The following is a 72,089-nucleotide window of genomic DNA, read 5'->3' on the forward strand; positions in this document are numbered from 1 at the left end:
TCTCTCCAACAGAAGACTTTATTTAGGCTCATTGCCTCCCTTCTCAAATATCCGGAACTTGGATTCTGTGCAGAAGACAATGGTGCCCAAATCATGGTGCTAGAAGAATTATTTTGCTGTCAGGAAACAATTCGATCTCGTGTTGTCAGTTTTTATAAGACCAATGAATTATTTTTAAAATCTGCTTGCAAAGCTGTACAATATGGGCCAAAGTTCATCCCAAAAGGTAGGTTTTTGTTTCATAATTTTGCATAATTGCTGAAATGTTGTCTTGGATTCCACTTATGTGAAGGTAGAGCCTCAAAAAGTCAAAAAAGTATTTGCACGGATCTCCTCTTATGTATGCAGTGCCTCTCTCTACAGGTCTTAACCCATCTCCAGTGATCACAGAGTTAGAGGAAATTTTCATAGAATGGTTTTGGTTGGAAGGACCTTCCAACCTTTATCTTACTTTTGTGGTAAGATAAATTTTGCTGCTAAGTTTCTCAAATAATTGCTTACATTTAGGTTAAAGGGCAAGGGCTTACTACTGTGACTTCAGGTCCCATGCTCAGAGAAACCCAGTTTAGCCAAATCTGCAAAATCTATAGAATATTTAACTTCACCTTCCTTCACAAGCAGCTTTCCTGCTGTCATTTGGGCTACACAGAGTACCAGCAGTAGGAATAAAGGATGCATTCTCCAGAACTGTTGCAATGGCAATACATATATCAAATACCACCAAAATAAATTGCACAGTGGCACAGATTTGTCCAATTCTATTTCTTAAAAACAGGCTGAAGACGATCTGTATTTACAACATGTTCACATTTCCATATATTCAATGCGATCCATAAGGCCCCAAATAAGTTTTTCTCCCAGAAACTTCATCCCAATGTTGATGGATTCTTTCTCATCACTATTCTACACACTGCCCTCCTCCTTATTTCAGTTGATTGCAATTTCTTAGCACTTTTGATAGGCATATGTTGACATGGAAGAGGACATAACGATATCATCCAGATGGACACATTTTCAAAGTTAATCAATAAGACTTTGGGTGAAATCAGTTTGAGTTGCAAGTGTTTAAAACTTCCAGGAATTGAACTGATGGTGAGTAAAGCACGGAGCTGGGGTGTGTTTGCTCACAGGATATAAGTTACATTGCAGAACAAAGCTTTACTTTAATTGACATTACAGGTTTACTTATCATTAAATATGGTTTTAAATATTGATTAAAATAAGTGGGATAGTGTGTGGTTGCTTAATATTTATTAAAAGATAAAGAGTCTAACATATACCAAAACTCAGTGCACTAATGCCAACAGACCACTGCCAGCATGCACCAGCTTGGCCAGTGGAGCCAAGAGCTTCCTTCTCATCCTCCCTAAAAATAAACTAAACACGTTGAAATTCTAATTCTGCTCTGAAATCTGACAGCAAAAATTGTTACTATTTGTCTGCATGCCCAAGACAGCATATGCAAAATGAATTTTGGTACTATCACAATGACTATATTATAGGCTTATCATTTTTAATTGACTTTATTACTTATAAAAATATTCCTACAATCCTGCTTTACATTATTTCTGTAACAGTTTAACACAGAACTATGAAATATTCATTCCTGTTACATTCAGATTTTAAACTATCTGATGGAGAGCCTGGCTAATAAAGAAAGGCAAGTTCCCAGAATATTAAAAGCACTCAAGCTTTTGCAAGGGTCCTTAGTGTAAAAATAAATAAATTACTGCTTTGGAGATCAGAGTTGGTTTATTCCCCTCCCTTCCCCTGAGAACTCAAAGACACCCCTAAAACCAAGTACTCTTATAATGAAGCCAATTTTGTCCTTAGTAGTTTTATCAAACCTTTAATACCACATTAGCTGCTTAATATCCAGTGAAAGTGGCAACAGAAAAGCACCAGCACCCAACTGCAGTCTCAGAAGAGATGAAGGAAAAAATTTGCAACAAATCATTTATCAGATTAATGCAGCTGCTTTTGCTGCTCAAGAAATAGCCACAAGCTTTCTGCAAATGGAATAATAATAATAATAATGATAGTCACCAAAAAAAAAATCAAAAACATCCCAAATAAACAAACAAACAAAAAACCTAGAGTGTGTGTGCCACAGTTTGTTCTAATTAACGTTTTAATTTGGGACAGTGTCTCAGTGGTGATGTGTCTGGTCTCTCACATGACACCATTTTTCTCTTTGATTGGGTGTTGCAGGGGGATTCACTGTGCTGGGTTTTACACATGGATCTTAAAGAGACGACTGCAAATAGAAATGAACACAACTGGGCTCCCCCACTAACACTCAGTTATGGAAATGCTGACATGGATTTAACTGGAATGACTCATTTTGACATCAGAGAGTTTGAGTGTCTTCTGATTGTTTCTAACTTTTATGCCACATCAGCTAGAAAATAAAATTAATTTTAAAAATAAATAGAACAAAAGCTCTTACCATGAAATTTGACCATATTTACATAGATAAATTAAGGCAGAAATATTCTACAAGTTCCATGTCATTGAGTCAAGCTTTTCTGGTGGGATTCTCACATGGGAAGTGGCAAGCTTTAAAATGGTATATGTGCTCAAATCATGATGTGATTTTAGTACTTTGTTTCCCATCAATTTTTAAATTAATTATCTGGAAGCAAGCAGCGGTTCATTTTTGGTCATAGACTTTTTGATTAGAAGCTGTGACCCTTTATGCCTTTTTGGCATGCTCTATACAACACCAATGACATGCAGCATGACCTCTGACACCTGATTCAACAAAAAGTAACTCCCGGACAGATCTTTCATATTCAGCAATCTCTTTGTTACTCTGGGACACTCACCCAGTTCCATCCCTTAAAATCCACTGTGTCTCCCCATTTTCTCCCCTACCCCCTCCTACTCAGCAACTTATTTGGTAGCAACATTTCTGTCCTTCCATTTGTGTCTCTCCTTCTGTTTTTACAAACTTTACACTATACCATCGTCCCATATGTTTGTGCTGCACACAAGGAGGTTTCTTTAGAAAGCGCTGATGCTAATTATAAATTTAATTTGCATTTTAATTAGAATGGTAGCAAATTAAAAGCGTGGCAGCTGGAGAATTTTGAACGCTTTGCAGAGATTTGGTGTCAGTATCTCCCTGCTTCTGACTTCGCTCTCTTTTCATTTTTCCCCTCACTATCTTTCATTCACACAAACATATTGGCAATTTTTCTCCTCTCTTGTTTCTTTTTTTTTTTTGTCTATTTTTTATTTCTCCATTTTCCCCCCAAGGATCAAGTTATAAATTATTTCTTTTTTGTACTGATAAACAGTATACTCTTGTCTTGTGCCAGTACACCGTGTACTGTAGTGATAGTGCAGCTTTTAAGTGAGCTTTTGTGAGGCTCTGTCAGTGCTGCCCTATTTTGCTATTTATATCCGTCGTTTATTTACAGGTAGGAATCTGTCCTATACCCCCTCGACTAATTTCAAATTCCAGACCATAGCAGCAAACTCTAGCCTAGCCCTAGACATTTCATTTTTTTATTTATTTTTTTTTTTTACATGCTACAAATTTGCAGTTAAGTCTGGAGAACCTTAACAAAAGCCATTCAGAGTGCACGGGGGACTGCTCAACTTTATTCTCTACTTAGCAAACGCTGCTTTCAATGTGCTTTTGGACAAAAGGCTGAAGTAATCTGTCAGTCTTTTGGTCCATATAATGGCAAATATTCTGGCCCAAGCGTCTCCCAGTGCTGTCTTTCATTTGCCATGCGAGCATGTCTGGTTTTAGTCCTCACGTGAGCACATTTAGTCAGTTCTGTCATTTTCCCTATGTTGCATCTCCATGGTCATTTTCATTCCTTCTGTTCGCTTCCCCCACGGTGTCCTTGCTCAATAATTTTCATTAATTGATTGACAGCTCTGATAGACCCAACTAACCTCTATCTCACTCTCATGTCGGTTTTTAAATAAGTACTTGTACGTCCAATGACCTTGTCGCCTCATCAGATATCAGAAAATGAGCATGCAGATATGGAGGAAGCTGATTAGCAAAATAAGGAAGATCTCACTCCTGGCGTAAGTCCATAATAAGCTCTGACAACTAACTTTAGAGTTAGGCATTTAAAACAAAAGGGACCTACAAATGTGGAATAAATAGACCTTAACCAGTTTCCTCAGTGCTGGCTGCAGTTAAAGGAAGATTTGGAACACCATGAACATAACAACCTTTCTAAAAAGTTGGAAAAACAACCTCTATTTCCAACATGAGAATTGGAAATGTTGAAAACACTCAGCCTTGTTTTACAGTTTATAATTCTATTCTCATATACCTGGACAGCATTCTTTAGCTCCAAAAAATCCATCCAAGGAAGGGAAGTGAATTTATAAATAAAATTACGTCCTATTCCATTTTATTTAGCATACAGCTAAATTATTTACAGAACACCAGTGATCTTTCCCTTAGTAAAAGTAACTAAACCTCAAAATATTTTGGGTTTTTTTTTTAGTCACACACCCCTAAATCATCACATGAACTTACATGGGGTATTCTAGGTATTTTAATTAGAAATACTCCTTGTAGAAAATATCAGGATTTAAAAGACAAAACCATCAGGAACACAGACTTGTTCTGATCCCACGCCCCTTTTTCACATCTGCACAGCTTCAACTTTCATAGTTTCATTCCTTATTATTCCTACCAGTTTCAGTCTTTATTCAGCTGGCAGCAGAACCAACAGCATGAGCCCCTGAAATAGAAAATACTGAAACTGAGTCTAATACGATCTTCAAATACAGGAGGGCCTTATTTTTCTCCCTCCTTTGGCTTTTGCATAGGTGAAAGACACCTGCTTTTATGTGTGAGGTGAAGTTATTATTGGCTCTCACCAGACTGAAGGGCAAAGCAGGAAGATGAAAAGGCAAAAAAGTCAAAAAGTTGTCTAAAAAGGCCTAGCTGGAACTCAAAAACTATGGGCAGTGAGAAAAATCAGATCATTATTGGTGTAGATTATAAATAGCGTGGGTGCATTCTAGTATTTATATCAGAGTATTTCACAGAATATTTAATTGCTTACTAGATCACCATGTTTTTTGGTGTTCTTAATTTTTGTGTCCTTAATTTTCAGAAAGTTGATGCCTGGGATAGGTTGAGTCTGGAGCTGCATAGAAACCATGATCAGACTTGACACATCAGTCATCAAGAGCATCAAGAGCAAAAAGTGGTAAATTACCTCCAAAAAAAACCCAGAGAAAATATGTGGCAGAAAATACTGAAAATTGTCTGAAAGTTGCTAAGAGTTTAAAACATAACAAAATCTTGCTATGAAGGGCACTTGTCTTTCAAGAAATGCTGTGTTTTTACAGATGCAATTAAAAAAAAATAATAAAATCTTCACTCCCATGGGCAATTTCCAGCTGTACAAGATTCAAATCTCACTGCCAGGGGAGTTGAAAGTAGAAGTCTATTTCTGAAAGTTCCTTTAACAGGATTTTGCTTGAGTAAGTGATTCCATTAATTTTAAAGCCTTCTGGGCTACCAAGAAAAAATTCAGTGACCTCAGTGAAAGTAACCACAGGGGTCTAGACTGACTATTTACAGGAGTAAAACTTTGCAGAAGCTAAATCAACTAAATTATCTTCAAGATCTAACTTCCGCAAGAGTTAAGAAACATTAGGCAAAATACTTGGTTACCATAATTAACCTTGCATTTTAACTGTATTATTGCACAGTAAAATTCTAATTTCTGTTCCACTGTTATACACCCTGGAATACTTTTCTCCTCTGGAACATAAACAAATCAAAACAAGTTCAACTGTTGGATGAGCTCTGGTCAACTGAGTTTCTTTTAATAACTTTTTATTATGAAGTTGTCCATGGAGGACACTGCATTCTCCAAATTACAAGCCTTCCACCTTAGCACTTTGGAAAGGCTTGGATTTTATTTCATGTAAGTTTTTGCAGCTGTACAAAATACTTTCATTAACCCAAGAATGGATTATTTGGAGTGCTAATTAATTGATTCTTCAAAATGCCAATTGACATACTCCTAGGGAAAACCTGATCTAAGCAACTATGTTAATCAAGCTATTGTACTTATGGTTCTGTCTGAATATCAGACCATCTGAAATGAGGAGAACTTTGCCATTACTATCCTGGACCTCTTGTGGGCAGCTAATTAATATGAGTAGACTATGACAGTTGCACTTGTACATTCACTGTACTGCCTGACAATAACTCTATAAAATTAGATTTCAGCTAAAGAATGGAAACAGTGTTAAATACCATTATTTGCCTTCCTTTGATGTCTGAGAGTCATTATGAAAGCAATTACAGCAGTTTCTCTGTCTGTATGTCTACTGGGTATTTATCTGTATCTGTCTGAGTCCTTTGCCAGGTGGAGAATATATGGCATATTAAAGACAAGGGAATTCAGCCTCAATTATCAGACTATGAACAGAAGAAGAAACAAAATCAGAGTTTTGCAGATGATCCTGCCAGAAAACAGTAATTTAATATTAAAGGCAGGTAATCTGGGGAAAACTTGCTCAGTGCAGTCTTTTTATTTTAACACCATTGATTTCCCCCCTCCTTCCATTGTCCTATTTTGTTTCCTGTTCTTTTAGCTTCCATGTTTTTCTAATAGCCCTGCTCACTTTAAATAAGCTTATGCTAGGTTTGAAAGTCTCATCAACATGAGACTTTTCTGTAAGCCCTACTTTTTGTTTCTTAATTACACGGAGATATTCTGCCATCGGAGAACCCCTCAGAGGAAACAACAGATTCTGGGTGGGGTAAGGCCAGATTGAGACAATATGCTGAAAATACAGTGAGGAGCTTTTTACTACCTACAGGAGTCTGATGTTCCATTCTCCTTGAGCCCAGTGGTTTTTTATGCCTTCCATAGCAGTATGACAAAACCCACAGGCTGGCTGATAGGTTAAAACTCTACCAAAGTTATATACAAAAGGGCCAACACCAGATTTATCCTTTGAATTCCTTCATCTCTCTTCCCACAACAGGCTACTGGACAAATAAATACAATCCTCCCGTTACTTTTCTATGTCACTGAGTTTAGGACTGAGAAAATTATGTTCTGCAAAAAAAACCTTTGAAAAATACTAATTTTTCAAGCAAGTGTGTATACAGAAAGCACGAGCACTTAGCTTTTTCACCTGAAAAAAATATACTATTCCTTTTCCTCTGTTTTCAGTATATTGAAATATATTCATGAACAGCTTCATTATTCCTTCATAATTTCCAAAAGGTGGATATTTTACCACCTTGTCCTCCCATAACAAACCTCACCCCAAAATGACAGCTCCATCAAGAACTGGGACTTTCAGTAGTGTCCCTAAACTCTGGTGATGAGATTTAGTAACTGCACCTGAAACATCGTGGAGTGCTGTGATTTGGGCAGAAGAAACAAATGCCATGGTATTTCCAAACTGATTGCCCAGTTTGTACCATACACAGAGGGAAGCAGTACAGAGCTGGATGAAAGCTACTTTGCCTCGCTATTCAGGGCTGACAGGATGCTAATTTATCTTAGTTGCCTGCTATCCATCATCATTTGACAGTCTGGTGAATGTATCGATAAAAGCCAAAGATTCTCCTCTTGGAAACCCCAGATTTCTGATGCTTTCTGCTGTCTTTTGTTTTGCATAGAAAGGCAGGAACGTTAGCAAAAGTCATGCTGACCATCAGGCACGGTGCCTACTCTGAAACTTGGATTCGTTTTTAGGAATAACCTTTAACATGATACTAAAAAATAATAACTCTGGATTTAATTTTTTTGGGAGAGGGTGGGGAACTTAATACTTTAAGATATTCTAAGGGCAATTGAGATAAAAGGCACTGTAGTTTCTGACCATATCTACCAATGTCTAGAAGGGTTTAACTGAGTCTGCCATCAGATGGACTGACCCAGTCTTTAAGAAATCTGGACTCTTTTCCAGCTGCATATTCTATCTTTTAAAGAAGGCACTTATTAGGCTACAGACGTTTCCTTCTCAGGCATTTTACTAGCAGTCTCACATTCCAATCTCTTTTTCCATCCTATAAGGTCATATTCTGGCCTTGGTCATTGGAAATCTTAATTCTTGTAAAATTAGAATGTTTATAAAAAATGTGTTTGTCTGTGCAAATGCACATATATATACATGCTACAAGAATTTTTATTTAAAAAGCTTAATGAATGACGTAAGTCTCATTAAAACCTTAATACTTTCTGAGCAGAGATACTGTGTTCCTTCAAAGAAGGAGGAAAGGATTTAATGATACATTAGACATTTTACAGTATAAATATATTCTTGATTAATTAAATCTGTGTAGTCTATTGCCTTACCCTGAGGAAACTATGATATTCAACAATGCTTTTCTTAATAAGAATAAAAACCCAAACAACTTGCTTTTGATATTTAACCTAGGAGAAGAGATGTAGAGAAAAATATTTTATGAACTTGTATAAACAAAGAAATTTAATTCTTTCCTTTAATTAAAAAGAAACAATGCAACTTGTAAGAAACGTAAGAAACACACTTACTTTCTTCAAAAAGGAAGATTAATACAGGTTAAAAAGCCTTTCCAGTTTTACAAAATTAATACTGTGCTTAATTACATGAGATTAAAATTTCATTATACATTATACTTTAATTGGTATAGAAAGGGCCAGAGGTTAAAACCTTTGCACGAGTTACCTTTTGTACTGTTCCAATATCTAATAACATAGCAGTTTTAAATTATAAACCCTGACAACATTTAACAAGTTTCTTACATGTTTTAATTTTACCCTAGTAATCTTTTATGTGGAGCAGTAGTGTTCCTGAGGTCATAATCCTGGACAAGGAAACAAGCAGAGACAGAAATCACTACAAAGCCAAAGGGGCTGGATGTTATTGGATTATGGGAAAGTCCTACCTGGACTCCAAGATCAACTATACAGCAGCTGTGGTGGTTAAAACACACTGTGAGGGGCAGCTTTTTGCCTCCTAAACAGGCATTTGTACCTTCAAAAACACTGGGAACTTCTTGGGAAAGGATCAAACAAATCTGGAGGGTCCTTCAAGTGGCCTTGAACTGTTTAAACCAATGATGCCAGGTCCCACAAGTGGGATTTTCAGGGGACTCCGAGGGGTTTAGGCATACAAAGCCTATTGACCTCTAATGGAATTAGGACACCTATTCCAGAGGTGTTTGGAAAACCCAGCACTACTCAGGACAATGTTCCTGAACATAGATAAGAGGAGGCAACTCTTTCAAGGACAAACACAACTTGTTTTTGGAAACGAATAAAGCAATTTATTTATATGTATGAGGCACATTTTGCTGGTAAAATACTCCTCTCTATAATGAATCCCTAATGAATCCACCTGGTTGCTGAATCCAGGTGAGTCTGGAGAATTGATATTGGTCTACAAATACTGATTTGCACACCCATAAATAGAGAAGACTATTTTAGTGTTGCTGCAACAGATCGCTTGAACAGCCTTTACTCCTGAACAAGTCCAGGGAAAAAAGGCTTTTTTTAGGGAGCCACTATTAACTGCTGCTCCTATGGGGACCCAAGATAGAATTTCTTTCTACTGAATTCAGTGATTATTGATTACTCCTTACTATTGGCAAAGTCAGCATGTTCATGGACTCCTTGCTGTTTAAATGCCAACCACACAAATTCAAGAGTGCACCAACTAAAAACTGTAAAACAACTTTCTAAGCCATATTTTGACCTTTTCCCCCATCCCATACTTATGGGCATGTGAAAAATTAAACAAGTGCTGCTCTTTATGGCAAATCTAGGCAGCTCAGCATTTCCATCATGCAAAAAACTGCATCCACCAACAGCCTTGTGTTGTTTAGCAGCATCCCACAGTGACCTGGAGAAAAGGGGTGTTTGTCCATGCTGTTGCACTGAGGTGAGAACAGTTCTAATTACCTATTTTTTTTTCCTGAGGTAGTTTACAGTTGGCTCTCATTATTGGATAACTGTTTAATCAACTCTAAAAAATACAGTATAATTAGATACAGCATGAGGAAAGGAGGGAAGCAGCTCCAAGAATGACAGGAGCCAACTCAATATTTTGTGAATATCTTGTTTGAACCAAAATTCAGGTGCTGAAAAATACACAGGTTAATGCTTTTAAAACATTTAACAATCTTCTACTACGTCTTTAGACACTAAAGACTTAGTATAAGTCTTGTTCAGAGTCCCATTTGAATTAAATTAGTGTAACTTCATCTAAATCAGAGATGTGCTGATTTGCCCAGTATGAGATTCTGACCCACACTCTTTTTTAGTAGCATACCAACTCTGAGCCTGATAATGTTTTCACTGAAAAAGAAAACTTCAAAGGGATTTTTGAGTGCTTAATGAAATTCATGGTGAGGCCTTCTGCAAGTAACTATAGAGAGTAATTTTAAAATATCTTCTTCATTAAAAGGACAAACTTTCAGAGCCAGCAAATGGAATTCTGTAATTAAAACATGTTTGTTTAAAAAAAAATAAATCTGCAGAGGTCTTGGACAGTGAAATAATATCCTTTAGATTAGTGTTTAATTGAAAACAGTATTTACTGCTCTACTGCATTTGACAGAGCTCTTTACTGTGCTTCTTTATGTATAATTGTATTTTGCAACCAATTTAAAATAACTAGATGAGTGCAGTCCTTATATAAGGTGAAGATGAGTCCTTGCAAGGATATCAACGTCTACAGGGGTTTCTTTCTAACAGATATGAAAAAGTAATTTTCATTCTGCTGCTTTCCTGTGATCCTTTCTGCATATAAAATGTCTTTCACAGGCATACACACACACAGGACTCCTCACCTGAGAGCAATACTTCCTGAAATACAACACAGCCCACTCTAATACTCTCCCCACCTTTGATGTAGGGATGAGTCAGATCCTAACAAGAACTTTTTTTCCTCCAACAGCATAATCTGTTGCTTTCACACCTATATAGTCTCTTTAAAATGTGACTGCTACAATTGTAGCAAAGAAGAAATAAATAGGAACAATTCCGCCTTGACAATGTTATGGGTAAATAGTTCAAAAGATAATTCTAAACTTCCAAATTGCAAAGGGGAAGTTTAGGGTAAGTGACTCTTCTCCCTGCCATAGAAGTATTGCTGTTTTTTACCAGAGCTTTAAATTGCAAAGCTCTTTGAGCTGCTCTTGCAAGAAGCCTGAGTACTCAAAATTTGGCCATATCAGTAGAAATATTAATGAGCTTGGCTTTGGATGATTATGCAGCCCATTTCCTCACCCCACTGACAACTGCCTTGTTGCATCTTTGATCAAGTTTAGTTTAGATACACTCAGATCAATGACCCTGTCTGTCCTCATACTCATAAAAGATGGGTTTAACATGATGCTATTGAAACAGCAATAATAATGCCCTGCCACACCAGGAAAAAAATGTGCTATGAATCAGAACACTTCTTGGTAAAGATATTACATTTTTCAAATGTGATTTTTAAAAGCAGGAAGAGGATCTCAGTATGGCTTATTTGCATGTGAGACACTCAAGCTCTTCCCTTCTGTGCCCATACTCTGATTGCATTTAGCATCTCAGCCTATTGTTATAGACAAGAGAACGTCCAACTCTCCCAAGGTTAATTGACTGCTGTTCTTTGAAATATACATGAGAAACTGTATTGACTGTCTCACATCCAACCTCACCTGTCATGCAGGAGGAGAATGGGAACAGGGGAAAGGACTCCACAAATGGATGAGAAGGACAAAGGTGAAATGCAAAGGGCAGCACTAAATTTCACCAAAACCCTTTCTCTGATGTTGTCTTGTGTATTTTCCAAACCAACTCTTTGTGATTAGAAGGAGTCTGTAATTTTAAGAAGAGATTTCTCCTATAAATTTGCCAAGTCACCCGGTTCTCCTAATGCTATAGAGTCTCAAGGCAACTGAACCCAACAAACAGGAATATGCAGATGGCCCAGATTCACTTGCAAAATTAACATTTGTGGCTTTTCAGTCTTTCCTAAAGATGGTGATTTTTTCACATATGAAAATAATTCCATAACATTTTAAAGTCTACACTGATCAAACTTCCATAAATAATCATTTTATGTCAGATACTACAACAACAGGACCCCAGTTACCTAAATCAAGAATAAAATTACAAACACTATGTTGGCATGATCTGACAGAGTCCCATAGGGAGAGTGAATTAGACCATAGCCCCTGAAGTGACACATCTAACTTCCTTAGCTCTTTACATCAAACTTCAGCCCTGCAATATTAAACCAGATTATGCAACGATATCTGATAAAAAAGTGTATAAATTATTTGCAAGAGTTCTCTGGGGGGAAAATGTTCTTCCCTGTGACTTCCACATGTGGTCTGCACACAGGGATGTCAGAAGTGCAGCATCTTCTGGAGATATCTCACAGAAGAAATAATATCACATGGGAACTGACAGTCTAAATTGCAGTCTTTCCAGGCTCATTTCTTCAAGGGATAGAATTAAATTTGGCTTAAATATCACACACTTCCCGTGTTTTGAACATTCTGACACCGGGAGAACAGCTGGAATTGTTAAACCTCAACACACCTTGAAAACCGCTCCATGTAAAACAGAACAAAAGGGGTTCTTTATTTCAGATAAAAAGCATTGATTTGTACAACACACTTGTATGTCACTTCACACAACAGCAATTGTTGTTATGCTCAGGTTGGAAAAGGGGTTTACCTCAGCTTGCTGACACAGCCCTACCCACCCAGCACATCCCCTGAGGAGCCGAGGGAAGCCAAGCACACATCTGATTTTCATGACTCGTGTCTCCACAATGACAAGCCTGCACAAGACACGTTTCTGATGACGAGATAACCCCTTGTAATGCCTCCATGATAACTGGATTTCTGCTAAGCTTTCCATGACCAAATTACAGCCATAATCATGACACACTGCACACCACTGCCAGCAGCATAAAGTGACACCTGCTTACAACAGCTTGAGAGGGAACTTGTTGGTACCACCAGAAACATAACCAATAAACAAGGGGCTGTTTTTGCTAAAAATTGCTCCTATTGGATCAGGCCCAGCTTGGCAGCCTCACAGAACCAGAGCTTACCTTCACACCAGGCAGAAACTCTGAGGGCAATGAAGCACTTTGTTGATGGAACAAGGAAAATACTCTCCATATCATAGGAAGGAGTACCAGTCACACAGATACAATTAAATCTCTTTGGATTACACTCAACCCCCATCTAGACTCTAGTGCAGCAAATCCACACATGCAATCTGTGCAAAAGCCAGAGGTAGCATATTTTCATTCCTCAGTTCAGCACTAGGAGGTTACAAATGCCAGTGTCCTACTCCCTTTCAAAATCTCTCATCTCCTACCCCCTACCTGCCAGCTTTACAGAGCATTTCCCTTGCCACTAATTCTGATACCATGCCCTAATTAACTCATTTTATCTTTTGGTATAAATCAATTACAATTAAAATATAGTTTGTCAAACCTCAGTGGACTGTTGTTTCATGTTAAAAACATTTTTACTCATGAGAGAAAGTGTGATTAACTTCAATAGAAAGCTTAAAGTTCAACTTACTATGTGCAGAGGGAATCAAGCAGAATCCTTTGCAAAACACTCCAAGCTTCATCTCTGTGTGAGGAAATTTAAACAAGTGGAGGGTTTTACACTGGTCACTGAGAACGTGGGTCAGGATCTAGGGAAAAAAAAAAACATTGATAAGTTGTTGGCTTGGTTTTGTTTAATTTTAAAAACACGTGGTGAACAAGATGATGAAAATGTCCAGCATTGAAAGGATCAAAAAGAGCTTTTTAGGCATCATACTTTTTGTGAAAGATATTTGCAATGTGCAGTACTGTATTTTAATTCTAGATGGGAGGTTAAAACACAACAAGTCCAGTGTTCCAGCACAGATAAAGGATTCAGTTTCTTTGGCCATGAGTTAGCAGTAGCAGAAGTCTGGCAGAGCTCCCTGTTTCAATATGGTCAGAGGTGCACTGGAGGTGTCCTGTCCCTGCTCTGATCACCACAGAAACCATTTCAAACACACAGAAGACAAAATAAACAGTAGAAGAACCTTCCACACACTATAATGTGTTATATATGAATTATATAAGATCCTAGATTCCCAATAAATATGATAGAGAGAATTGAAACAGAAAAAATAATCTGTACCTAGATAAATGGGACTGTAATACTTTATTTCTTTTTACCCTAGGGCAGTTTTGATACAGCAGTGTCACAAAATACAACCCAGAAAATCCTCATCTGACAGATTCCAGTGGTTGCACTGGTAAGGGATGAGGGAAGGGGACACCCATGGAGGATCCCATGGTATCACACACATCCCTGAGGGATGGCAGTCCCTGAGAACCCAGGGGACACCCCTCAGGAGCCATGCCATCAGCAGCCCACCCCAAAATAGTCATTTTCAAGAAGAAATATGAAGAAAATTGACATTTGATAAGATTCTGCCACTAGGTTCAGAGCTATGTATAGCCACTATTATTTTTCCCTGCTAAGTGCCACACCAGCCCCATCTTACTCCAGTGGAGCTCCATTTTCACCCAGTAACACTGGCACTGCTCCAACAGCCCACTTCAACATGAAGATCAGCTGATTTTAAAACCCCTAGCCATCATAAAACTTGTCCAAAATTTGATGACCTGGGGTATCTTCAGGTACTCTGCCTGGGAGCTCACAGCCTGCCTTGCCCAGAGTTTTCTGTTAAGTGCAAAGATGTTCAGCATCCTCAGACACAGCACCTGAAATCCAGGTGGCTGCACTAAAAGCCAAAAGTTTTCATTCCCATGGGCACAACTGCAAAGCAATAAAAAGGGGGGGCATCATTTAACAACTGGATTTCTGCTGCACACTTGCATTGCAATGAACAAGATCCCTGTATTTACCATCAGCTGGGAGGCTGTGATGATTGCTGCTCTCAGAAGCTCGGAATATTTCCTTTATGTTTTTATCCTGTAAGATTCCATGGGTATTTTACTGCACATTTGTAACAAGTACAGCTCTAGATTAGCAAACCACGGTTTTGTTTGACCCCAGCTACCATGTAAGCTTCTAGTTTTCTCTAGTCTAAAGTACACTGAAGTATTTTTCTGCTTTCCTGCAGTTTTTAAGTAGATAATAAGTCCCAAACTTCACCAGCCTTTAGCTGAAAGAAGCTTGTCACGGTGGTTGGTAGCTAATGAAGATCCTTTTAGTTTATCTTCATCAATTGTCAAATATTTGAGTCCATGAAGTGGTGTGATGAGGTACAAAGACAGATATTTGAAGGGATTTTAACTCATTTGAGCAATTACATGCTTAACTGCCCTGCGATAATCTGTCAGTCTGAGTCTTTTCTACACAGCAGAAGTGGGGAGTATTAGAATAGCTGGATTTAGAACATAAAGGCCTGGCCTGAATGGAAGAAAGGCACCAGAGAAATTAATTGCCAGTAACAAACAGCAGGACTGCTTGCAAGTTATATATCACATAGTTACCTACCAGCAGTGGTAGGAGCCAGCTGTAAAATAACAGGCTGAATTGTGACAAAATAGTCACTGCTATGAAATCAGTGAATACCATGAAGAATTTAAACTAACATTGGCTAATCTAGTACATTGTATTACATAAATTATATAGATACAGAGACAAAAATCTTGTATTATGCAAAGATTTGCTAAACCTAAATTTCAGTAAAACAAACATGATTTTAATTATAGCTCTAGGAATATTAAAAGGTGATCCTATAATTCATCTGCTGATATTTATTTGTGCATGTGTTTTTGCCATACTCACAATATAAAACTTGTGTAAATCCACTAATGGAGAGCAATGAGTAAAATAAAAAAGGGGAAGAAATATTCCTTTATGTGTTATTCTTTAATTTGCAATTTTTATCTTAGAGTCAGATTATTAGGAAGATCTGATACTTGTAATAGTTTAGTTACAACTTCCCCAGACCCCAAAAGTTTTAAGAGGAGCCAATTATAGAGGAGCCATCTCACTTGAGTCCAGGCTCAGTGCTGCTCTGGGTTTGCAGAAACATGACTTACAGTCCTTTTTCTTGTCTTTCCCTTCCCTGTCAGGTCCCTGATGTCATCAACTTGCTCCTTCTCCAGCCTCCCTCTCAACACCTGCATGGAATATGAGAACCTCTCCTGCAGTCAGTGCTGTTGACTGCAAGTTCAGACATGGCACAGTGGGAGCATCCCACAGAGCTGAGTCCACAGCACCTTCACCCTGCACCCTCAAACCCTGTCCAACCCAGCCCCACCCTGGGATTTCCTGCACTGGGGGAACATCCATCCCAGTTACAGCCTTTGTATAACAGAAATTCAGCATTTCTCAACTTTTGCTCATTTCTGGGGTTGGGTTCCCCCCCACACACACCACCCCAGCATTGGAATTACACTGTGAGGAATGGACCTGAGGACTTGAGGATACAATTAATGTGGACTTGGGGCTACAATTAATGCAAGAAATATCAAACACACGTGGTGGCGTCTCTCACTGCCCTCCTGGTAACACAGACCTTAAAGGACAAAGCGTGTTTCTGTTGGGACAGGGCCATTTCATTCCCATTACCCATGTTAATTCTGAGGTTTATTTAAGATTTGCTGTCTCCCTGAGGTGCCAGCTCGGAGGGAGCTGCTTAGCATGGCAGTGCTGGGTGTGAAGCAAAAGCCCTTCACCTCAGGGACTGTGCTTCAGCTCTGACCTAAGGTCAGGAAAGAAATAAGATAGGTAATCTCAGCTCTGTCCCTAATGACCAGTATTCCACATCACAATGCTACACATGGCTGTCAGCTCCTGCTCAGGAGAGGCCCAGGACACAGGCAGCATGGGGAACTAATTACCCTCCCATCCCAGGGAACACATGGGCAGGCTGGGAGCGCCGGTGAGCTCCAGGAGCGGGCTAATAAAGTGGAGGAGTGTCACACACATGGCTGTGGCACAGTTCAGGAGCCGCCTTCGTTTTCCTTCATTAATGAGGATTTTTATTTAAGGCTCACAGCATCACATTAACATATTAAAAAAAGAAAAAGAAGGAGAGAAAAAAAAGAGAAAAGAAGTGATTTATTTGGTCAGCCCAGCGTTGCAAACCTCACCTGCCTTTTGTTTTTACAGCCCTAATTCACATGGGCCAAATTAAGTCCAGACTTTTACGAGTGGGGCATAAAGGGCACATAGAGCTGCTTCCCCCTTCAGTGGAAGAAGGAATCATAAATTGGCTGCTTACACTGGAGAATCCAGAGGAAGAAATCATGCAGTGCCAGCAGCATTAGTTGGGTCACAGGCCACGTCTGAGCTGGGTGGACTGCAACGTGTTCTCATTCTCTCCCAACTATATGGCAGGGAAACCAGTAAGGAAACAAAGTCTTCAAAGAGCTGATGTTTACCACACTCCTCCTGCACCCCTGGAGCAACCACCACCCCTGGGTATCGCTACTCACAGTGCACAGAAGGGTCTCTCCCTCCATGAGAGGGCTGAGCCTCATTAGCTCACAGCCTAACATTTATTGGGATGCAACAGCTTTCTGTAATTACAGCATCCACTAAGTGCCTAGACTGAGGGGTGGAAATATCTGGCAGCTGAAACACAGGTCACTGCCAGTACACACACACACACAGGTGCTCACAACTCTGCTACAACCAGGCAGCACCAGCAGAGCCAGCAGGACACTCTTTTTGTCCTAGTAAAGCCCAGAATATACAGGAGACTTAGAGCAAAACACGAAGCAGTGAGCACCAAGGAAAGGGATATCTTTAAAAGGTTGTGTTTTTACGGCTGTTAAAGCAGCAAAGGTGTTAATTAAAAGAAAAGCAAATAGTGGAGAAGACAAGAGATTGAGAAAGATGTGTTATCACTGACAGGAAGTTACCTTCACACAGAGCCACATCTGCCTTTGCAGCAAAGGACAGAGCCCACCACTGCGAGCATTTCCATCTGGGAATGGGTGGTACCCTCTGCCTCCACCTGTGTGGGAACCTGGGAAATGTAGTCTGTCAGGTGGCCCCTCTTTTGCATGGGCCCCCATGACTACGTTAAATAACATCATTTTAAAGGATTTTAAGTATTTATATAAGTATGTGGGTTGCTGGGCTTTTCCTCAATTGAAAAACAGATCCAAACTCTTTTGAGTGATGGGAATTATAAGCACATCCTCAAAAAACATGCTGGTCCAAACAGGGAGAAAACTAAGTCACATTTATCTTGTTTTGAGTCAGACTGAACTGCATAAACTTGGGATGTTTATATTTTTATTTAGAGTACTGACTTTTGGGGTAGCACTCTGTGGATTTCATGTCTAACCTATCCAAGCAGCAGCAGCATCAGAAAAACACCTGTGAGTTTCAGTGGTAATCAAGGACAAAGAATCACAGTGTTCCCACCCTTTCTGAAGAAGACAAACCATTGGCAACTTGTGCAGATTTTTCTTCAAACTATATGTCACATAAAAATGTCAGACCAACTGGGGATTAGATCTAAAATCAGGCTGGAGTCTGTTTCACTGGAAAACAGTCAGAAGCAGTCTCCTTATAGCTGTGAGGAAATCTGTACAGACAGACTGCTAGACCAAAGAAGACAGGCAATGCACCCTCGTGGGTTTTTGTGTTTTGGTTACAGCATGTGCCTCAACCAGAAATACTCATCTAGTTCTCAGGTCCTGAATTAAGCTTAAACATTAATTGTACTTGCTGCAATGTCACAAATAAATGCAGCAAGTTCCAAAACTGAATCACTCCATGTTGAACCCAGTCCTGGCAGATGCTCGTGTTTTCCTGGAAGAGAAACAAAACTGGCAGAATGAGGCACAGGCTGGACTTTGTGTCTCTACACCCAGGAGTAGAACTGAACTGGTATATTTAGAAATGAACGGTGATGAGACACAGATCCAATTCCAGGATGTCCAGTATCCCTCCTGGAGCAGTGATCCTCATACAGGACAAATCTTAATTACCTGAATTACCACATTATGGTCATAATTTAATAGGAAAATGGGATACCAAAGGTATGGCAGTAAAACCAGTTGGTTTCCACACTGTTCATTTAGACAACTGCAAATAAGATTTGCAAACATGGGCAGAGAATGAATTTTTCCCATTCAATTCAGCAAAGATTTTACCTCATACCTTTTCAGTTTACCAGTCCCATAAGCTAAATTTGCTGACATGCTGCAGAGAGCAGGACTAAAGCAGCAGGTATATGCTCATTGCTTTAATTCATTTAGTGAGTTCAGGTATAATAGAGATTTTCTATTACAGCCAAGCCTTTGAGACAGAGGCAAAACAATCTTACAGTAACACTAAAAATTATTATCACTTACATTATCGTAGCACATGGGAGCCTTCGCTGACAACTGGAACCTATCACAGACAAATACAAAAGACAGAGGGAGAAAGGAGTTTTCAGAATGCAGCATCTTCTATTTCAAGTGTCACAGATAGCCCTCAAAAAATTAAATCTGCAAGGAACATGAGACAAGTTTTGCCTGAGATCTGTTTCATATTCTTATTGGCATCATTCCCTAGGGGCAAGTAATTTTGAGTGCAATACAAAGTTGATAATATGCTGAGTATAATTATAATGAGGACTGATTAAGTTGGTAGCCAAAGTAGAGTAGCTCTATATCTGAGAGAGCATCATAAAAGAAAACCACATTAAAAGTTCTGGGGAAAAAAAAACCAAAACTACAGACAGGGATTGACAACTAGTTTCCCAGTGAAATAACATCAAAGCTGATATATATTGTATGCAAAACAACCCCCAAACAGTAAAATTATTCGAATTCTTTTAAGGTTTCCATGTCAAAAACTTAAAATCTGAATACATTAGATGCTGCACAAGACAAGAAAGTATTGACAGCTGTAGCTATTCCATGCAATTAAGTTCAATGTGCCCCCTTTTTCAGTGGCTGTTCAACAACTATGTTTGCCTTTGGAATTTTCTTTTTGGTTTCGCAGGAACATTTGGCAACAGAAACAATTTTTGAATAAATCTTTTCAGGAACTGATTCATCCCTGATTCTAGGGGAATTACAAGAGCTAACTGGTATAAGGGCTGATTAAGCCAGTCCACTGTTTGAAAGTATTTCCTCCTTTTGTTTTCTGTTTTTATTTCACATTTTCCTGCAGTCCCCTGTGTCTCACATCTTAATGTGTTTTGAATTTGGAACAGTAAATCCAGCTGGATGAAATCACACAAAATCTGAATGTTTCACATGCTTGAGTCCTGCTTCTTTGACAGGCAAAACTCGTGGATACAAATTTTTAATAATTATTTCTATATCATGCTCACTTAAACTACCAGAGAAAGAAAAATTACCTGTACCCAATGTTGCAAAGTGGAATAATCACAAAGTCTCTTCAGCCTAATTCTGTGATGGGCTGAAATAGTGGCCCCAAAGCAGCAGTGAACTTTTTAAGTGCCTCCCTTTGTATGGAGTCATTACAGTAAGTGCAATTATGGATGCTAAACTTAATAGAACAATTCAAATGCTGAATTTAAAGCATTTGCTTTGAAAAACCATCATTTTTAGACCAGCATGCTCCAGGTCCAAAATCATTCTAGTCAGAAGTGTTAAATACATGGGATGTTTCTTTCCATTTTATCTGTATGGCAGATATGGTATCTGGCTGTGAAAATCCAGCACTTTACAGGAACCCAGGACCTTCTGGTTCAGCAAAGTCATGTCCCAGTTACTGCAGGAAACTCTGTCATTAAAAACAATTTAAAAGTAATTCACATTCCATCTTAACACTACCAAAGCATTTTAGCCTATTGCTTCATCACTGCAGAAGCTGCTCTTTTGATTTCCAACCCCTCTGTGTTTGTAGTTTATCCTGTCCACTCTGTCCAGCTGTTCTTTACCTGATCTAATATTATCCTGAGTTATGAAGACCTTGGATAACGGGTAATTTTTTAAGAAATATACAAGAATGTATCTTCATGGTTTACCCAAAATGCAGAGGTTTTAGTGAACAGGATACAGCCCCATGAAAAAAAATCCCTGGGCAGAAGAGATGTTAAGTATCACTGATCTGGGTATTAGAGAGCTGATGTATAAATACAGCATAAAAAAGGGTAATGCTGTCTTGTGCAGCAAAATGATACCAACACAATTAGTTCGATGCTGTTTTTAGAGTTTACTGAATATGACCTCTGCATTTTTCATCTTCAAAGGTTACTCCTAATTAGCATCTAGTGATAACATGTTAGAGATGCTTCTTTAAAAGATATCACAGCTCCAGCAATGAGTACTGACATGGTATCTATCAAAGTCTCATGGTGCCTGCAATTCTGACAAAAGGCACTCAAAAGGACTGGCACGTATCACCTTATTTGCATTTTTGCATTTCATTATGCTCATAATTGCATACCACCACAGCAATTCTTCCCCACTATCTCAGAAAACATTATCAGCAACGTCTGAAATAAATGCTTGAATGTCAACAATTGACGAGCAAGAAAAGCTGACCTTTGCAGGATCTCATTCTTCTGAGAATTGCCCTGGTATGACTCACTCCTTAACTTTCTGTTTGCGTTTGATAACACCAAAAGAACAGAGTTGCTGTATGGAATGGTTCTGTGTATTGGAAATAGAGGGGAAGTCAAAGAGCTGTATAAATACGATCCATTTACACCAGCAGTCAGCTGGGATAGACAGAACGGTTCAAAACCAACTCTTAAAGTCACCAAAATATTAAAGTGGACATTAAGCTACAATAGAGTTTCTACAGAATTGCTATACCCACATTAAAGTGAATTTATCCATGATTAATGCTATGCCAATCGACAGAACATTCTTTCTTCCACAAGAACTATTTCACCATTACAAATCACTCATCTAAACCCAAGGAAAACCATTCCCCATCATCCTACTTCCACTGCAATATTGACTGGCCTTCACTAGCCTGAGTCAAAATTTTGCTATCATTTTTGTTCCCACCATCATTTCATGGCTCCATTTACCTTGATTTGCATAGCAATTCTGGTGCATGTTTAAAAAAAAAAAAAAAAAAAAAGAAAAACCCCTCTAATCAATTTTAGCTTAAAATAAATTACACCACCACAGAAATTGCCACCACTGTCCAAAAATGCTAATCAATTTTGAAAATCTACATCATGGCTTGCATCCCAGATTTCTTCCATCCAATCCACATCAAAAAGAAATGATAGAAAATTATGTTCACATGTTTGACTGCTTGTTTGCTTGTTTTAGTTGAGGCATTTGGTTATGCTTCAATGGCAAACTAATCGCCTGTTTGGAATCTCAGCCAGTTTGTCTTACTTTTTTTTTTTTTTTCATGGCAGTATGGAGATGCTGCAGAAGATTTCAACATGGTCTGTAGTGAAAGATTTAAGTTCTTTAGCTGGAGAAATTTTTGACATCACTTTTGGAGGTATTAGCAAAAAGAAAATTTAATTGCTTTGACCAGTATTGCATGCTTCTGTTGAAGGACTTCATTTCCCTGTATTAAGTTTGTTCTAATGAGGCAAATACAACAAAAGAGTCCAGGGAAAAAAAGCCTCTGAGGAGTATCAATTTTTCCAAGACATACAAAAAATCAGCGCCCACAAATCTAGAAGGAATAAAAATGTACCTCTTGTTCTGTGCAATTAAAAGCACCTTGCAGAGGTTCCTTGTCATTGTCCATGAACTGGCCAGTCTCAGTGTTCATACACAGGGTATACACAGGTATCTGATGGCCCAGGATATCATCCCAGGTGACTGAGAGGAGGTAATCTGCAGGTAAATTCCTGAGATTTTCCTGTATGTTATCAGGTAAAGTGCCTCTGCCTTTAGAAACAACTGACAAAACCACACTGGAGAAAATACAAGACAGTCAACAAAAACATACTTTAAAATTTCATTTATAAGTTCTATTTTGCACATTCTACAAGACAGGAAAGAGAATTATTCTTCCAGAACAAATCACTGTGTTGCATCAGGTGCTGAGGAGCTCCTAATTCATTGGTTCACCTTGCTTGAACCACCCATCTTTGCAATTGTTGTAATAAATTAAAGTGTCCAGGTTTCTTTAAAGGCAACTCATGTGAAATTAGGATGCACTGTATGTTGCATCACTCTTTCCTCGTTTAAATAGGAAAAAAATAAATGGGAATATAATAACAGCGGACTTGGATCTACCAACTGTATCCATCATCCTTATGCACCTTGACAAATTTTAGTAGTACTGACCAGCATTTCCTGAAAAAAACTCCCAATGCATTAGTTTTCCCAGTTCAGACATTTAAAACACCACTTCTAAAAAGCACTTCAACATGATTTCCATTTTAAAATCTCCTAGACCTCATTAAGATCACAGTCTTTGTTTCTGGCTATTGAGACAACTCAAATAAAGCCGAGACTCCTCATTATAAAATATTCTGCCAAAAGATTTAAAACCAAGCATGAAAAACTATCTATAAAAACAACTTCCCACATGGATATGATTAACAACCAAGATGGAAGTGTTTCTTGTTGTCAATAACAACTTGTAGTAATGATAAAGATGGGCCAATATAAATGGAACAAAAAAGCCCTTGGAGTGTTCCCCACATAAAAATATATATACATATATATAAATCAATCCTTTATATGAAAAATAGTACTGGAATAATTTTAAGCAATTCTTAGGTTTATGTGCTTTTTGTCCAAAGTTGGAAAATGAATCTTTTTTTTTATTATGGTGTGTTTACTATAAAAACATTTGTCACTGTACTTCATTGAGAGATAAAATGCTGGAAATACACGGTGCACTTATTGGACAATTTAACATGCTCAGGTCAGGCACTCTGAGACTTCACAGCAGCACAACAAGAGCAGATATTTGAGATGCTGGAAATCCAGATTATGGCTTTCAGAAGACATGGTGTATTGTTCACCCAGGTTGAAAGCAGATGTATGTTTATATACTTTAATCTTGGCTCAGATGTGAGCTACCATGTTAACAATTTTGTTGCCCAGGCTGCCCTGGCTTGGGATTTAAATAAAAACAAATTACAGGTCTTAACAGTGATAGATGGACTTCTCTTACATTTGTGTAGAGTATTTTTGCCTTAAGATTAAAGGCTTACGCATTTATCTGCATAAACTAACCCCTGGAGTAGGGTACTGCTGACATTTTCCAAGAAAAATGAATATCCTAACTTATTCCAAAGAGAAGACTTGGTATTTGTATGGCCAGAGTGACCTTTGCAAGTGCCCTTTCAGATTAGGTGCACTACATGGAAAATTGTGCTCTTACAGTACTCCATAAATCATACCTACCAATTTTCTTTAAAGGGGTATGTAAATATCAGTGTACCAGGTGGGTAAACAACACTAACCTCGTACAAATGGCTTGAAAATTGAAGAAAAGCACCTTATTTTGCTGCTGAAATTGCTTTTGAAGCCCAGCATCGTGGCTTGGGTTGTAGAATGCATGAAATGATTTGTGCACTGGGAATAGAAAATGGGTTGATGATAACCACACTCGACACAGTTCCTATGTTTCTGAGTTCCTTGGATGATCAAAGATATCATTGCTGTATATTACTTTTCTTTGCCAATCCCAAATGCATGTGAATTTCAAGTGACACACACATTATCTGCATGTTCCCAAAATGGACAGACAGCTTTTTAGTTTGTATTTCTCATTTGAGCTAGTTAATGCTTCTGGTCCAGATTCAGCCTGAGTCTCCTTGCAATAGCTATGTAGCATTTCCATTTAATAAAACCAAGGCAGAGAAGTTCATGTGAGAAAGATGAAAAAATAATGTGAAGTTACAGCCTTTGAAACTGTCAGAAGAGTTATTTGAATAAGTACTGAGTAAGGGAAGTGGGAAGATGTGTTAATTGTTGCTAAGTTGTAACAGATAATAGATGATATTCTGAATCAAAAAAAAAAAGATCCCTGGTTTTGGGCACACCAGTAGGGTAACAAATACACCACAGAAAATAAAGCACCTGGCTGAAGAACCAACTTCAGATGGGATCCCAATTTCAGTTTAACTCTTAGCATCTGTGACTTTTATTAATCCTGAAAGTGTCATTTGCACAAATGTGGTGTGGTTGTGCTGCCTCTCCCACAATGTTCCAGTGATTTAGCACAAATATGTACAGGAAAATTTCATGACTTCTTTTGGAATGTGCATTGTCAAAGCAAAATTTACAGCATTCTCTGAAAGATCTCTAATCACAGCCTTTCCTTTAACTGCCTGAAGAAACCAACTATGTGATTTATCGAAGAATTACTTTGTTGACTATGAACCAGAGTTTATATAAAATTAAAGATATGATTTGTATTCAGAAAATTTCTATGTCCTATGATCTAAGAATCATAGACTCATAGAATTGTTTGGGTTAAAAGGGGCCCCAAAGATCATTTGATTCCACCCCCTGCCATGGGCAGGGACACCTTCCACTAGACCAGGTTATTTCCATGTTTTCCTCCTTCAAAGTGCTGAAGAATGTAGTAGGGCATATGTGCTGGCAGTCACCCTAAATACTTTTCTAATAATTTTTTAGCCCTAATTCACCTGTGTCAATAAAATTAGTTGGGATCCTTTTTTCTCACAGTGAATGGGAACAGCAGGAATGTACAGATTTCCATTTCCAGAAATTTCCATTCATTTTTTTGCTTTATTTTTACTATAGGGATGGAGACTTCTAAGAGTCCTGGGTTCATTCAGCTTCAGTTGCATTTGTTGATGCTCAAACCTTCTACATGTGACACCCTGGGTTCCAAACCCAGAGCAGCTCCTGGATAGCTCTCAAGTATGGACCTTAACAGCGGGATCACAACCATATTATAGAGATTAGAAGATGGGAGCAGGAACAGGATGTGTGTTTCCTCCTCTTACCCACTAAATGATGTTGAAATAAGCAGATGAAAATCGTAATCAGCCATTTGGAAAGATGAAGTGTGAGTAAGGACTAAAAACCATAATCCATTTTTAGCATATGCTTAAGAAGATGTCTTAGAGTTATATGGTATATCAACATTCCCAGTGTCTTCCTTTAAAATCCTTAAATCAGCTCAGCTCAGAGTGCCTTTGGGGCATGAAGCAGAAGACAGAATTGCTCACAGGGAAGTATCTGAAGCATTTCTGAAAATAGATTTATTTTTCACAAGGGGAAATAAACCAAACAGAGGAGGGATATCATCTACCTCCCAAAGAAAAATAATACTGGAGGGAGAAAAGAGCTGCAAATGCTGCAAAGCCAAGTTTGAAGCATTTCTGGTAAATTTGTTCTCACTGAGAAGGGAAAAGAGATCATGGGGGGGATGAAGGTAGTGTGTGAGGACATTCCCAGCCTACAGACCTCCCAAAATATCAGTGTCTATATCCCAGAGCTGCCTCCCTGCCATCACTCAGTCATTTTATCACTGGTCCACCCAATAATTTTTTCAGTAGGGAAAGTAGAGAGAGGAGCTCCAACAGCAAATCCAATTTGTTTGAGGCAAAGATTTAAAAGCAGCTTGAAACACTCATAACGTTTTGAGTCACAAAAAGCCACACAAACACCCCAGGGACACGAACTGCCTTGCTGGGAATGTGCCATAGGTTTATCAGCTGCTCTTATCTCATTGCAGCCCCTGACTTGTTGTGCTCAGCAGCACTCTCAGCTTCCCAGAGCTTGCAGTTAGTTTGGAAAAACAGTGAGACTGAATTTCTGCTCTCTACAGCCAATATCTGCAAGGCCCTGCTGCAATTCTGTTGGTTCTTTTCCTCTATTGCACTCAATACTTTGCATTAGACAGGGTTTAAAATGATCTGAGAAGAAGCTGTAATGTCACTAAAGCACAGCATGGGAAAACTCCAGAAAGAATTCCATTGTGTCAGGGTTAACAGAGTTGCCACAAGTTAAATCATCCACTCCATCTAGAATATAAGGATGTTGAATTTCTTTCCTTCACAATTAAATCAGACAAGTATATTTCAATGAGAAACAGAACAGCCCTATTTTATTATGGTAAAAGTATGTGATACACTTAAAAAATTATTTAATCCTCAGAATTTTATTAATGGTTACTATTTATCAGTTCTTGTCTATGTGTTGCACTGATAGTGATTTAAGACAAGACCAGGAAAAATTGCATCCAGTACAAAGACTCATATCAGTATGTGGAAACTTGCACCATTTCATCTCTCTCCAAAAAGACTCCTTGTAACAGAGAAGTGAATTACCCTGAGCTTAAAAAGTCGTGAGGAAACACCTGTGAGAAACTCCACATTGTAGGGAAAAGAGGTTTTCCTGCAACTGAGAAGTTTTTTAAAGTTCCCACCTTTTACAAACACGCTACAGGAGCAATTTTCAAAGGAACTTGTTGATTTTACTGAAACATGTCCAGCTATTGGCAGATTTAGATTTATTCATGAGTTGAACAAGAGTTCAGTGTGATTACTCTGAGGCATAAAAAGTAAGCAGTACACATGAATAGGCTCGAGACTGAAAACAACTCAGGACTCAGAGAAAGGCAGAATATGAATATTTTCAAGGTGACTTCTTCACTTTAGAAGTATTTCTTGAAGGCAGCACTATATTGCACACAGTACAATGCTGCTGAGAGTATGGAAAATGTGCTATTTTCTCCAGAGGGGACTGGATATAAATATGTTATTGTTAGTTATCCATTTAAAACATCTTTGAGCTTAAGAGGAGCTGCATTGTCATAAGCTCTACAATTATTCTCTATCTCAAATCTCCCCAGATCCCAACATCTAAGGTCTCATTCATTATCCTATTAGTTGCCACTGTTGGGAAGGAGAAAAGACCTGCAAATGCTGTAAAACCAAGCTTGGAGCATTCGAGGCCTAATCCAGAGAAGTCACTGATTCCACCATGCCAGAACAACAAAACTGAAGCCCAAGTCTCGCTTTCTCAAAATCACCAACTGAAAAAGAATATCCACTGGCAAAAATACCATCTTAAGATGTCTGTTCTGCAAAAACCTGGGTAGGATATAAATAATTTTCTGTTTACTGAAACCTCAAAAACATCATATGACCTTGCATCTACTTGCACAACAGCTAGAAAAAATAAAAAATATTATATTTGACAGGCACTGCTAATAATGAAAATGTTTTTAAATGTAAGCTCTAGCTGTGTACCAATCACTGCCTAATCAGGGTTATGCTTTTCAAATTATATTGTGTCTTCTTTCACCTCCTGCCTATTATGTGAAATAAAAAGAGAAGTGCTTAGGCAAATCCTTGATCCGTTCACATATATTTTTAATATTAATATGTCAGAGCAGTGGCAATAATGATATTAGGCAAATGACGGAATTCTCCCCCCAGCTGGACATGTTAATTGAGAAGCCAAATTTTGGAGGCAAAGTTCACGTCTGTGCAGATGGCAGGACAATGTGGGATGGCAGCCCTAGGTCAGTGTCAATCCCAAACCCCACTCTAATGGCTCCCTTCTCTGCTTTCCCAACGTCAGCTGCTCCCTGGGCGGGGGGAGAACTTGGGCAAGGCTGCCCCTGCAGCTTTTTCCTGCCCTTGACTCTGCTGCACCAATTTCACACAGGGAGGATGTCCCTATGTGTGATAATAATAATAATAATAATTTTAAAAAAGAGGAATTTACGCTTCGAGGCACAAACAAGAGGGACAAATCCAGTATTTCCTTCAGAGCTGAAGCAGCTGCATTAAACCCAACAGCAGATCCCTGATCTGGCAGGGCTTCTTCCCAAGTTTGCTGACATCGAGGGCAACACATTTCCCAGAAGAACCCAGACACCTCCTATTTCCTTAGTTTAATAATATTTTTTGGGGTGGTGTTATTGTCTTTACATTTCTATTCAGGCCATTTAATATTTTGGGTAGATTGGACAGATTTTCAGATGCTTTATTCTTCTTGAAGCATATAGAGGTATTTTGCCCTTGTCAAAAGGCCCTGAATATCAATCATATTTATAGAAGTATTATCTCCTTTAATGTGATCTGTGAATCTAAAGTTGAATGTATATACTCATATGTTTAGAGAGGAATAGAGCTATACAGCATCACAAAAAGACTTTAACAGTTTCAGTTTCGTAATATAATTATTTATTATCTCTAATTAAAATGCAGAGCTTGGCTTTCTGTGTGAGAGTAGATGAAAAGCCTTTTTATTGAAAAGAGCAACTATGAGCTCTAAATTTCTTTATGGGAGAGATAACTTATGTAATCACTGGTAACCTTTTTCAAGAATATTATCTCACTGTTTATAAAACAATACCTTTTTACTTTAGAAATTCCCATTTACATATGAAAAAGAGCTTTATTTATTGATGCCTTTGACTGATGTGCATTCCTCTTTCAGGAATACCCTTTTTTCCATGTTACATATGCCAGAGAACCTACTTTCCTTTTGGCATTACCTGCAGTGATATTTTAAAACAATTCTCTGCTTGAGTTATCAATAAGCACAAAATCAGTTCATTCTTCAAATAAAATCATGTCACATATCCTTGGTTTAAAATGTTATATTTCAAATGTTTTCTATTCTTATGGGTAAAAGAATGCAACTTTTAACCACCAGCAGCAGGTACAAGCCAAGACAAAACCATTTTTATTTTCATTTCTGTTTGTAAGAAAATCTTTAACACATCCCACAACATGCACACACATATAACATTTCTGCTTTTATAAATAAATTAGCTACTTTATGCATCAGAATGATATAAGGAACAAAGAACTGAAAGTACAAATCAGTAAAACTTGCCCACATCTACATTAAAAATGACTAATAAGCTCACATATTAACATTACTTCTTTAATTTTCATACTGAAAAGATCTCCCTTTAATTTCTAAATAAAGAGGAATTTCTGTCATTGAAGGGAAATATTTCTAAATAATTCTATGATAAAATATCTGAAAAAATTATGGATTACTATTTTTCTTGTATTTGTGTAACTTCCAGCATACCCATGACCCAAATCTGACCCGTATGAAGCACTAACAACATCTTCTGATAAATGTACAGCAAACATGGGAAGTGAAGTAGTTTTATAGTCATAAAATACAAATATAGAGTATATCAGAGTGTAGATTCATGTGTGGCCAAATATCTTATGGATATTTCACAACCATGTGAGCTTGGTTCCAAGCTCACTGCAGCCAAAGGGAAACCTTCCCCTGGTTCCACTGGGCTTTCAGTCATGCCCTTGACTCTGTGTATTTTTTCATTAAATGGAAAAAATCATCATCTGTGGCATTGCCTGGTGTGACTGAGGGCAGAAAATGAGTATGGCAATGCTGGATTTGTGTAAATCTGGGCAAAATCTGACCTTGTACACTGGCACATCAGAAAAGGAGTAGGTAATGCATTTAACTGAACATCCCTGTTGTGCTGTAATCATCTGGTTTTGTGTTTCTCTAATTAATGTCTGTGTAAAGCAAAAGAATTCAAATAAACATCATTTTAAAATCCGTTTACTCTTTAGAGTGCTTGCCTTGGAACTTTTACTGAATATTTATTATCTCTTAACTCCTCTCTCAAACCAATACCTCATCATAAGTAATTCTATTTCTTTTCTCCAGAAAAAAAGCCACCACTTTTGCTTAAGGACATAGTCCAGGGCAGATTTTATGCAGCAGACTCCCAGATATCTGACTGGCATTTTCCTAGGACTACAGTAAAGTCTCTCTGAATGTGAATACTAATATATAAACAAATTGCACGTTTTCAAGTAAATATGTACATATACTCCATGCCAATTGTTCCAGGTTTAATCTTATAACTAATCTAGTCAAGGAATGAAAACTAATAGCCCATGTAAATAGTTTAAACTTGGACAGTTGATCTGAATGACCCTGCACACAGAAGAATATGTACATTGATCAAAAATACAATTTGACAGGAGATGGCTGTATACTAAGTTATCTTTAATTTAATTTGCAATATTGTTAGCTAGATTTTATGCTATTTATTATTATATAATAATTCAGATTCCACCAATTTTTGTGGGTATAGTCTTTAAACAAAATTCACAGTCTGTTTACGGAAAATCTGTGTGCTGGAGCCACTCAGGTTTGAGTTAATCTCAGATGATGTGGGTTTATAAAATCACACCACAAGAGCCAAAAGGCAATCCAAGGAAATGTGGGGAAATTCAGACCATTCCTTCAATTTGTAAATCAGATAACATTACACAGGCTTAACATTTGACATCATCAGATATTTTTCAGCCTATTTTTTTCCTGTTCCAGTTACTCTTAGCAACAGTGTTGAACACTAATGCAGTTCCTGCATTATTACCAATGGGAAATCCCTGGCATCAAAGGATTAATCTTAGTCTTTGTCTTGTTTTAGTAATAGGAAATAAATTTTACCTAGTCATTGTCCTAGTCAAGTCAAATAAAGAAACTGTATCTGCTGACAAGCCGTTATTATCACAGTCAAATAGATTAGCATTGATTTACTGTAGGTGAGAGCTGCTGAAGGGTCTGTTCTGGATGTGCTCTGTAGCAGCATGATTATTTACTGTAAACCTACCCCCTGATTTTCTCCTTAGGCCAGTATTGTTATTATTAAAGCTAATTCACAGGGAATTATGGCAGCTCTCCTGGTCTACAGTCTTTGGTCAGAGACCTAAGCAGGTGTTTGCTTAATAATTTGGTCAAAGATCAGTGAGTGAAAGGTTAGGCCATAGAGGGGGAGGATGGAGAGGTCAGAGCACTTGCAGGAGGGGTCTGAGACTTGATCTTCCCAAGCCTGGGACGGTCGAAGCTCAAGGTCACCCATTAGTGCTCCTGCTTTAACCCACTGCGAGATGTCGCCCATAAATTCACCACGCCACCACCTTTAACCCTATTAATACTTTGACTACTGGAAATAAAAGCAAGGACCCAGAAGGAACCAGTCCATGGAGAATTATTAGACAAAATGTCTACGAGATTAAATTTATCTAATAAAGCTACAACTTTTAATGCAGCTCTCCAAGGGAAATACTTTCCTTCACTTTACCCTTTTATTGAGGTTCATTAAATTCTGTGTCAAGGTGGTAGATAAATAAAGACCCTGCACCTGCAACAGCACGTACACGATTCTAAACAAACATGTATCTTACGAGATTTTCTCTGAAAACTGAAGTAAAATTAATGAAAGTAGAAACAAAGCTGAACCATCTCCTGTTGCCAAAAACCTGTCCATGTATGTGCAGTTAAAATTTTATAATGAACACCCAGAACTAGAGGCTGACAAACAGTGAGTAGCCACCCCCCTCTCAGAGGCAGAAATGTTTTCTCCTTTTTTTAGTCAATAAGTATGTTTTGACAGTCAAGTATTCTTGCATGTAGAAGTCTGGGATCACCAAACTGTAACTGCCAACTGGGAAAAATGATATTGTCTATTTAGGAGTTTCACCTCAGAAAGCACTTCTTTCCTTCCACTTTCCAACTTCAAGCTGGAGGAGTTTGTACTTGCTGCATTAATCCTGAGTTAAAGGGTTTCAAATATTTTTAACATCTTAGAAAAAAAAAAAACATTCAGCCTAGTTCAGAGTTTCAAACAATTTCATATCAAAAATATGTGAAGCTGCTTACTATCACCACACACCACAAAATTCATTTGGGGCATCTTGAGATCCTGAGAGATCTTCTGGACTGCATGTGAACAGAATGAATTTATATTATTAATCAAAATTATCCTACAGATGTACACAGTGTTCATCAGGATAAATAAAAGCGCTGGTTTATCCAGAAAAGATTGTAGATCAGAGCCAAAAGAGTGTGGTGACTGTTCACAGAGAGGAGACATGAAGGGGTGGCTGGTGGAGGAACCTCTCAGCCATTTGAGAAATCAGGGAGTTCAGCCTGTAAAGCAAGGAACATCACAGGCCAGGTTAGGAAACGTTCACTCACTGTTATTAGGATTAGGATGTGTGTGGGACAATGAGAGACTGAACTCCATTCCAGAGAGCTCCCAGGGACGCCTGGCAAGTGGCTCCTGCCAGTGCAGCAGGAGGATACAGGAACCCACAGCCACTGAAGCACCATGGAAGGGAGCAGAAGGGTAGGAAGGGTGAGACATAAAGGAACCATCCACTTGAGATAAATGAAGACATCACAGCAGAGTAAAGAGAGATAACAACAGACAGTTAGGTGCAGAGTGCTAATTGGGAGTCTGAACTGAATCAGTGGCCCCAGCCCAGAAATAATGAAATATTCATAGACGGCCACACAACACTCTGGCAGTAAAGGACAGGTTGCTTTGCCTTGCAGCGAAGAGAATTTTAGTTTATCACTGTCCCCTTGTGTTCCCTACCATTACAGCTCTGAGGCTGTAGGAAGGAAAGGCATCCAACTGCTGTAAAGTGTTTTTTCTCTATGAAAATGCCATGCTGGGCACCTTGGCTATCCAGGAGTTAAATTATATAACCCACAGAAGCCAACCACATAAGAAATGGAGACATTCTGAAACTTTACAGATAACTTTATTTAACTATCAGTCATCTTTTCTTTGACTTTTAGCAAATTGTAGTTTCCATGTATTCCCGTCTTATGAATTCTCTGCAAATGTCTGAACACACTTTTCTCATATGTGGGCAGGAGGGAGCATGGAGTTTCAATAGAAAAGTAACTCTGCTATTGATAAAAAATTCATGGGTATTTCAAACTGAGAAACTAACCCTGACAGAGACTGTCATCTCTTATACAGCATAAAGTGCCCACAATTCCCACAAAGATCAACAGGTTCTGGGCCCCATCCAGATTCCCTCAGATCTGAGCCCTTCATCCAGAATACTTGGCTCCAATTCATATCACTTGAACTCACATTGTTCAGATGAGCTTAAATCTTTGCACAAACTGTTTGCTCAATTGCACTGCATACCGTGCATGCTGCTGGGTGCACCTGTTTGTTTTGATAGCAAGCACAATAGGATATTTTGTGGGTTGAAATCATCCATTGTAACAAAACAGTCTTTTTTTAATTAAAAACAATTCTGGAAATGAAGACACAATAAGAATATGTAGGGGGAAAATCCTTTTATAACGATTGAAAAGTACAATGTGTCAAAATATTTTTTGAACCTCGCAAGTATTTTGGTGACACAAAGTCAGTTTTCAGAGAGGAGTTGTGTTTTAATGGGCATAAGCTTCTGTCTTTTAAATGATCTCTGAAAGATATTCTAAGTAAATCACTATTCTGTTTGAAAAATAAAGATAAAATAATTATTAAAGGGAACTGTATACTTAACTGTGTTCCGTTATGGCTTGCTAATTAGAAAGGAAATGCACTTAAAAAAAATCTAATCAGGAAACAATATTTCAAATCTCCTTAATCAGTATGGATTGGAATCCATTCATAGAAAGCCATATCTCAAAATAATTCTGCTGGTTGAGTTTTCATTAATTAATATAAGTATAACATACATAAAGTCTAAGCTGTAAGGCAGACTGATGATGTTCATCTTCAATATGAAATCCTGCACTTTGAGTGTTGTTTTTATAACTGCCTGCAAGTAAATATTACCTTTAGCCCCCAACCTTGCAGTAGATCAGGTCAAAATACTAACTATTGTAAGCCAGCTATGATCATGAATATCTATTATCTAGAAACAGTTTAATACAGTTTGTAGTACTGTAACACTGCAAATTCAAATGTGAAATACCAATGAAAACAGAGAAAATTATTCATGCAGAATGTTGTTGCAGTAGATAATCTCCTGCTCAGTGATGGCAGAACACTCATCTGGACACTGGTGCATGTCACAAGCTCTTAAAATGGAAAACAACTCTGCAGGCATTGCCCAAGAAAGCATGGTCGGTTCCCCTCTAGATTTCAGCCTGCACAAGCACAGAAATCTTTGAAATGACAGAGAAGAAATTTTCTTAATGGTCCCCACAGAGGTAAAATTAATCCAAGCTCGGAAAAGGACAGCTGGAGATCCTGAACAGCTCAGGAAGGAAGTCTCAACCCGAGCCACGGGCCACTCCTTAGGTGGATTCCTGGCTCTTAGGACAGAACTCTTGGCTTCACATCAGCTCTCACTGCGTCAGGGAAGGTGGATTAGCCATAAACCTGGAGAGATGATGTTCTATGGATTTGTGGCTCTCTTTGGAGGAGAGGAGATTTGTGCTTTTTTCCAGAAACCAGCGTCCTGCCCAGCACAAAGGCGATGCCCTTTTGCCCCCGTTGCATGCAGAGGGAGGGGATTGAACATGGTAAAATTCACTCCTGGGCAAGAGGCCAGAACATGGCCTGTGTACTATTAAGCCTTCAAAATAGGGTTTAAGTGGGACTTAAGTGGTGCATGAGCCTTTTGTTGGCTTTCTGCCCAGAAGTGAACTTTACCCACAGAGAATATGACATGTTGTCCAAGCATTGTGTGCCATATATGGGTGCAATGTAATTCCCCTTTGTCACCCTGACAAAACACCCAGCCCTGCTTAAACCCAGTTGTTCTAAATGGTCCTGCCACACGTAACACAACCAAAGTGCTGCTAGCACAGGAAGAAAGTATGTCTTTCTAGTGAAGGAAATTTAATTTTCTCAGGACTGCCATGCCAACATGGTAAACAGGATGGGTCCTTGTTCTAGGATGATGTGGTACAAAACAGGGCATTCTGCAGGTCTCTATTTTGAACTTACAAGAAGAATCTGATCTTTTGAAGTATTCCCACATTCTTCAGTGTGCTTAATTTTACACACATGAGTAACTTTTCAGACTCAATAGAACTTCACAGGCAGTAGAAATAAATTAAAACATTGTATATGTCTTTAAAGGAGCCTCAAGTTGGTTGTACTTGCATTCCTTCAGTGAAAGCTTCTCCCCTTCTATTTCTGTTTGGGGTTTTTTTCTGTTTGGCACTAGAGCTGTTTCTTTCCTGATTGACTCATTTTCCTTTGAGAGTTGTTTAGATAGGTTACTGAGAAGGGTAGAAAAGACAAGAAACAAAGGTTTAATGACTTGCAAAATTATGCACAATACCAGAGGAAAACACACATCCTGAACATTTCCCAGCCTGATACAGTTTTTGCTGAGAAAAGGATGAAGAGGAGGCAAGCAGAATTGGGAACAGAAACATGAGATGTCCTGGAAGGAATAATAAACCATGATTTGCTATTGTTAATTCTACTAGCAGCTCTTAAAAGTGACCACAAGTATTCTCTCTGATATCTAGAGAAGGGGTCCAGACCTGTTGACAGGTTTGTGTATGCCAAACTGATGAACACTTTATATTATAAAGATGATTATTAGGGGCTTTGAATTTGAGTTCCCACGTTGCTTTTATTTAGAAGTAAGCAGCTGTATTTTTATTTTTTTTTTCTGATGATACTTACTCTAAGTGGCACGTGGAACCTGATGATTATCATTCATTTTTATTTAGTTAGCATATGGCTTCCAGCAGCAATTCCTTAAAAGTTTCCTCATTTATGAAATATGAAGTGGCTGGCCTAAGTTTAACCAATTAGTAACTTTCCTTTATCATTTTTGCAGGTGCTTTTTTCATTAGGAGATATCAATCAACAGCAGAGCAGTAAACATGTTAGTTCTGGTATCTGTGGAATGCTCAGATCATCAATTGAAGTACAAGCAGTTCAAAACTGAAATATTAGCAGTTCAAAAACTCCATTAAGATCAGTATCAGATGAGTTGTTATAATACCCATATTGAAATGTATTGCACAGAACCAGCGTGTGATGCCTTAGAACTGAAAGAAATATTTCCTGTTACTACATTTGTACAAAAACTCTAGATTGCAGTCTGAGGCCAAGATAAAATGTTTTTCACCTGGAAAATGTTCCCTTTTAGTAATACCATCTTCACTGAAAGGGTTCAGCTTAAGTTTCTTCAGCTCCAAATAGAGAAAGCAGAAAAAAATCTTCCAGGATGGAAGTGTTCTTATGCAACACAGCTGAAAAGAGATTCACCTATTCTTTAAAACAAACATTTGGCCCTATTTCTACAACCAGGATCTTTCAAGAAGATGCCAGTTTTAGTTTAAAAGAAACAAAGCCACATTATTTGAAATAATGGACATGATTCAGACTTCTACCCACTCGAAATTAGTAACATAATTGTTTCTGCAGAACTGTATCAGGTACCTTTACAGCCTGAAAATCAACTGTGTTTTTGCTTACACTGGAGTGGAATGCAGTTGCTAGATTTTACATCAAGTAGAAGACAGAATAATATTTATCTTTTCTGAATCAGTGATTATCAGAGAAGAAGAAAAATCCTTATTCTGTAAAGCTACAATATCAGGTAATTCTTTAACTCATAGGAACTGGATCCTGGCAGGATCAGGCCAACCATTCACCAGAAATGTTGGTGTAATAAATTTGTGTTTTGGAAAAAGGCAGGTTAAAATGATAAATGTCAAATACTGGTAGTTGTTTTAAAAAGGCATCTCCCCTGACACTTCACCCTCATCCCTTGCTCTCCTCTCCACAGATGGCAACGAGGTGCACAGTGGAAGAAATTAAGATGATCGTGTGTTGACAGGAGCAAGGACACTCCAGTTTTCATCCCTGCAGACAACAGAAATGACATCACGTCTCCCCAAACTGACACATTAATAAATTTAGTATCACCTGAACTTTTCTGGAAAAGAGAACCTTTTACACCAGCAAGTTATCTGGTGTCAGCAATAATAGGATTCTGTATCCTACCCTGCTCCATATATGATGGCAGAATTACCTTTTGGGCCCTAACAAGTTGACAGGGGTTCATTTTGCTTCCTCTTTTAATGACATCTTCCTTGCAGGTGAACTGCAGATGTAATGACTTCCTCTTTTGCTTCTGAATACTCCTGAAATGTCATCATGACCCAAGACATCTCAATCTGGCTTAATGCAAACGGGAAGCAAAGGGTTTTTAAAGGTGAAACTGATCTTGCTAATGAAGAAGTATCACTCTTCATCTGGACAGGGAGCACAAAGCTTGTTAGATCGAGCTAGGTGAATGTCACAGGTTAGAGTTCAAGCATAACACAGAATTGTGACTAAAGATGTTATCTTCCATTTGTGTAGACATACAAAATCAAAACAAAGTAATATAAGTCCAAATCTAAGTATTTTGAAAAGACACAGTGAGATATGAAATAATCTTTTGCTGGAGAGATCAGCATTTTGAGGACCTTAATCATGAAAAGTTCAATTTTTTTTTTATAAAGAAGGCAATAAAGAAGTAAGAATATATGCCTGTTTTGTTGTTGTTTTTTTTAAACAGAAGGAATAAACAGCAAAGGGAGATATTAGATGCTAGTGCAGCCCATTCATTTCTCCAAGCTAGAGAATTAATGCAAAACTTAATTTGTAAATTTATATATTTGTATATTTAGCTTCAGCATTTCAGATGGTAAAAATACATTAATTTCTAGCTAGGCTGTATGTACATATATTTTTTTTTTCTAATGCACAAGAGAGAAAATTAGGAGGAATGCAGCTTGTCCTTTGAACATACAGAAAGTTCCCTGAAGACATTGGAAGCTTCTGGGGGAAAAAAACCCCAAAACCCAAAGCACAGGTGAGGACCAAACACACACAGATCACCTTTGCTGACTTTGCCTCCCCACGCTGCCTGCTCATCCCAAGTTTTGTGGGAGATCACAGCCCTCCCATTGGGAATTCTGACTGGCTGTAGAAAGCATTAACTTTCAAAGCCTTTGCTGACTGTAGAGAAATGGTAGCGGTAGCAAAATTTAGCTCCCTTCTTTGCAGATATTTCCTACATGTTTAATTCATTTAATGCTTTGTTTACAGTCCAAATCCTGGTGATACTTTTCTATTTAAAGGAGCCTACTGTTTGCAGGATTGCAGGATATTTCAGATGGACACATTGTGTGAATGGGCCCAGATTGAAGCTAAAGCAGAAATTGTTCAATGATTCACCAAGAGAAAATAAAAAACAAAAGCCTACTGGATTCAAACACTTGTCTGATTCAGGGAACATTTTAAAAACACCACATGAATATTTTAAGTGCCAGAGCTAAAATGGAGTTTTGAAAATAAAGGCTCAGATTTTTGAAGGAATATTTGCACTGTTCACTCAATCTTCTTGTCTACTTAGAATAAAAAAAATATTATTTTTAATATGAAGGTATATTTGAAATTATCTGCTTTAAACTTTTTGAGCATTTTTCTCCACAGAAAAAGTGGAAAATGTTTGCAATATATTATGTTTAAGACACACTGACTTAAAAGATGTTTTCCTCTTGCTTTCCCAAAGATGTTCAATGGAATTTCCTACTATGAAATATAAAATCAAACAAGAGGGGATGTAAAAAGAAGACTTATTGTTTGTAGAACCAATATCTATGACTAAATATGGTGAGCTCAGCCCCTGACTGATATCCATGAAGATCCTTAGCCAGAAGAATGTACATAAATTAAACTATATCACAGTAAATTTTACCCAAAACAACGAAATCAGTGTTTACATTAAAAATAAAAAATTCATTGTGTATCAAAGCTTAATACTAAATGACTCAGATGAACAAAATGGAACAACTGGAGGTTATACTCCATAGCAGTGGGTCAACTTTGCAAAAACTATTCAGCAGAGTTCTCTAAAGGTCACCACAAAAGAGTATGACAGAGGAGAAAGAACAGTTCAACAATCAAAACTGAATTATGGAGCCCAGAAATCTGCTGGCATGGCCATGCCATCGAGATAAGAAATGGCTTAAAATATATCAGAACCTCATACAATTCCTTATTGCGCAACTGGGAACAAAGAACAGCTTTTATGCAGCAGCAAAAACTTCCAGGCCATACATCATGCAGTGGTTGATGCTGGAGAACAGCCTTTATTCATTCCAGATCAATGAGTGCTATAGAATGGATGATAAACTTGCATGTCGAACCCCAAAGTTGCTATTCACGACAAAAAGCGAGTGGCTGAATGCAAGATTTGATTATCTGATTCCTGATACAACACAGAAAATGTGGGACTTTCCTTCTCACATGTCCAAGGTAGAAAAATTGGCTAATGAGTTTAATCCACTTACCTCAAAAGAAAAAGTGAAGTATTTGCAAATAAGTTTAAACAAATTTTCAATTAAAAAAATTATGAGTCATGGCCTCTGTGTTATTTTGGGAAAAACAAGCAATTACACTTAGTTCTAACAGGTGGAATAATGACTTTTTCACCTGTCAACTGACAGCTTAAAATTCCCACACATGTAGCCCATTTCTGTTTCATCTTTTCTTTGAATTTCAGCTGCTTTGCTTTTCAATGCCTGTGCTTTGCTGGTGTCTCCTTTGTGTCTGAAACTCTCACACTGAGTTCCGCCTCTTTGGTGCTGGGCTTTCTTTTCACAGTGACATTTCAACATAAACAGTCAATATTCATTACCTCAAAGGAGACTTCCCTCCTATTGCTGACCAATTAAATACCAGCTGAGTTAGGCAGACAAAGGTAAAGAAGTTGGAACACAAGACTGGCTGGGGTATATTTCTTCTCCCCTTAACAGTGAAAAAATTGATTCAAAACAAAGAATTGGCAATATTGGAAAAATCTGAAGCAGAGCAAAACAGTTTCTTCAGAAGTTATGCTCCTCCTTTTTATCTTGCACGGTTCTTTCCTAGTTTTATTTAGTCTGTAGGAAGGAGCAAAATAAATGCAAATGTATCACAGGGACAAACAGAGGTCACAGGTATTCCTCTGCAATCCTACCTTTGATGAAACAGAGAGGATGTAACAAAAAATAACATCTAATATTTGATGCCAAGAGAAAGGGCTTTTCCCTTTTCACTCCTGAAGTGGAATGAGATTCAGATGTGTTTTAGTGCTGCTGCATTATGTTCAGTTCAGCGAAGGCCACTTCACTCCGCATTATGTAAGGTTCAGCTCTGAGAAGGAAAATGCCCACCTAAATAGATCATGAGCAAGGGTGAAAAGGTACACGAAACTCGTGGCTTAAGAGGACAGCCTGCTGTCAGACTGCCTGGGGCTGATCCACGGAGTGGGAGGGGATGGGCAGCAGATCATTCCCTGCCTTTGGGGAAGGAGCAGCTCTACCCAGCACTGCAGCCCAGGCTCTCACACAGCTTCACCCGCAAAGTGCAGGAGCACTGAATCATAAAAATACCCTGCTGAGAAGGATTCAGAAAGCTCACCCAAACTGCACCTGCCTCAAGGCAGGGCAGACACCTGAACTCCTCCTGACACATCTGTCTGACCTCGCAGTGAAAACCTGCAGCAGCAGAGACTTGACTCCTCCCTTGGTGATCCCAGCCAGAGCTTAACAAGTTGTCAAGTTCTTACTGCTGTTGAAAGTAGATCCTTTTTGCTATGAAGTAAGCCTGCATGAACCCAAATTTACACACATCCAAATGGAATGCAGAGAAAAGATCAGAGGTGTTTTGGCCTGTAATACATTTCAAACACCTTAGGCATATACAATAGGTCTTGGGTGATGAGGTTATTTAGAGAACAATTTCGAACAGAAATACAGCAATGTTTTATAAGCTGCTACAATGCAGAAACTTTAGCTGTTTGTCTTGACAAATGCATTATTAGAACAACCTGCCAAACAGAATGAAACAGTTTGGGATATGAGGGTGCAAAGATCAGCAGCAAATGTGGTGCTAACAAAAACAAGTCTGAAATCAAAGGTCATAATGATTGCTCTGTACAAGATCAGGCTGAATTGTCACTGTCTGAAATAGTGGTTTTAATTATATTACATTTTTCCAAGAACACATAAACAATTCTTTTCCTTCTTGTGAAACAGGTTTCTATAGCACAAAAGGGCCAAATCCCACAGCCTGCCCTCAGTGGGAGGTTTGCTTAACCAAGAAATGCAATGTCAGGCTTTCTCAGAGGATAAAAACAATACAAAGAATTGCTGTAGATGCTTTATGTAAAGGTAACAGCTTGAATCCCTGAAAGCATCCAGATAATTTTTACTTAAATGGATGTGACATTGCCAAGAAAGAAACTTTATCCTCATGAGAGATCTTTATTAGCCAGGGTACTTAACCCTAAAGATGAGGAGAATTTAATAATCACAGGGTTGTTTTCTCCCTCTTTCTTTCATTTGTGCAACCAGCAGCTAGAGGGCACAAAAGAATGCTTTTACCTTATGATCTATCATATAAAAGAGCTCTACAGACTGAATAAACAAAACAAAAAAAAAAAAAATCTGTGCTAATATCATAGCATATTACATGTTTTGTTTAGGATCTTCATCCCTATTCTCTTTCACAAGAAGCAGTAGCAATTCAGAGAGACAATGGTATGACAAGGAAGGAGACTCATCAAAGACCTTTGTCCCACTAAGAATATGTATTTAAACCCCAGAACGTAGCAGGTATTTCACACAGCACACACTCACTGTGAATTTGGTCATCATTACTTGCCTTAACTGTTTTGCAAAGCTCTTTGTTTAAAACTAATATAAACACGTATTTAACCTCCTTCATTCTTACATCTTAAATATTAATGCTGGCTGTGATCCTGCATTAATAACAGCTATTATTTTTGCATTAATAAGGAGCTTACAAGAATAAACATGGAAGTCATAGTGCAGCCTTCCTGTCAATTAAAAAGAGAGTCAGTTGTAGTTGCAGAGTGCTTTATCTTATCATTTCACTCAGGACATTCCCAGGTTCACAGATCTGATCTGAACAGCTCCAGTGATAATAAACTTGTAAGTACACAAAAAACCACCATGGCAAGAAAGCCACAAAGGAGGTTATCAGTGAGTTGCCAGTTTTGGACTCCCTCACTTTGGAAGAGCATTATCACCATAAATGAGGTCATTTATGTGGACAGTGTGAGCACAGAGCTTGACATTTTTCCACCAGAAATCCTCATAACCCCAGGAGGGGTCACATCTGTTGCTGCACGGTGAAACGGGGGGGGACCTTTACAGCAACGTGTGTATTTGTATGTGTCTATATATATCCATATAGTTATAAAGCAAAGCAAAACAAAGACCCTTCCCTTCACCCCTAATGAACTTCCCCAGCCCCTTAGGCTGAAATGACTTGGATCCGGATGGAGTACCATTTGCCAAATTGTAAATTGCCTACATTTATTTTGGGAGTGCACTAAACAGAGTGCTAATTGCCTTGTTTAGCACTTTCCCTTCTTTCATTTGCACTGGTGTAAAATCTTAGTAAATTAACTCAGGATTTTATTATGTAGGTAGCATTTGAACAACTGAATCAGTGAGAAAGCAGCATCAAAGGACTGATAAAAGAGGAGTTGACTCTACCCAGAATGCCATTTATATGTCCCTTGAATTAAAAAGGATGAAATTAACTTTTAATCCTTTTGCTTTTCATATAGCTGATCTTAACATAACATGTATTACTCAGTCATTTTATTTGCATTTACTCATTTTAAAATGTTAATAACTGTGGTTGCAAAGCTTACTGTATGGGAATGTGCAATTGCTTGTATTCATATACATAAGTGTGTACGATTCCTTAGTAATTTTTTTGAACTGCAGCCAAACACAGACTTGAGGCTTCTGTTTATTGTCAAAGAGAACACCCTGAAGAGCAATTCCCATCTAACTGTTCAGTGGGCTATGCAAAATTAGCTGGTGGTCTCACACTTGTACACAGCACCAGTGGTATCTTATTTTTGCATGAAGTCCAAAGAGAAAATGTGGGGAGGGGGGGAGCAGGGAACAATCACCCTGTTTTCACCACTACAATAATCATCTCTCCCAGAGGGAAATGAGAAATATGTCATTTATTCTGGTAGCATAATCAAAGATATTACATACATAAACAGGGTGTTTTAGACTAGAATCTCTCACCAGTAAAATTGCCCCCTAAAAGCCATAGGTTGAGGATTTGAATGTGGTGGCCTCATTGCTCAAAGTGAATAAAACTTCATGACAAGAAAATTCAGACTGGAGACCTCCAAGCCCATACTCAGTAAATCTGGGTTCTGTTCTGCCTCACCTGCTGGAAAACTTAGATGGATTTCAGAAATGAGGACTTATTTGGGGTGTTATAACAACTGACTCTTAATCTTCCCAAGTTCAGAAAAGCCAGAACTTTTGGCTTTAAATGCAGCCAGAAGTCTTGTAAGTACAGAAATGATGGATAAAAGCCTGTTTGTTGCTGTCAGTAAAACACTGTGCTTGCCAAAATTTGATGTATTCTCTTCTTTCAGTCTGCTGTCCTTCCAAATCATGTATGTGCATACATGAGGAGCTCAGAAGAAAAAAAAAAAAAAATTAAATTTTTTATTAATGTTAGAACAAATTTAACAAACTGTTAAAATATATAAGATGTCTTTTCCTAGTTTTTGATATATATTTTAAAGGCTATTTTACTCATTCTTTTCCCCTCAGTACTTCTGATCGTAATGGGAACAGGAAACACAAAACAACTTAATATTAAAAGTCAGAAATTCCTAAATCCTTGGCTTTATATGGACCTTTGATTAAAGATAATGTAACTATTTTCAGGTACTCGAACTTTGATACATTAAGGTACCTTACAAGTCACAAAAAGGTGATTGCTTTAGAAAGCAGCTTTTTTAATTATATTTTTTAAGTTCAGTTTCCAGACCAACATTCTTTGGAAGGGTTTCAGATCTGGAACTTTTGGATGCTTCTCCCAATCGAACCACCCAGCCATTTGATAGAACTCTATTATTATTTAACACCTGGCTGCACTGCTGTGAAGTGCAGTGTGAATAAAATATGATTCAGATTGTGCTGGCAACTATTTGCCAACAATACTAAAGAATTTTTTTCTAATGAATCTCTGCACATAAATTTATAATAAGATATCCAGAAGTGACTCCTCACATTACAAAGGTGAAGGAAGCCATGAGAGATGTTCCCACATCCAGGACTGGGACCACATTTTCTTGCTGCAAGAGTTAGTAAGCAGGAAAAGAAGTGGGATATAGATTTCTTTTTATCTGTGCAAGAATATCATGGTTAATTAGGATGTGATATCCCTGCTACTGCTGAGGCTTTTTACATTACAGGTAACTCAGAACTCATTCAGGCACCAGAACTCCGTGATGTTCCCTGCTGATAACATTGGCAATGAAAATTCAAACTCTGCATCGGGAAGTTTTTCATTATAATCTGAAAGTGCTGAATTTAAAGTACTGAGGAACAGACACAATGGGAACTGGAGGGGATGTAGGCACAGACCACGTGGAGCTCAGTGGATACCAGCACCGTCTTTCCTCAAGATGCAGAAATCTGGCAAAGATGAAGTTGGCTCTGTCAGTTCAGTGAAGAAGTGAGCTACTGAGCCCATTGAGAAGGGCAGAATATTTACTGCAGGAGGAATATCTAAGGCACAGGCTGAATAGTTCTGAAAAATGAATACACAGGAGCCTAAGAAGAGGATTTTCGTTTTAACCACTGTTTGATCACTTTAGCCTTGCAGTTTCAGAAATATATTTTTTATTAATTCATCTAATACTGAAAAAGAAATGGAAACAAACAGGTGCTTTCAAGTCCTTCGCACTTCAGTGTTTACTGACAGGAGAAAAATTAATATGGCAGAAAAAAAAAGAAGGGAAACTTCTCTATAGATACATAGATTTTTAGGTACTAACATAGTCACTGATCTCGGGCAAAATGAAAATGCTGAAGAATCTTTACCAGAAACTTTCATGCAGAGCTGTTTGTCACCCTTAATATTTTAAGCAAATCCTTCCCATCTCCACTTTGTAACAGAAGACCATTCATTAAAAAATATATATATATTATTGCCTTTAGAAAATGAAAATAACTTTAGAAGCCTATCAGTATAGCTCCTTATCTGCAATAATTTATACTTTATAATACCAACAGGAATTTTTAAAAGGCATAGTCTTCAAAATAGAAACACCATGGTTACACTAATAAAAGAAAACTAATCCCATCCAGGTATCTTCCAGGAACAAATTTTGATATTCCTTCCTTTATTAAGACATTTAAACAAAATTCACGTAATCTGGATCTACGTGGAAATAATTTTTTGTTTAAATAGTTAAAAGTAGGATTAAGTCATAAACTAGTAATGAAATGTAACAATGTGAAGTCATTAGAACCTGAGGTGTGTTCATCTGGGAGAAAATAATAAATGCAGCTACTACAGTTGCATCAGCCTTTTGAGGATGGCAGAGGATATAGCAGTGACTCAGTGAAAAGTGACTAAAGAGTGGCTGTTCTGCTCACCTGGATTTTTAGGAACATATTTTCTGTCTTGTCACTTGCTTCCTATTTTCCCTCTGCCCTCATTCAGCTTCATTCAGCTATTTCAGCTCATTCAAATCATTGGGATACCTGGAAAATAAAGCACCAGTTTTTAATCTGTCATCCTACTCATGATGCTGAGTCAGCAGGGCTTTGAGATGACTCTGCTGCATCTTTTTCTTCCAAAAAAAGAAAGAACACAGTGCTATCTTTTTAAATACCAGGGAGAGTTTTGCATAAACCAGTCATGAGACCAACTCTTTCAAAAGAAAACAAACCCAGAAAAATTAAACACAGAAAACAGAATGAAAAACTGGGCAAAATTCTCTCGTGTTCTAACATAGTGGATCCTTTCCCTGGGGCTTGTTCTTGGATCTGCAGCTCGGTGACTTTCTAAATGTTGGCAGGGGCACAGCCCTCGGATGCAGCGGGCATTCCCTGCCCTCTCCCCAGCCCCAGCAGCACCGTGGCCTCAGCCCTTGCTCCAGGGCCCCTTCCCCCTAACTCATCTCCTGAGATGATGCTCAGATGCTCTGGAGGAAGGAGCAATGTGCCCTGACTCTGGCTGATGCAGAGGACAGCAGCCAGGAGAAGTTTAACATCCCCAGCAGCCTCACGGGCTGTGCACACATCCTGGCTTACACCTCACAAATTACAAACAGCAAAATGCAGTTATCTCCAGGATATTATTTCACCAATTATAATCTTAAAGAGATTCCACTGGAGTTTTTCAAGTCTGCAGGGACCTGCTGGAACTCCTGCCTCGAGCTGGGTCCCAGGGAGGGAGGCTGGAGGGTGACCTTGGGGGAGTCTGGACTCTCCTCCCTGCTTCCATCAACACAGGCTCTTGCACCATCAAGAACACCAAGAACACCATCTCTGAGAGCACCTTGCCTCCACACACTACTGCCACACAAAACAGGACTGGTTTTCACTTGGAAACTGCACTGCACTAGTTGAGAACATTGGTAAAAGAGATTTGCCATATTTCATCCCTGTAAATGATAGGACAAACTTTAAATTATTTATCCAGTGCTAGAGACAGATTAATGACAGAAAACCAGAGGCATCTGTAGGTCTTTACATCCAATTCTGATCCTCCAGCAGCAACCAGAGGTTCCCCCTGGGTAAACCTCAGCAGCATTGGATGTCAGCCACAAACGATGGCAGCACCAATGGGAAACGGTTAACAAAGGTTTGATATTTCATTTTGGGGGGCAGGAAAATTAAATCTGCAGTTTGTGACTCTTAGGAAATTAAGTCTCTATTAGGAAAGGGTTAAAGACAGATTATGTAAATAGGGATATTGTTATTTCTCCCATATGTAGCACTGTGGAGTGAAGACTGCTTTCTCTCCCTGCCTGGTTTTTTCTTTTTTTTTTAGTTTTTCTTTTCCACAAATTGAGAGATTAACCTGGTCTCAATTGAAATGGCAGCCCATATCATACCTTCCCTTGATCTCACAGCATGGCTAATAACAGCTGGGGCCTACCAAGCAGGCTTCTTTATTTTTCCTTTATTGTTCCAGGCCACACAACCGTGAACCTTCAGCATGTTATGTACTTAAGCATGGTCAGGTTGATGTCATTATTTTCTTATTGTTGTGGAGCTCCCTGGGTGTTTGCCCATATTCATAGAGAGGGGCTTGTGTGCTCTTTGTAGGTTAACCTTTTAAAAAGGAGATGCTCGACCACTTGCAAATGTAGCCCAGGGCTGTGACATTGCACTGGCCGATTGGTACGCTTCAAAACACATATTAGCACCGCTTGTGCTATTTCATCTTTCTTTTTCATTTTAGCCCAGTCTTGTTAGATAAATCTTATCTGTGCCACAAGTAAATGCTTGATAGAGCACATTTTTAAAGCCTTTAGAAGGAGGGGGAGAGGAAAAAAAAAAAAAGTGTGGTTTGTCTGGGTCACTGTGTGCTTTGTCTAAGTCTAGGCAGAACTATTTGCCAGTTTATCTGTCCGCTGTCCCTCCATCCATCTCACCAGCCACCTCACAGCAAACAAGGCACGAGCATTAATGCTGAATTGTGAGAGCTACGGGGAAAAGTGCTTCTCTGCATGAACCCCGGCCACAGCCAGCTTTTACAATCCTATAAAAATTGGTCTACTTGCTATCAGTTCAGCCTGGGAAGCAAGCACAGCTCTCAATTGCCTCCAGCTTTGATGTAAGCACCCCACAATATTTCCGTTTAAACTACAGTGGAGAGAAGACACCTATAAAAATATTAATTAGCTCCAGTTGACACCAGATGCAGTTAACATACTGTGCACCAGCGCCAAAATACTAGAGTTTTTATTAGGTAAGCTAATGTTTATTAGCATCATTAAAGACTGAGTCATAAAAGGCTGAGCATAAGAAAGATGTTCCAGGTATTATTCCTACCACGTATCAAATGTAAGTTTGTTAAATCGTACTTCCAGTGTTAATTCTTTTGGAATTCATTTTGCAAATACAAGCTTTCTAAGAACTTGCCAAGGTTTTTTCAAGAACTCAGCAGGCCAAAATGGAAATAAATGACTGGGTGATGTTTCTCCTACCTCCCTCTTACCTCCACTGGTTTCAATGAATTTTGGCCTTGTAACTTTTAAATGAAGCAGATACGAACAGCAGCAGAGATTACAGGCTTAATGTCAGAATTATTTCAGTAGTGTCAATTATGATAATGATAGTCCTGACACCAGTGTATCCTTTGCTGCATTTTCTTTTGTAGACTGGTTGATCCTTTGCTTTTTCAGCCTGGGAGGTCAGGAAGGTGAGTGGTACAGCTGGGCAGCCAGCAGCCTTATGTATGTGGGTCACTGCAGTGCCCCAAAGGTGTGCCTGAAGGTACTGGTGTGATGGGAAGCACAAAGCCACCTGTGCTCCAGTGCAGGAGGATCGGGTTTATGGTCACCACCACTCTGGATGCACAACTTACTCTTTCTGTAAAACCTGTGCCACACAGGCAGGAGGTGAAACAAAAACGATGCTGAGATCTTACAGGATGGAGCACGCTGGGTTCCACATCCCTAATGACACCTTTGGAACTTGTCTTTACCAGCTACAACCAGGATTGTCCCCTTAATGCTTCTTTCAATTACTGCAGAAAATACAACAAACAAACTTCATTTTTCTTATTTCTTGTATCAGAGTTCTGATTGCATAAGCCAGCTTATGAGCCTCTGTCTAAGCATAAGGATATGTGGTCTGAATCCCTTGCACATGCAAGTGGTTTTTATAGATCATGGTTTTACTCTTCAGACTGGAATTTCGTGACCCACATAGAGACAATCAGTTCTCCCTTTTATGCCTGTAAGGAAATAATCAAATATAAGCCACTCCTTTCATGTATATAAACTTCCCTGGACAGTCTGTGTTACTCCAGAGTGGAGCCAGGAAAGCCAACATTAAAAAGTTGGAATGGTCACAGAGTTTGATTCTGGTGAAAGTCTCAACTCCCAGTGAATATGGAAACAGCACTGAACTGCCACTGTGGGTCCCCCTTTTTCATTTCCAGACTTTATTTTTATTATCAAAAGCCCTTGGTTAGTCTAGAAGACAACACTCAGTGATACACTGAATTCATTTTTCTCTGACACTTTGTACCTTAGTAATTTCTCCTCTGCAGTGCAAGTAAAATTAATGTTCAGGTAAAATGGTTATTTTCTCTTGACACTAAACTGAATATTTCCTTCTATAATGAGATGTTCCAACAAACTGTTTTAATTTCCCAGAATGTGTGGAAACTTGTATGTATAAATATAAATTTATAGCTATATACCCATATATACGCCTCACTGAAATATGAATGTCACTCAGCTTTGTTTAAGCAAATTTATAATCAGAATCACAAATGAGTGAAATTAAAATAAAAATAACATTTCTCCCATATCTATTTTATGGTGTGGTTGTAAAGAATGAAACACTGGTTTTGGAGTACAGCAATGAACTGTGAATTCATTAAAACCCCAACAGTCTAATTTTTTATTATCTTACACAAAATATCCCCTGAACTGATCTTCTGTACACTTAAAATACCCCATTTAACTGAAGACCAATTTTTAAAACTACCTTAATATTTTCCAGATCAGCACAGTTCAGCTATGTAAAACAGCAAGTTACACCCCCATATCTATTTTGACTGAGACTCTTCAGGATGTTTGTATGCCGAAATCTAGGATCATAATGCCTGGTGTAGGAAAACCATAAAAAATAAGTAAACCTGTAGAAAAAAGGGTTAGTCCAAAACATTTCCTCCATATAAGTCTTGTAATTTTTTTACAGTTTTTGTGTACCAAAAGAGATCTCAAATTTTACTGACAAATTTCCAGTGTTGCTTTTTAAACCTTTTGGTTCCATCAAAAACCAAGAAATAATAATATTGCCAGAAAACACTATTTACTAGGAACCATGGGCTACCATTTGGAAAATATGACTTGAGCAAGATGCAAGATGTCCTTTCAGATAACACTATGCTCTATCTCTGGTTCCATCAGGTCTTTGCATATTTTAAATGACATTCAGAAATATGCTTATGCTTTTTTTTTTTTTTTTTTTTTGGAGATCTGATTTTCTTATCTGAACTCTTTTAACAAAGGTATTATGCTAAGTATAAAAGCTGTCCAATTTTTTCCAACCTTTTGCTTCTCTCTAAACCACAGTCATTTTGTTAGACATTGAAAATGTCTTGATTTAGTTGTCTTGCTATTTTGGGCCTGTCCTGCCCCCTGCAGTGGTAATAAGGATGGGGCTTCCTGCTGGGTCCTGAAGAATACCATTTCACGGCCGCCACATAGCTGGCGGCTTTTATTTATGGAGCCAAGAAAATGAATGGGTATTAGTGTCCAAACATTTCAACATGCTCCTGTGGCCATGCACAAAAGGGACTGATTTGCAGCAAATTTCCACTTATTTTCCAAAAGTATTTACCTTGCAGAAGCTTGGCTGATCGCTATAATGGCATAGCAGAGGGGAAAAATGACCATTTCAGAACCCAATTTTTATATATGTTTCTGAACCTTAAAAGTGCTATACTTCTTCTGAATAAAGATAATACTCTTGGCTGCTAGGCTTTTATGGATATGTGGCTAATGCCAGCCCTTTTTTCATGTGTGTCTTTACAGTAGATGAAATAGGCATTACCTAAGAGCAAGAAGCTTACCCTGCAGTGGGGACTGCGTGGGTGAAAGCTCTTGAGAAAAACAAAACTTCTTTTGAACCCTGCAAATGGCAACGTGGCACCTCCAAGAGGAATTTCCAACACCTGTACTTGTACCTGCCTGCTGGGGACAGCACAGGGTGTATTTGGTCCTTTTCCTAAACTACCCCAGGGAATTTTGGCAAGGACTTTCAAGTGGTACTTCACTAGGTAACTGCACGATCCCTGCACCATGATGTTCTCTCTAAAAAATGTGGATCTTGACCAGGATTCTATACCATCAAAAAGTGGTGAGAGCCACACGTACCCTTTAAATCACTGAAGTGTAATAACCATGTGGGGTTGTTAAGATACACTTGCTGAAAGTCCTGCCCAGGCTTTGCAAAGTTCAGGAATGAAAATCGAAATCTTGTGCTCGTGTCTTCTTAAGCAATTCCAGACAAGCTTTGTGGCAGCAAACTTTCAGGGCAGTCAGCATGTGGGTGTTGGATGACAGAAAGGCTTAGTTAGATAAAATGAAAACTATTCTTAGTTCTGCAGGTGTTTGCAGGTACCCAATTTCAGGTGCAATTCCATGTTTACACACTCACAGGTGGAGACTGTATGCTTGAAGGTCCCCACAACAATATTTGTAGGAAAGCCACAACAAAAAGAAAAACTGGATTGCTTGTACTATAACATCACTTCTTGGAAGTTCCCAGCAGGTAAGTTGTGAAGTCTGGATAATAGAATCACACCACTAGAGCAGCTGCTGTACAAGTTTATGCAGGTCACCAGATATTGCAGCCTGCAACCCCTCAGTGTTCAAAAGAAACAATACAGGAAAGAGAGACTTGGCAATGACAATATCTTTGTGGTATTTTTTCCATTTTATATTTTTTTAGTGAGATATTATTTGAAATATAAACCACATTACTACAGTGTATGGTTGCCTCACCTGCATTAAAATGCAAAAATATCATAAATTGTTTCCTAGTTTGAATAATTGTATGGTTTTTTTGCCTTTTATCCTGGAAAGTCATCTGACAATTATATGAACACTCCTGATTTAGCTCCTGGTCTTCAGGGTACTTATTTTTCTCCTAAAATCAGTTTACATAAATAAAATAATTAAAAGAAGAGTTCTATTTCACCACAGTGTTTGAATACCTTGCAGAGTATATAGCCCCATAATGAAAAAAATAAATCTGAAATCCTGTATTGCAGCAACCCATCTGGAGCTGCATCATAGCTTCAGCACTTGCTCCCTACTCCTTTGTTTCCTATTCAGATTCATCCTAGTCAGAGTCTCCATCTCCTAAATCTATTCTCATTCAGGCAATCCCAAAGAAACAGCAAACAACGTGGATAAATCCTCTACAAGGAACAACTCTACCTCCTCCTGTTATCCCACCTTCAACTGCTGGTATCAGTTTCACTATATGTATGAAAAAGAGATGGAGGAATGAAGTGGTGGAATAGAGAGCAGGTAAATAATCTCATCTGTTTCAACGTCTTTCAAACTATTCATGAGGCACACCGAGAGAAAGAGCAATGGGTAGGTGAGATATGCTCTTTCCTTTCCTTGCTCCCTAGAGTTTTATGAGATTTTGCTCCTCTTCACATTGCACAGCAGAACAGCCATGCAGAAAAGCGCAGGGAGGAATAAATAAAAGGTGCAGCTGGAGGAATAGCTATGAATCTCTAGGAAAGGAAAAATCCTTCCAGTGCACCTCAGCTTCTCCCTCTGGAGAATGGCCATCACAAGGTTCACAACAGAGTGTTGTGAGGGTTCGCTGTGAATTCTGGAGGCAGTGGGTAATTTTTAAATTTCCACTCAGTTTCTGATGAAACTGTAGTCTGTATGATACTTAATGAAAACCTTAGAACACCCTCACAGCTAATGTAACAATTTAATTTTCCGAAGCAATCAAGGCCAATCAAATACCAGACATAAGTGACCTGTTTTATAACAAACTATAATTTTAAACATTTTAAAAATAAGAATATGCCATTAGTCTCCCTACCTTGCAACAGTGCAATTAAGACCATGAATTGGTGAATTATTTTATTTTATCCTGGTTAAGAATAAGCTGTCCTGAAAATTCTCACAGAAAGTAGTGTATACCAAAACTTATTCTTCCCACTAAGCCAAGGTTTCATTCTGTTGTGAAGAAGCATGAAAACTTTAACAAAAGTTAATTCCTTGTTGTCTCATTTTTATTTAGTGTGTGTTGGTTTATCAATGATTGAGAAAGTCTATGAAATCCTGCTCAAAGTCCTTTTTTCAATCATTAGAAGTGACTCATTCTCAACCCCCCCAATTATTATAAAGGTTTCATCTTGTCAGGATAGGGGAAAAAAAAAAATAAAAGAAAAGGGAGAGAGAAAGAAAGAAACAAGTCTTGCTTTTTTTTTTTTTTTTCCCCTGAGGTTAAGAATTACCTTTATCAAACAATGGCTTTGCATGTTATGGCATTAATTTTGCAGTAAATTATAGTGCAGGTAGGTGGAATTGCTCACATTGCTTGACCAAAGTGTCTGACCCAGCCAGACCTTTGATTGATGGATAGTTTTTCATTTTCTTCTACTAGTTCTATCAGACAGAATCGAAAAACTGGGTGAAAAAGATCCTATTTCATGTAATAGTATTTTGTTATATATCATTAGCACTTAATTCTGTCACCAGTGCCATGTCTGTGCTAACTAGGCCTTTCAGCTTAATCCCTTCACACCTCAGTGTGACATACAAGGATGTTGGGAGGTTATGCAGGGAGAAAATGAGAAGGGCCAAAGCCCAATGTGAACATAATCTGCCTACTGCTGTAAAAGACAATAAAAAATGTTTCTGTAAATGCACTGGCAACACAAGGAGGGCTAAAGAGAACCCCCATCCTTCAGTGGAGGCAGGGGAAAAACAAAGCGACAAAAGATGAGGAAATGACCGAGGTACTTCTTTGCCTTATTCTTTAATAGTAAGACCAGTTGTTCTCTAGGCACCCAATCTCTTGAGCTGGAGGATGGGGAGCAAAATGAAGCCCCCATAATCCAAGGAGAAATGATCAGTGACCTGCTCCACCTCTTAGACACACAGGCCTGGGTGGGATCCACGCAAGGCCACTGAGGGAGCTCATGCAAGTGCTCACCGAGCCTCTCTTCATCATTTCCCAGCAGTTCTGGCTCACTGGGGAGGTCCCAGATGACATGGAGATGTGGTGGACTTGGCAGTATTGTGTCAACAGTTGGATTTGATGATCTCAAAGGTCTTTTCCAACCTAAGCAGTTCTATGATTCATCTTGCACAATGGATTCAATAAAACTCTTGGTGCCAATCAGTGAAATAGTTCAGAGACCTCTGCTACAAACATAAACAAAGCCTCTATCCCTCTCTGCTGTATGTCAGGGTAATTCCTGCAGCTACAAGTCTGACTTGGTCTAGGCCCTACAAGGGGATCTCTCTCACAAAATTAAAAATGTGATTAGAGCATGATTAGAGCTACCTCAGGTCTAGGTTCCATAAGGATCAGTCCCAGTGTATTCCCAGCTGACTGATTATGAGCCCATGAAACTCTGGCTGCTCACCTGAGTAACAGCTGCAAGTTCCCGTGGCTGTTACTCCAGTACTGCTACCCAAGGTCCTTGCTGTAGTTCAGGCACATCCACTTGTTGTTTTACACCTCTTTATGGCTGCAGAGAAGTTCAGGCTTGTTCAGGACCTCCTTCCACCATGGCTTCAACCTCTTGGTGAACTTTGTCTTCACATTGATTGTTTCTTCTGTTCAGGCCACAACCCAGGCTTAAGTCCAAGCTTGCCTTATAAGCACAACTATTAAGGAAAAGGTATACACAGGTTGTTTCACAAACTGGGAAATCGTGAGAATGAAACTCACTTTAATGCAAGTAGGTCTCATGGTAAGGGTTTAGCAGTGACTTAGATGGAACCTTGGTCTTTTTGTAGGCGTTTTTAACAGAGCTGAATTTAAGTCAAGATAGATGAAGGGTGAACTATTCAATGAGTTTACTTTGTTTTGCAGCTGCAGTTTTATTATTGCCAATCTTACTACTTAAAAGGGGAGAATGAGGCAGTAACTAATAAGCTAAAAAGAGCACACAGCTCTGGCAGCAGGAATTTCAGTGGGTGGCAAACCTGATCAAAAGCTAGTGAAAAGATTTGCGAAAATTTAAATGTTCTGTGTCAAAGGACCCAAAACTTACCAATTATTCATCTTTGTCAACATTTCCATGACTTAATCAGAGCCACAAAGTACCTGTAAGAAATACTTATGTTCTGCAGAAAATTTATATTTATGTTTTAGTTTTACACATGCATAGTACATAACAACTTTTTCACCCATTTAAACTACCAGATCATGCTTGCAGGGTGGTAATACTTGTTCAGATTATCTTCAGTGCATGTCTCTCACATTAACCTGTCAAATCATCTCAGAGACATTTCTGATTGTAATTTCTCTTCCAAAGTTGTTCCCTCAAGAAGCGAGCTAACAACAAATTGTTTTCTTTAGTAGAAGTTTAGTTATTCTCAAAACCAGTCAGAATTCATGGCAGAGGCAATGAGCAATTCAAATGACCTAATTACAGGATATAATTGGGGCCCTTATATGTGAGCTTTTATTTTTAAATGTCATGCTGCAACAGCATTTAACCACATTTTGCATGTTTTTGCTTTCCAACCAAGGACTATTGTTATGGTGTCTCTGCCTTTGTCCCTTTCTCATACACTGCAATATGTTTTATTTGGATGACAAGTTCTTCAAGACATAAACTGGATATTCCTCAGCTAAGCAATGATGTATTTAGTAAAAACACAAGATAGGTAGCAGGCAAAATTTGGTGTCATAAAGACATATTTTTTCACTCTTCTCTCTATGGAAGTATCTACTTAATTTTGAAGACCCTTCTTTCTGACTTTTAGCCCAAGTGTAACTTCTTATTGGGTTTTCCTTTGTTCTTGGGTTGGTTTTGTAGTTAATGGTTCTTTTAACACCTGGCATCTGCCATGAATCTTTAGTCTGAACCAAAGATCCATTGCAAATGCCTTACCTCAGCCACACTGAATGTATATCCAGAGACATTCCATTGGTTCCATTGGCATCCGTCCATATGTGCACAACTGTAAATGACATGAAAAAAAAATCTGGCCTCTGATATGAAAAAGGCTATTTATGCACTTTCACAAAGGACAAAAGTCTTATAACTTTGGGTCTACACAGAAATGAGACACAAATATGTTAGTGAAAAGCCCCAAGTTTTCTAAATGTAGATGAGCACAGATTAAGAAAGCAGTAATTAATTTCCTTTGACCTCAAGCTGAAATTCCTTTCTAAAGCTGTCATAAAGAGAAAGAGGCCAGAGAGAAGAAGTGAAACTGTGTAACAATGCAATTAAACCCTTGTAATGAGGTCAGCCATTGGACTTGTTGCAACTGATATCATTATAGCAATGAGGAGGCATTATACGATGGCCTGATTTTTTACAGGATTCATTTTTTTCTTTAACTCTTTAACAGTCAGATATGTATTCTATAGCTTTATAAAATAATTGTTGTTAATGACCTGAAGAACAGGCACAAGCTCTATTGTCTTACTAACACTGTTTCTCAAGTTCTTGTTATGGATGCATGGAAAAACTCCATGACAGTGGAACGTGGGACAATTTGATGGAGACAACCTTCCACTCAAACTCTGTCTTGTATTTGCTGTTGGAGCTTCCTCCCAGAAAGAAACTCTGCTCCCTTCCACAAGGAGAGAGAGAGGGTAACTTCCAGCAACCTGCTGACAGCTGATGAAGGGGAATATTTGACTCACGTGGGAGTTGTGGTGCTCAAGGAAACATGAGCAGACCTGTAGGACTAACCTGAATCTGAAAGAATCCCAAGGAGTCTTGATCTCACTTGAAACTTGTTGATTCATTGCAGGGTTTGGGAAAAGAATCTGCTCAGCTGGAAGAGTATTCATAGGTTTCATGGGTTATGCAAACATGTTTTGATTGGTTAGGCAATAAAAAGAAATAAGAACTTGGGAAACTCCAACTCAGGCACAGATTAAAGATTTAGATAGGGTATATTTTACATAGAGCTTCATTAAATAAACAATCATTTCTTCAAGTGGAAATCTTAGTTTAAAGTATTTTCCCTATTTTGTGGGAATGTATTAAGTACTGGGTATGCAAATTACAGCCACCTCTTTTATTACCTCTCTGACTCACCTGGATCCACTACAACTGAACTTGTGTTACCTTTTTCCTAATACAATTCATAGATCAGTAAATAAGAATAATATTAGTGATAACATTAGCAATAATTAATAATAATAAATAAATAATAAATTATTATTATTATTATTATTATTATTATTATTATTATTATTATTATTATTATTATTATTATTATTATTATACATAAGAAGCTGTGGTTCTACCTCCAGCCTGTGCCTATGAGTGAATCCTTGCTAGTGTTTGTAAGATAGAGGTATTTAGGTTTAAAAAATCATTTGGGTTATGAATCCAAAGTGGCCACAGGTCTGAGAAGATGGAAATACAGGATAAAGAGAGAAAAATTTAATGAGGAAAAATGGTAGCTTATTGGGACCTTAAATATTCATACCACAGCTAGTCCTTAAAACAACTGGAGTAAACCTGAAAAGAAAAATAAACTGGGGGACTTACAATGCCACAGAGAGGAGATGATTTATTGATGAAGAGTCAAGTAATTTACTTCCATGGGCCAAAAAGGTTTCAGGCTTGAGCTGCCTGTCTTGAGGCTTCAGTTCCACTGGTCCTCTGTCAATACACATATGAAGGCATAAAAAGGAAATTCGAACTGTGGTATTTCTTCCTCTTCCCCCCTTCCATTCATCAAATTGTGCAGCTTGAACCAGCTTGAACAAAGAAGTTTCATGCGCCTTTACCTTTTCTGTATAAGCTCACCATCCCCTGTATTCGTATTATACTGTTAAAATAACTATTGGAAGGTGGCTTACTAGTTGGAAATAAAGAAAAGGCACCATTTTCTTGCACTCAGAGGACAGAGTCACCAGTTCAGATCCCCTTCCTTTCACTGGTGCACTGAGTGATTATGTGCCTCAGTTTCCCCTCAATGAGTAAAGTACTACTGACCTCTGAAAAGAGCTTTCTGTGAACCTCTGTACCAAGTGTGAAGACACAGCATTATTAAAGATATTTTATACAGGGACAGGTGAGTGACGTCCTATAAACTGTCATTTCTCTCCAAATGGATCACAATATAATATTTCCCCCAGAAATACATTTATTATTTAACACTTTTCTGTGAAAGGTTTCTTTTACATTGCAAATGCTCAGAGTTCTTTCACAGGTCTTAGACTATTGACCCTTTGCCTTAAAACATGCTATTAATGCTTAACACTGTTATTAGTATTCAGGGAAGTAATGATTGGTACTAAAATGGAAATGTGCGGTAAAAACACCTTCTATTTTGTAAAATAATTATGTAGCCTAATAATTATTTCATACGATTCTTTTTGATTGATAGGGAAAGGGCACCAAGAAGTTTGGAATCATGATTCTTTAAGGTCTACATTCAAATCGCAGCCACCAACACCATTGTCTCCGACAGTTACATTTTCCAGGAACGGCAACAGGATGATCCCTGGTTCTGTTTGGATGAGGGTTACATCAGATAAGGGATACTTAATTAGCTTTTTTTTTGTTTGAATGGCAAGGAATTATAATTCTATAAAGGGCAGCTCCGCGTTCTTGCAATTTCCAAGTAAGTCACTGGTACCCTGGAGGTGAAATATAGTTCAAGTCTGCAGTGAAGTGAGACTACCTCCTTCCACTCTGCTGTCATCCCACCTGACCCTAACCTGGTAAAAGCATCCCTAGTGATGCCGAAGAGGCCTTTCCATTCTCTGTGTACCAGCTACACTGGTCTTTCACATTTCAGGCTGCCAGATAAATGTCAAACCACAATGTTCTTGTGATGTTTAATGGGAACCAGGCTGAGAGTGCTTGAACTTGTTTCACTTTAGAGAAGTTTTTGTCACTTTGGCTTAAGTGGAAAAACAAGTTTTAGATCAATAATGCCCATAAATGAAGTGCTGGGTTTTCTTAGCTGATTTGCTTGCTAAAAAAAATATAAATTAAAATCTACCTGGGTGCTTGTGCTCTGTGTAGGACAGAAATAGCTGCAAGATGATTGTTCCATGTTTTACAGATTTGGTTAGTTCTATCTCTGTTCTTTTTTTGAGTGCATAATATTAGCAACTTTTATGGTTTTCTCACAAATTTTCAGATTCAGACAGCTATAGCTGGGTGTCTGTTTACATGTATTATTATTTTAAACTGTTTTATTGCCGGTTTTCCCTTCAAATGCTGTATTAAAATTTCAAATAAAAAAATTCAGCCAGGCTTGCTACTCATGATACTACAGCAGTGGATTGGAAACAAAATGGAAAATACAGCTGTAAATAAGGAGTATACATGTACACAGATAAATTACTGTTTGCAAATAATTTTAAGCAAATGTTCACATGAATTTAGAAGTACTGAGAATTCTTTCCCATCATAATGCTGATGGAGACAAGGACTTCTGAGCTTTTTCCCCTCTACATTCACCAGCAGAGGTTCCTAACAGAGGAGCCAGCATCCAGCAGCCATAAGATTCCTGCTCATCACTCAGCTAACCTGGGAGCCATTCAGATATTAAAGTAATAACTGCCACAATAAAACTTCAAGGCCTTTTTAAGAGTTGTTAGAGGAAGAATGGAGACTCTCCTGCCAATTCCACTGCAGCTTCTCAGCCGTGAATGCTCTGGGTGGAGCACAACTACTCTCCTGGATCCCTATTTCAGCTCTTACACGACTACCGAAAGACATCAGCAGTGCCAATAAAAGCAGTAAAACACCAGCAGGATCAGCAGTAGGAGCAACAGCTGGCCAGATACAAGAAAGGAAATAAAATGTACCATCTGAGGGTAATCAAGGGATTAGTTATGATTCATGAGTCACAACTCCTTTCTGGACAGACTCCTGCTTTGATCTAGCTACATATGGCCCTTTGCTCTGGCTCTGTGTCCAAACAGCAAAAAGAGAAACCCAGGAAGTGTTAAATAGAAGCAGTAAGTGTGAGATATTCAGAGCTATTTATACATTCACTACTTTGGGACAATTAGTTAGATTCAAAATTTTACTACATAATTAAAATTCAGGTAAGTTTTTACTTCTGTGGAAGAGATTATGATATTAATAAAGAATGTCAGTCACCTACTGAGGACATTACCAATGATGTTAGGAAGTGTGAAGATCAGATCCCTGATTCCCATTTAGGGATAAAGGAAATTTCAAATGCTGTGTGAATATTTCGTCACATTTCTCTAATGGTGTTGCAGAAAGTAATGAAGTATTGAAAGTATAACCTTATTTCAAATTTGAATTTTTCTGTTTTAAATTCTAATTAGCTCTAATCATCTTGGGTTTAAACTACAGGAAAACATTTCTGTCAGCAGTTAGAAATATCTTGCAGACCAGGACAGAATGAGCTTCTAGGCTTCTGTCAGAAAAGTTAAGTAAATTCTCCAAGTTTCTCAACAGGGAAAGTATTTTCAAGATCTCAAATAATTTATGTCTCTCTTCTCAGAATCCTCTTAAATGTTTTTGATGTATTTTGGTATTTAGTGACCTATTCTTTTACAGTGTTCCCTTTCTTGTACATCAAGAATCTCATTTAGACACAGATTTTTTTTTTTGGCTGATTTTAAATCTGATTTTTAGGGACTACACTGATTTTTGGACTACACTCATTTTTGTAAGGAAGCAATTCAGCATCAAATCACTCACAAAATTTTAGTTCTTTCAGAGCAATTCCTTTTACCTCTTAAGAGTTGATACAAATTCTAAAATCTCAATAGCATAAGGAGTCAGTTCTGACAGTGTTATGTTTTTTGGTTGAATCTGACACTAATTCAAAAATTACAGTCTTTTTCCAGTTCTATAACACACATTGCAACTCCTCCTCCAGATTACACAACGATGCAAACGTATATTCCAAAATAACAGTATAGACATGGTTTCATATATGCCAAGAATACAGAGATCCTATATATAGAGGGCCTATATTTAGACTCTACTTCCATCACCCTGTGAATGTAGTGCAGAGGGAATAATTAAGGGGCAAGACTGGTTGACCTAGACAGTGGCTGACCCGCCCGACAGGCTTTCAGACTGAATTCTCTGGTCTGCTAAAGAAGAAAGCCTCACAAAGTGTCTTTAAAGCAGCCATGGAAGACAAGAAGACGGTTCCCTAGTGACTCTGTGATGATGTAAGTCTGTCAGAGATGGCTCAGCTATTTGCCATCACAAGGCATTTCCTGCCCCCAGCATAAGAGGACAGCCATAAAGTCATATATGGAAGACAGAGTGGGAACTGAAATGTGGTGAACTTCTCTACCTTAGATCCTTTCTCAGCAAAAGTAGGCTTCCCCTTTTGTAACCAGAACCATGTGAATCTGAATCTCCAGACCCCTGTGGTTTCCCACTTTGTTCTGTGGCTTTGACATACCAGGAAATGTGGCTTGATGTCTTCTTATCCAAACAATAAATCCATCCAAGCAACAGCCCATCAGACTTACATGAAATCTGAGTTAGGCATTACCAACCAGTTTTCAAATGGTCACCTGCCACAACCTACTCAAACAAGAGTACTTCCACCAGCAAAATCTGTTTGGTGTCTCAACTCATCTGCTCCTGAGTCCCCTATGCTGCAGCTGTGCCAAAAATCCTGCAGAGGGGTGGCACTGGGGTTTGAGCACAAGGATTGTGTGGAGACTCACAATCCTTCTGTGTGGAGATTCACACTCACCAGAGAGCACAAACTTCAGTTTACAGATTAAAACAGTCCGAAGGGAATCTCCAAATCTGCTCAGAGATGAAGGTCCCTGTATCAATTCATTAGTCAACTTTGGTTTATCATTAGGAAATGTAAAACAGTAAGTTTGCAGGAAAGATTTCCTTTCTATACCCAGCTGGAGCCTTTCAAGATCAGAGATTAGCAAGCACATAAACTCACTCCTTCTGATAGGTACAAATGTCTTTTTCTCCTCTCTTCCTCAGCAGCCATAGGACTTGCACTGGATGTGGCTAAAGTTACCTATTTTAGCCAACTACCTGATTCACAGAAGCAACAGATTCAGTTTATCAATTTCTGTCATGAGTTAAGCTCAGCCAAAGGCTTTTACAATTCCCCTTTTCCAGAACATGCCATACCCTTTACAGGGTAAATTTTCCTGAACTCCCTGGCAATTCCCAGCTCAGGAAAGAATGTAGGACATGAAGCAGAAGAAGTCAGTGATCTGAAAAAAAAAAAACCAAAAGCCAGAATTTCCACAAGCCCAGTTACCTGTAATGAAAATTGAGATTTCCAAGCTTCCCACAGCAGACAATCTCCAAATGACATTCAAGAAATTGTATTAGATTTCAGGCATTAATAGCACAAAAACATTTTCCCATTCTCACCATGTTTTTTAATGATTTCTCTTACTGTATCCTAAGTGTTTGGAGGTTTTCTCCCACTGCATGGCTTATACAGTCCAACTTTCTCTAGAGAAGGCTACCATATTTCAAAGGCACAGTTTTTAAGGCTACTTAAAAGCACATTAAGGAAACCACCTGCCAAATTCTGCCATATGACTAAAGCTGAATTCCAATGTATACTCACTCACGATCCCCGTAGAGCCAATGACACTTCTGGTAACTGATCATCAAGTTCCAGTCCTTTGTACATCACAATTATTTTTTCCAGTAGGTTTTTTTAGAGGCCATTTTCAAATAAAGGATGAGGTTCAAAAGGAAATGTTAATGCTTTTCTTTCTTGACTGTCTGACGAGAATGGCTGGGAAGAAGGAACTGGTGTACAATTTTGTTCCTGTTAATTTTGTTAATAGTCTTGTGCTGCAACTTGTCTAGATGCTTTGTGACTAGTGCTGGTCTTTTCTCCTTTTTTCCCACTGACATGCTCTTGCCAAGGATATCATTATGACATTCTGTAGTAACAAGCATTCTTCTGTTCAAATTTATATCAATTAGTTTGGGACAGTAATTCAATCGGACGGCCCACTGGATTTTGAAAGACTTGCAACCATGTCAAAGTGGCGACCTTTTTCCTCCACTCTCAGCCAAAAGCCATTTTTTAACAAGGAGCTCTTGAAAAGAAATGCCACTTTGATAATTAGTTATTGATCACGGACAATGCGGTGACGAATACCATCGGATTAGCCAGACGCCAGTGGGTCGCGACACGAGGGTTTCCTTATCGCAATAATCTATGGAAAGAAATATAGAATAAAGGTCATTAAGGCTTCTGTTTTGGGAACATAACCCAGATATCCTAACTTCTGTATTACAAATAAAAATGCCAAAGCACTCTGGATGTGCTTCGTTTTGTCATGAGCATGTTAAAGAAGCTTCTGGGTAGGCAAAATTTGTGAAGTTACACTCTTCAAGCAACTACATTTAAAATTATTTTGATAAATTAACCCTGCTGTAGCCAGCAGTGTTACCTCACTAAAACACCATTATCTTTCCTACCCTAAAATGTCCATTAGAAACTATTTTGGATCCGTGCATAAAAACACCGTAACAATTATAGACTTAAAATATAATGGACTTTTCTTTCAGCTAATTTAGAAAGCATTTCAAGGCCTGCCTGAAATTGCTTCATGTAAGTTATTTAATGGAGAAAAAACGGCAAAGAACAATTTTATTGCACTTAAAGGAGCAGAAAGGAGGAAGGAATCCATTAGTTTTAGGGTTTCTTTCCAGAATATTAATGAAACACAGCTTTGCTGAAATGTGCAAGAATATACAACTACCTGTGCTATAATTTTGGCTGACTTGAGAGACCATTAGATTAGCACTGAATAATACAACTGTTTTTGAGGTACGTAGGATAATGTTAGAGTCCCGTTGTAATTGAACTCTTATAATGCCATAGCTAATACATGACTGGACTATCTAGTACTTCACATTAATAAATATATTAATTATAGATCATCATTTCAAATTCAGTACAGGTCTTTACTCCTTTATAGACTTGTCGAGAATAGATATAATTTCAGTGTGACAATGAGATAAAGAAAAAACATTATGCTCAGAGAACAAAAAAAAATAGTCCAGAACGATTGACTTAAATAATGTCACATAGGATATCAGAAATCTACAAGTCTAAAAGTCAAACTCAGACTACTTTGTTTCTCATCATATAAAATTATTTTCTTATATACTGATAATTAATGGCATTTTAAACAGGGTAAATAAACTAATGCTCGTCAACACTGCCCAAAATGAAGTGATATTATATCTGCTTATCATTGCATAATTCCTGTCTGTTTCAGCACACAGCACTATAAAATGGACACCAAGACATGAAGAACCTCTCAAACCTGGAAGTTTTTTCATATAGATTTGGATTCATATTGATATGAATCACAATATACCTATTTCCTGGGTAAAAGTCATCTGTCCTTTCCAGGGAAAAAGAACCTCATTTAGGGTTTTTTCTAGACTGATGAACCTATCATGAACACATTATTAATTTCTTCTTGTATTCAATATTATTTTATGAAGTTCATTATTAATTCAATGTCCTTTTATTGTTGTTTTAAATTACTATTCTTTTAATTTATGACAAATTAGCTTTTCAAAGAGCTTACAGAAATTAATTTTTATACCGCAGTGTGTAAGAAAACATTCTAAAACTGTGTCCAAGGTAACAATTAGAACAGTTACTCATTAGCTTCATAAAGGTAATCTGTTCTAACTTCCGTGATCTGAAGTTTATTTCAGTTTACTGCTGTGACTGCATGAAAGTCATAAGAAGGAACTACAATTTCTGTACTGTATGCCCACAACAAAGGTAACAGGATACATAAGTTAGAATTATCTTATGGATAATTCTGCAAGCGGGATGTTTGTGACCCTTTTCTGATGTTATCTGGTCATGGAGACTTTGGCAACCTAACTTACCTTAAAAAGGCTTGGGTTTCTGCCTATTGTGAACTGTTATTTTATGGGTCAGATTAAGAGCATTAAAAGAATAATTCTAACACTGTTCCAAGCTGCTAAGAGGGAATCCTGAAGCACTTCAACTGGCATAATACAGATGGCTTTTCTGGTGTTCCCAGTCTTCTTTTTGTAAGCAGGAAAGACCTCTTTACCTCCTTCAGTAACAGTATGATACAGACAAACACCTCTTACTCAACCACTACAGCTCATGCCTAAATGTGTTCACCGCATACTTTAAAAAAAGATCCAAAGATCCAAGGTGCACATGCAGAATCTCTTGTGAGCACAGAACAAGAAGGATAAACTATTCCAGTGCTGTGTACCTATCTAGGTATCCTTTTACTACCTATCTAGATGCACTGTGATCTTTCTCTGCTTTTTAGAATCTGGACCCTGGATATTTCAGAAATATTTCCTTCCCTGATGTGCAGACACGGCCATTTCTGTGAGGAAAGATCACAAACACATGGGACATCTCTCCTTCCTGACCATCAGCCAAAAGGTTTGGAAATCTTCCGAAGGGGATAATGTTATTATATAGATATGATCATCATTCAGCACAGCAGAAGATAAATCTCTCTAGCTGAGTTTATACCTTGCAATCTCACCTCTGTGCATCATGAGGCAGTGGAAAGAATACTGTCTGCCAGACACTTGTTTGTGTAGATACCATGGTGATGGGTGTGTGATAAGATACGGATTATTTTTACAACAAGGCAATAATTCTTACTTACCTATTTTTTATCAGGGTGTTTGGAGGACTAATCAGTTAATGTTTGCTCAAATCTGTGAAAGGCCATATAAGTAGCAAGTATTATTATTAGTACCTTATTATGATGTTGACTTTACCACATCAAACTGCAGTACTTTCCTCTACTTAGGTGTAAGATTACCATGAAGTGTTTATATTCCCATAATGTAAATGTTTCCTTTTGAAGGTGAGTTGAACAGCTTATTATTACTTGTGACCCACAATATAATCTATTTACATGAGTCAGGAGACTCTAGAAATATATTCCAGGGACCTTTCCAGTTAGATTTAAGGCTTTTACATTCTCAGTTTGTCCTGAGCAGCGTTTGTTGATGTGCATTTCCGAAAACCTGTTTGGCCAATCCATACAGCCCTCTAGGGCCCTGTGTTTTGCTGCACCAGTAGGCATGCTGTCATTGCTCTGGCACTGAAACACAGCTGACTGGAAAAGCTGCTATTCCACCACTGAATTCACCACATTTGGAAGTGCCTTGTCTTGAGAGCAAAGGCTGGACAACTGTACAAAGTCTGCAGTCCAGATCAACACTTAAACCAAGAGCCAGCCTGCCCTCCCTCTTCCCCAAAAAACCCACAAAGCCACCTGATCTGTCAAGTTGGCTCTTAGTATCCATATTCCAGGCTGACAGATATTTACTCTCCTCCCCCCAGCCCTTACATCTGGATCAATGGGGACAGGCTTTCCACCCCTCAGAAGATTCACTTACATTAAGTGGCGAGGTGGAAGCAGTGAATGAACAATAGATGGCTGTCAGGCTCGACAGCAGGGCATGGATGTATGAGCGTGGAGCTGACAGCAAGGGCCTCAGAGGGTAAACTGCTTTGCTGGAACTAATTAAACAGATGAAATTATTACATGAATATGCAGATGTTGTTTACATTTTACCATATGGTATTATTTCAGGTAATAACTCGCAGGAGGATCCCTTCCTCTCATCAAGAGGAAATGAGTTGAAAAGGAGGCTCCACGTGTCACCTTTCAGTTGCTAGGCAGACATTGATATGGCAGGCTTCTCTCTGAGTCCTGGGGAAACTCTGCTCCTTGTAGCTATGTGACACCAGAGAGGATTAGCATTCCTCCTACTATGTCATGTTGGAAGAGAATTCTCTTTTATTAAGCATGTGTGCAAAATTTCTACCATTACACAAAGAAGGCAAGCACTTTTCCAAATGTTGATTCCCAGTGTGTGCTTTACAGCTGAGATGCTGCCAATCCATAGTCCATAGGTAAGAACTGACAGGTCTGTCCAAATCTGTAAAGGCTGGAAGGACATTTCTGCACTGGCTGACATGTGGTTGTGCTGGTCAGTATTTACTGCTCTGCCAGCCTCAAGAGTGGATACAGAGGTGTCCCTGCTCAGCAAGTTTACATTCATCACACTGAAAAGGTTCTTTACAATTACAGAGACACAGGACTACCAATAGTACAAAAATTTACTAATTATGTGGTTTAAGGTGGGTAGTCAGCTAGAATCTGACACAACAAAACTGCTGTTCAACCTAGGCAAAGATACATGCTGAGAGCAAGCAACACTGAAAACCTTTTTAAAAGTGTTAACTATGGAAGCAGGACAGTGAAGGACCATAGGCAATGCACAGGCTGCTTTGGGAGCTGCTTGTTTCTAGATAAATTCAGGAAGGGTAACTTCAGAAATGTAGCCATGCTCACACTGTCTGCACCCAGCCTCTAATGAAAAATGGCCATAAATCTTGAACAAATAAATACAATTGTCAAACAAGTCTAACAACCCTACTCATTAACTGATCGAAGTCTTCTATTTAAAGACAAACATGCAACTGTCCTGTCCTTTTACTACTATTCAAAACTCCCATCCTAAACCAATTCAATATTAATGTAAGTGATAGCTCTTTTGGGCTGATTCAGCATCTCATTTCTACAACGACCATTTTTATACCCTCCAAGGGATAAATGGCACCACCTTTTTCATCATATGCACAAAATATCTTTATATTACTCTCTTTATTGCTTCTTCTAAATGTTCCTGGCTGATATGTGGGCTGACCATATTGATCTTTCCCCAAAGACTCAAGTACCAGATATGTTTCTGCAGCTCATTGATAGGGGATAATGCCAAGTTACATCACCACTGCACTGACAGATTGGTTGCACATTGCCACTGATACATTTGGCTTTCAAATATCTTTCTTAGGTACATCATTTTAATAGATCACTCGGGTCACTGGTGACCCATATCATTTAAGATGCAAAGACATGATGTCAGTGGTGCAAAATGTGGTTTTGGTCAAACTATCATACTGTATTTTTGAAATAAGAAAAATATTTTCTCTTTACCACTCTGTTAAAAAAAATAAAAATAAAAAAAATCCAACTGAACAGCCAGTATAAGTTTCTCTGTCCATTCTGAGTGCATGGAGAAGAGAAAAAAACCACCAGGTCTCCATGACTTAGAAGTAGTTTTATAAAGAGCCAGTGCTCTAAGCTCAGAAAGGATTTCTTTGACTTAGTCTTCTGACATAAACATTTAGCAGTGTAACATATATATCAAAACAAACCAGAACAGTTCACTTTATGTACACTCCCTTTGGAGAGGAGGTGAGAAAACAAACACAGAACAGATGTTAGTCATGCTTAATGTACTACTGGAGGGTACTTGGATAGTAAGGTGATGAATATGGTAAAAGAAATGAGTATTCTCTTCTGCAGCTGCTGTTCCTAACTGACAAAAAAGCAATGAGAAGTGTTTCATTCCTCTGCTCATCAGTGCACCACCTAACAATGAAACACTGAAGAAAAACACTCTGGATTTTCTTCAGGAAACCAGCATACACAGCAAATGTTGCTACTAATTGCTGACTGATATCCACCTTTCCATCCTCATATGGTATTGTCAAAAGCTAGCTTTGATCATGCAAAAATACACATTCCTCTTCAATAAAATAAATCAGTTTAGCAGTTAGGGGAAGTTTTTGTAAATTCCTACAGATTATATTGTCAAAGTCTTTGTCTTGTTTTATTCATATCAGATATTAAATTACACAAAGAAATTTTGTTTCAGAAAAGTATTAATTTTTCACTAGAAATGAGTCCTCTGGGTCACAGGGCAAGCCACAGGTTTTGCTGGGCACACAGGGGGTTCATTTATCTCTTCTCTGCCCAGGACCTGCCACTGCACATTTCTGACTAACCACAACCATGTCTTTCCTGCTGCAAAGACACCACATTGTGGAGCAGTTTTGATCTCTCCTTATGAAGTTTTCTGTCTGCCTACAACATGCACTGGTCCTACTGAAAAAGAGCCTGGGGAGCAAAGCAACAGCATGGAAATAAATTCAAGAACTTCAGTCTGGGGATAAGAGAAGACCTTGCTGCGAGTGATCAGAGGTGTGGACAAGGGAACAAACGAAACAAGAAGTGCTACAAGAGGAGCTGAGAACGTCCTGTTGTTGGCAGCCAGGGAGATCTTGCAGATCACTGAGCAGGCACTGCCTAAGGCTGTTACTGCTGAGCAGAAATCATGATACAGCTATTATTAATAACAGTATCATAGTGCTCAGAGGTCTTTCAATGGTGTTAGAAGCAACAAATGAGACATCAGATGAGGCCTGGAGAATAAGGGCCTGCTTTACAGCTCCCATCTTTTCCCATTTAGCTCTGTCAGAGAGTCTTTGTCCAAGTCTGCATTACTTCAGAACCTGATCTGTTGTATCATCTGAAGGCAGACTATGTAAATAATGTGTAAATGCAAGAATAAACATATCTATCTATCTATCTATCTATCTATCTATCTATCTATCTATCTATCTATCTATCTATCTATCTATCTATCTAATAGCCCTAGAATTCACCTCTCCTCTCTTCTCCCCTCACCTCCCCTCCCCTTTCCACACCTTTTTTCTTTTCCCTTTCTATTTCCTTCTATTTAGTAAAAGAATGAATTGCTACTGCTCACTCACTGGAGATCTTTTCCCTGCTCACCAACATGTCTAAAATTCCCCATTTCTGTCTTCTGACTGTCACACCTTTAACGTTACCGTACTCCTCTCTGTCTGGGTGTTGTGAACTCATGTGGACACAAGTGTGTTTTCTTCACGTTTGGAAAATATCCAGCACATTAGTGTTACTGAAAAAATAAAAAGTAGGTGAATTTTGTTTTCATTTCTCCTTACTCATCTTTTGTTCTTCTTCCAAGGAGCCAACTCCACTTGGCAGGCACTACCTGTGTAAGATAAGTTACTAACACTGTAGGACATACAATTAAAAGTAGCATGCTCATCAAACACACATAATTCATCATGCAGGTTGAGCTAAACTATGGCTCCTTACCTCCACTAGAAAGTCCCAGTGAGCAAAGGGCAGCAGAACACCCATTCATTTTCCTCATACCAGATTCTATTTCAGTTTCATACTTTAGTAGTTCGCCACCTGAGGTTTAAACTTTCTCTAGTGCATGCAAAATGAAGTAAATCAAGCCACAGCAAAAATCTGACCTGAAGTCTCCTGGATGAAGGCCCAAACCTAAGAGATTAAATAATTCAGAATACTTTGAATTCAGAAGAAAGGAATATAAAAGAATTTATATGTGTTCCTGACATGGAAAAGCCACAATTGTATAACATTTCTGTTGTCCTGATCCGTGCTAAAGAGGAAAAACTAATGCCAAATCCAGGGCTGTGTTGATTTCAAATACAGTATTTCACTTTAATGGAAGCAAGATATAAACCAGTTTTGTCTTTTGTGGTTTTTTTTGTAGAATTTGGTTTGGGTTTTGTTAAACTCCCAAAGTAAACCAGAAATCTGCAAAACATAATTGTTGTCTTAAATACCATTCCCAAAACCTCCCTGTCTTCTCAGAGTTGCATTTTTTCTTTCCCTTGTCACTGAAACAAGCATGGATTTGCTTCTCACTGGACACCACTCTCTGCTCTGTGCTGGTCTGAAGAAACACACCTGTGAAATATCCTGTGTTCTTCCTGTATATACAGACTGTAACTGTGGCACTGCTGTGTGGGTCATGAGTCCCTTAAAACGACACCATCCACACCCTCCTCCTCACCAGCATTTTTCAGAAAACCTTCAAAGAGAAACTTCTTTCATTTAATGGAATGAAAGAAGCGATGAGATTATCATCTTTGTTAAGTTTCTATTCCAGTACAGTCACATATACAAAAAACCCCATACTCCTGGAAGAATTTTACATAGTGACTAATGCAAAATATTTCAGCTGTGTCAGCATCCATCCAATTCCAGTCTGGCATTTCAGACAAAAGACATCCTGGCGAAAAATTAAACTGAGGAATGGGTAATATGATTGTGACAATTTATATTTGTAACAGTTGTGAATGGCAGCATCAGTGCTTACTAATCCTTTGATAAATTCTTGTTACCTTTCAGTTCCCAAGCACATCTATGCAAGTATAAAGCATATTGGAGGCAGATGCTGCAGCAGATGAATGTGCTTGCCAAGCACTGCTTTGTTTGTTGCTTTTTTTTTTTTTTTCATCTAGGTATTCTTAACTGTCATGCTACATGCACCAAATAGTTCCTACTTCTGGCACACTTCAGGCGCTGCTCTGGGACATGAATAATACAGCTGGTGTTTTTTCCCCCTCACTCTTCCCCCTGTTCTCTTTTCCATATCTTCATATTAGGCCTCATCTTGAAGCCTTTACTTAAACGAGAAAAAACATTTACTCTGGTGGCACTAACCTGAGTAAAACAAATAGCAAAAAGCTTGAATGAACTGTACAGTAATTCATATTTTTGTCAGTCCAATAAAGCTTTTTTTTTTTTTTCCTCCTTTCTTAACCTTGAAACATCATAATGGAATACAATAAAACAGAAGAAAAACTCCTTTCAGGACAACCAAGTTTAAAACTGTGTTTCTCTTACAACACCTCACATGAACAGGAGCACCCCGTCTGCTCTATACTTTTAGATCTTACAGGCAAGAGTGGGAAATAAAAAAACAAACCTGAAAATATTTTGTTATTCTAATTACCTTAATTTGGAAAAAAAAAAATTGTCCACAAAGATACAACTTACTAACAAAATTGCGTAGCTTACAACTTATTTACAAAGTTGTATCTTTT

The sequence above is a fragment of the Poecile atricapillus genome, chromosome 11 (genome assembly GCF_030490865.1).
Source record: "Poecile atricapillus isolate bPoeAtr1 chromosome 11, bPoeAtr1.hap1, whole genome shotgun sequence".
Taxonomy (NCBI): domain Eukaryota; kingdom Metazoa; phylum Chordata; class Aves; order Passeriformes; family Paridae; genus Poecile; species Poecile atricapillus.